Raw genomic sequence first — 72,089 nt, forward strand, 5'->3', positions numbered from 1 at the left:
ATGTAACAGCCATTTGCGTTTAGATAGATTTTCCTCCATTTAGAATTTTGTCAAAATCCTTTTTGACTGCTCCTCTTACTGATTTGTCAGATAATCTCTGGACCAACCTGGGAAAAGCTACTTTTTGGGTTTTCTGATGTTCCAAACCTTTTTTGCTATGGTTGGCTTACAAAGTTAACTCAAATGCTTTGGGCAGAGCTGATATTGAAAAAAAAAGTAAAATCTTTGTTCTTTTGCACCCACATTTGGTGGACATGTGTCAATATGATGTCTGCGTGACTATGACAATAGGTTGCGCTGTAGCAGCATCAACTTTAAAGCAAGGAATCTCTGTCTGTCATTCGCATATCTCAAGAAGCATTCATCCAATCAACTTCACAATTGGCTGGTACAAGCGGCCATACTGCCGTTTTGACAATGCTGCAAGCAGAACTTCTGGAGGCCAAGCAATTGGTCCTTTTGGGATGGTCACACGCTCCCAATGGATTTCTGCAACTTACTGAAACCATCCATTCACATCCAATTCACAGGCTGATTGGCTAGCTGTGTGTAGCTGTTTGAGCATCTCTCGCTAGCTGCCCCTGTTTTCAGTCTTAACACAACTATTTATGTCACATGTCATTGTCTTCCCCTCTCTGTGATGGCTGGCTTTTCACTCCACCTTTGGATTTGTCAGTTTTGAACAACTATAAACACTGATTTCCGATGTGGTTGCACAACACGTTTATTTCCAGCATAACTCTATGTGTGAGCCTCATACTGATAAGATGATGAGCAATACATATAAAGCAAGCTTACCCTTAGCAGATTTATAATCTACTGTGATAAATTCAAACTTCATTCAGTTAAATAAACCCAAATTAAAACTGTCTTTCTCAAGGTACTAAATCAGCATATGGAATTGGGAACAATGGAAACTATGGCATTGCAAGTAAAAGGACTGAAGTCAGCATCCTACTCTTACCGTCCTCACGTGTAATTACTGAATGAGATGCCCTTTGCTAACCTTTTGCGTTCTGTCTGACCTCTGGTCAAAGTGTCTGACCTCTGGTTAAGTGACACCCACTACTATCTTGTGGTTGGAGATGTTCTGATCTGTTATGTGTGTTATTGACTTCTTTAAGGACGCTGGATTCAGTTTAAATGAACTGAACTAAAATGACCTGAACTGCACTGTACTGACCAGACCGAGGAAGGAAGTGACTGGGTCAATATTATCTTTATCAGAGAGGCTCAGATGGGATCCAGCTGAATGAAATTGCTTTATCATCCCCAGTGTGAAGGAACACATTTCCCTCATGTCCATTTTCCCTCCAAGAAGAACGAAGCCAAATGCTTTCAGAAACCAAAAGGACTTTAATAAATGTTTAATTCAGGTCTTCTCAGCCTGTCCTATCCTAACCTACTTTCCTCGGTACTTTGGGGGGAAGCGCAGTTACTTGTTGCCCACCATGATATCTTTTAGGTCATACATTATACATGGGAGCTATTCTGCATAGTGAATGCACACAATATGGCATCAGTTCTTCATCACAGGCACGCAATGGTACTGTTTAAAGCCTCTGAAAGGAAATCCAAATACCCAAGAGGGAGCAGGCACGCGTGTGAGAAATAGAAATTGGATCTACACGGTCGTAGTGATTTGTAATGCATTCATACAACACACAGGCACGTGCACACACACAAAACCATTTGACATTTGAGCGTGCTAGTCAGAGCACGGCATCCTTACCCTGGCAGTGGCTGCGTGTATCCACGGAGACAGATGTCAGCAGAGGCGGCAGGTTGAGCGGTCTCCGCCGAGGTGTAGAGCATTCCTCATGCGCATCACATTCACAGACCACCGGAGGGGCGGTGCACGGCGAACAGCCAGGACTCCACAATCTGGGTCAGTGCCGCTGGAGCCATCCTCATGATGAAGAAGGTAGCCACAGAGGGGAGTGCAGACGTCACAAGCCCACATGGATCCTCGCATCCAGCCACAGTCGCATCCTCCGTCTGCAGTTGTTTTGGATCCGGATGCAATGAAAAAATCCACGAGGTTCTCACATCCACACACGACGAGAGCTTTCTGCTACGAGAGAAAAAAACAAAAAAAAAACTAGTCTGCACGAAGCATCACCGTCTCAGTGACAGACTCTCTGTATTCCTCCTCCTCCTCCTCCTCCTCTCTCTCTCTCTCTCTCTGCTCCTGCCTAATTCACTGCTTTATCGCTCTATTTCTGTCTTTCTCTGATGCTCACCCATATTTCCACTTCACTGCCCACTCTCCCTCTCTCTCTCTAATTCTCAGCTGTGTCTCAGTGCTGTGCTCGGCCTGTGCCCAGAGGATGTTGAACATGTGTTCAGGGTGGGGGTTGGGGACTGCTGACTTCATAGGTGGCAGGCTTACTTCCCACACTGATAGGTTAGGGAGCATGGCGCACATGTTGGGCACAGCAGCATCTTACTGGCAGGTTCGTTAAGCAAAATTAGCTTGGCCTCTTTTTCTTGTAAAAATGTTCCTATTTTTGAATCAAACATCTGAGCAGTCGAAGATGGGATTAATGGCTGTGATTAACTGTCACGCTGTACTTGATTTCTGGAAATCTGTGGGCTAGAGAAGTAACGAAAAGGAAGGAGGAGGGGATTTCTATATATGTAAATGATAAAATCACTGCAAGCTTACTAAATAGCCCTGCAGGAATGTCAGATGTGGGGGGAAACAAATCGTATAGGCTCAGATATGATACGCAGAACATGTGTGTTTTTATCCCCTGCTTTACACAATCTGTCTTTTTCTAGACAGATGAGATTTCTCTACATTATACACAACAGGAGAAGAGGGAATAGAGAAGATGTGGGAGGCAGAGTGTGTACGAAAAAGAAATGGACAAACAGAGAGAGAGAGAGAGGGGGGAGAAAGGGAGAGGGAGGCAGAGGGGAACAGAGAAAGCAGCAGGAAAAAAAGAAAGAGAGGGAGAGAGAGAGAGAACAGAGAGCTTTGGAATATTTATAGCAGGCTGGAGACTGATGCAAAGAAATAAGCTCCTCTATTTCTGTGCTGTGACACACTCGGTCGCATCTTGGATGGTACGCTGTCAGGCTAAGTCACATCAAAGGGATCCTATGGTGCTTCTGCAGCAAGGATGCACATAAACCGCAGCAGCATGGAGGAACATACATGTCTCTTTTGAAGCAGATTGTATACCAAAAAATAGATTTAGGCTTGAGTGGGAAAGTGTTTTTTTAAATGGATATTAACTGCCGAAGGAAGTGCACTCAATCATGGAAATGATGGGCCTTGTCACAATCATAAGAGCCAATCAACTGAGTCCCATCACCAACAAGGTTGTTTGGCAGGAAGGGGAAGGGGCCGGAAATGGGGAGGGGACTTTTGGGAAATAAGAATTTAATTTAATTTATATTCTTCTTTTTTCTGGGAAGTGAAGTGTGTCTGTCTTCAAAATGAGATTCGGAGGCTTTTCACTGTTAGCATAGAGTCAAAATTGATTTTTTTATCCAAGACGTGATTTTGCTTGCAAATTTAAAAACGTGTGTGTGTGTGTATGTGTTTGTGGAGACAGGATACCTCTGGGTTTATGCTGTGACCTAGATTAGGCCTTGATGCTCCCAAGCCTGGCAGGCTGAGTATATGTGTGTGTGTGTGTGTGTGTGTGTGTGTGTGTGTGTGTGTGTGTGTGTGTGTGTGTGTGTGTGTGTGTGTGTGTGTCATCCATAGAGTAAATGCGTTTGCATGTGCGTCTAGATGCAGAAGAGAGAAGAAGACAGCGGAGAGGAAAGAGAAAGGATGTGTGTGTTTGTGTCTGTGTGTGAAAGGGAGGGGGAGAGTTGTGTTTGTACGCATGAAATGAAGCTGTATGGCTGAGTTGCTTGTGCGACTAAGAGCAGAGTCAGCTGGATGACATACAAAGAGGTGAATGTTCACGCCATAAGAGAGCTTATTCAACGCACACATAGATGGAATTTGCACGGCTTCTGCCTCAAATGGCAACTTTATGTAACTTCAAATTCAGAAAAATGAAAAATGTACACAGCTTAATGTAAAGCATTGTATATTTAGACATTGACGCCAAAGCATACTAATCTAACTGGAGGATTTTGTGAATCATACTACCTTGGTTAGTGCGTAAAGATTAACAGATTAGAGCCCCACTCTCTGCATGTAGATTATAGGCAATTATTGGCTCTGGAATCCCTGATGTCCTGAACATATGGCTTAAAATTAAACATCAGGATGTGTTTGCTTTTAAAACTTAGTCTGACCTTGCCTTTGTGCCACATCCATATAGCCCAGGTTATTACTACCTAATCACTCTAAACCATACCTCCTTGCTCCATGAATGTGCTGCTATTCAATGCATTATACTGACCTTATGTAAGAAATCAGTGGAATCATCTCGCCCCAGTTAATTCCTGACCTGTCCTCTGGCCAAATTTGCCTCCACGTTATTAAATGGTTAATCATGTGCATCGCGAGCTAACACTGCGTATAGACTCGACAAGATGCTTGACTGAATGGTTAACAATTAAATATATACACACATGCATTTAAAACTGGGTGGCTCAAGTTGGTAATTTCACACTGTAACACAGCAAAGCACCGGATGCTTCTAGAAGAATTCAGCCCATGACTTGTGATAAAAATAGCTGTTTCACACACAGATGGTGACTCTCCCACAGAGTAAAGCATGCAAGGCTTATGGTGGAAAATGATGGGAAATAACTCATCAGCAGAGACTCATCAGTAAACATAAGTGTTCCATTTGTTCCAAACAGGAAATGACACAGACATTTAAAACAATTAAATTCCACTCTGGAGGATGATATGCAGGGATTTATGGTTTTGGTCGTAGGGTAGAGAAGAAGTTCTGAAATGAGAATGTAATCTATTTTAGTGCAAGCGTCTGATTAAGAAAGCCCTGATCAGAAAGGTGTGTTATAGAGGATGTGGGAATATTTGCCACAGTTTAACTTGATCCCCCAGCCCTCATGAACATAATACCAGGAAAGAAATGTTTAATCAATAAATTATTTTTTAATGTGATATTCATACAATGCTTTCACACACAGTTGCTCATTAAAAAATGAAATCACTCTCAATGCAGTTATTAGTGATCTTAATCAATGTTAGCGATATTAAAGATTGGATGTCAGGTAATATGAAGAACCAGTTGGATGTTTAGAGAATTGTGTTTTATCTATTTGCCTTTCCAAAGTCAACATAATCCAGGGCAGTACCTTAGCTTTACCTCCAGCGTCAAAGAGCATATCATTTGGTGACTATGGCTGTTGTGTGGGATTGCGGTCTACATGAGTCGCATGTTGAGGACAGGAACATCCGCTGTGTCGGAACCAAGGTGCTCCAATATTAGAGTTTAAGCTAACGTTAGCAGCTCTGTCTTGATCTATATTTGGTTTGGGGAAGGTTCCGCTCCAATAGATTTAGTAATGTTTGCCAACACACTGTTTTGTCCGTATTACTAAAATTGAAACATACTGCTTGAAAATTAAAAAAACATTAAAGCATGATTCTTATCTATTGTCTGTCTCATGTACTACTGTTATGAAATAGTGACAGTTTGAGCAAATATGACAAAAAGTAATTTCATAAAAGTTAGCAGGTTACATTTTCTATGAGACAAAACGCTTTAACCCCAGTTTTTTTAAAATCATATGTGTGTGCATATTTAAGATTCCTTTTACAGCCGTTTCAAAATAACACAGCTGAAGACTGAGTTGTGACCTAACATAGCAGTTAGTTAATTAGCTAACGCTAGCTAACTACAACTGGTCAAATTAGCTAGCAACAAATTGTTGGAAATGAGGAACCCACTTTTTCTTTTTCATACAAATCAAATACTTATTGACCCAAAAATTACTTAATTTTAATTAGTAAATCTGCCACTGTTAACACACAGTACATTTTCATGGTAATTAAAGTGACATCTTTATGTGAGGTTTCACTGGTTTTGGCAGGGATTTATTTTCACATTCGGATCCTTCCCTGTTCTTTCCAGAACTCTGCAATCCTTTGAGACAGTGCTAATTCTGCCAGGCCCCTGCACTCACAGGGGGTGAACCCCACCAGAGCGGTGCCCTTCACGCCAACCCCCTCCCTCCCTGCCAGCTCTGCAACCCTCGTCGTGATGAGGGAAGCTGGAACGTGACAGTACGGATGGCCGCCGATGCTGAAACAAGGCCACGGTTCACCTGCAGTCGTTTGACCAGTTGGGCTCCCTTTCACGCTTTCCACATTACAGGCGATTTCCACAGCGCCCTCATGTGGCAAGGCCAGCACCTGTACCCCAGGTAGTCCCCCCGGGGTCGACTCCCTGAGGGCCGTGGCGATGCTGCGTCCCATGGCCATGTCCTGGGTGTCGATGGTGACGTTGCAGTTCATGACGTACGGGCCGGCCCCAACACCTGCAGGACATCAGCCAAAATCAGAACACAGACCTTCTCTAGTGAAGAAGAAGTTTCAACCTTGCCTCAAAATGCAAACATTTTGTTGCTCAATTGCATTATAGCCTACTGAGGCATTAGTCAGTGATAATATTGGGATATTCTGCCATTTATGCAATTGATTTCTCCCTATAAAACTGTTGAAAAACTATTTTAAAACAGCAGGTCTAGAAAGAAGCTATGCCTATCAAACACCTTTTTCATTTTGCATTTTGCATTTTGAAACATCTTAAGATGACACGACATTGGCAATGATTGCCAAGTTTTTATGCAAGAATAAGTTAACAGCGCTGGATAACAGAATGGACAAAGATAACCGAAGGCAGGTCACACCTGCAGTTAAAGAATAAGTCCGTCTTTCAATAATCACATCACATGCCATATTGTGCATTGAAGCAGAGTTTGCTCGCTGTAATCATTTCTCATGTCCATAATGGCCATGAAGTGATCACTCTCTAGTGTGCTATTGTCACTACACCATAAGAAATTGGAGGACAAAATCAGCAGTCCTCGCCATGTGCCAAAAATACATCCTAAAGTTCAGCTGGAGCAAATATGGATCGTAATATATCCCTCAACTGCAGCTCAGCAATGAAACAGTCTGCAGAGACACACAGAGGGATTTTTGTAATAAAAACTGTAGTGGGGTTAATACCCTTTTGATTTGGCTAACTCAGACTTCTGGAGCCTCATATTAGCTTCAGCTGAACTTTAGAATGTCTTTTTTTCCCCAGACATGGTCTCTATGGTTTTGTACAATGAAAATTTGAATGCTGATTTCCCCGGACTATTAAAATAAAGTTCAAATATCCTGATAGCATCATAAATTAATAGGATGTATGAATACGTTTCCGGTGAATCTGTGAGTGTGGAAGTTTACAGTTTCAGCAACACAGGCATCATAAGGAGTTAATAGCAGATTAGTTTATCCTGTTAACGTAGGCTGTGGTTACACTTCTTTTATTCTTTTCAATGCATCTTTCGTCATCCGATCGCGTGTGTCAGGCATATCAAATTTATCTGACACTTACTGCCAGCTCCGGCTCACCTGTGAGACCAAATCGTTTCTGTGGATGCGGCCCCATGTCGGGTCTGATTGCCTGCAAGTCTGGCGTCTTCTTGAACCAGCCCATCTCCTTCCTCCTCTGTGCCAGCCCCCGCTGAAGGGGGGAGTCCGCCCAGCCGAACAGGAACGCACTGGTGCCCTGGACCCGCTCTGTGAGTCCCTGAGCCACAGCTGAGCCAAAGCAAGAACGCAGACATGTTAGTTAACCAGCAGTTGGAGCGCATGTCATCACATGCGCGCAACTTCAGAAGCACGAGAGCAATGAGAGCGTGACATACAGAACACACCTGTGGGGATCTAATTCAGACAGAGGGAAACATACGGACACATGGGCCGCTCATTACACACACGGATAGATACAGCGCTTGTTAGTGAGTCTGCCAATTATTATTCTGAAATCACACCACACAGATTAGCATACATCAGGCATGCTGGCACAAATGCTGGGCTACTGCTTATTATCAGCAAGACACATGGTTGCTAAGTCAGCTGGCAAACTGTGAAACTAATCAACAGCACAGGAAGCTAAAGATGTCACCTCATCGGCCAAGAGACATTGCGTTACAACTCATTATAGTATATATAGACAAACACCGTATGTCTTTCTAGATTACTAAAGAATGGCCCAAAAAAAAAAAGGGTTAAACATAAATTACAGCTGCCCATTGCAAAGGGGAAATTGCAATTTCAAGTCACATCTATTGCACGTGCCATCCCCGTGTGCACGCACTGGATTTTAATTCTATTTGAACCACTGACTAGAGTCAAAACACGTTCTTCTTAGTCCTATGCTGGTGCTGCAGAATACAAAACAAAAGACACAAGTAATTGCTGCCTTCAAAACTCGTGGGCTCATGGTCAAACATTGGGATGTGGTGTTCACAATATGCTTGGTGTTCAAGTGGTTAAGTTGTGAGAATGGTCTTTTTCACATGAAGGGAGGTATTAAAATAACTATAAGTGCATTTTAAATCTTTTAGGACCTAATGATTTAAATAAGGGCTATTCAAGTGTCTGGGAAGCTGATTTATCACAAAATGATCGGCTGATTTACAGACGTCTCTTTTTGAGTGTAAGTATTTTTGGGCCCAAATGCATCACGTGACTAACACAGCATCTACAAGCCACCAAGGCTAACAATTTAGCAAGCTAGCCAACAGATAACATTGTGCAGAGCAAGGCATAATGTCAGAGCAAAAGATGAGTTAGTTGAGAATGTCAACATTTTCCCCAGACATTTAAAATTACAAAGAAAAATTCTATATGACTAAAATAACAACATATTCAACGTGCAAGATCCGAGTTTGGGAGACTTTAGATTGCCTCTCAACGGCTCAGAGCCGGCGCCTCACTGTTAACATGCACTAAAATGCACTAACATGCACTAACAGCACGCAGGGCTGGCTCGTCCAGGTCAACAAAGCAAGGAAAAGTTAGGATAACCACAAGCACAGAAGGAGAGTGACTTCATTCTCTGCTCAGGTGGACATTACTTCACTATATTTTTACACAGATAGTAGTTGTTTGTTGCTATTAATGCTCTTTATGTTAAACACAGCTCCTTTAGCACTCAACTAACCATCCACCAGAAAATGAACCTCCATGGCCTACGCCTTTTTCTAAAAGATCAGCCAATGCATCACAACTCGTAAACTCCCAGCTTTCAGAAATTTTCCACTTAGGAGGTTGTGGCTAATACAAGAGGGAGGCGTTCTAATGAACTTTCCTTTCTAGTGAACACTGTAAACATGACCTCATTTGAATGGCCGTGCCCTGAAAGCTAATGAGCAGATACAGCAGAGGACAACAACAGACAGCTCAACTGACAGGGACATGTATCTAAGTGCACTCACACACACATACATGCACAAATGGCAACTCACCCCGGGCCTCTTTAGCACAGTCCTCCACTCCCACCTCCTCCCCCAGGGGGTAGATGGGTATGAGGTCGACGGCACCCATACATGGGTGGACCCCCTTGTGGGCGCGCATGTCGATCAGCCCGCAGGCTTTCTCGCATGCAGACAGAACAGCCTCCCCTTGAGTACAACAAAAAGGACATCATAACAATACATCAAACATACTGTCAAAGCCAGGTCCTGATGTGATGGGTAGGAAATTAAACTAATCATCAAAGGCAGTCATTTTTTTTCCTAAATTAAAGTTGTGTGTATACTTCAGCAGAAATACTGATCCAAGTCTAAAAAAATAAAATGAATTCAATATTATGAAAAATACAAGATTTGGTTAAATTAAGCTGTTTCATTCTTTAGGTGTGAATGTAGGACAAACAACTGTAAACCTCGACGACTTTGTCTGCATTGTCAGAAGGTTGTGTTCGGGATCAGCATTCAATAAGAGAAACTTTTCACTGTGGTCTTTGCCAGAAAAATGTTCATCCTTATTTTTTTTTGTGTTTAAATCCCTGACAAAGCTTATTAAAGGATTTTCTCCTCTCGGAGGATTGGAGAGCAGGGGACGAAGACTAAATCCCAGCTGTGGTACTGCTGCAGCAAGTAGCTGACTCTACTCTTCCCTCAGTAGTAGGAGAATAAATGTACAACCATGACATTTTACTACAAATGTAAAGGTTCAATACTTACTGATAGAGTCGATACTGGCCACGATGGTGATGACAGAACGGTTGTAGTCATGGTCATTAAAGATGTTCAGCACTGTGGTCCCCTCCCGTCTAACACCTGACATATCATTTTACAAAAATCACCAAGGTTAAAATTATTTTGAAAGTAAGGCCCCTGAGTCTTCTCAGGTCACTGCTATGGAGGCTTAGTAGCTACATAACAAAACCAGAAATCATGTCTAGCAGCATCATGGAGGACAGGTGGGGAAGTGAATGTGGGAAAATAAAGCAGTGTGAGTAAGAAATTGTAATAATGTTCAAATGATGAATAATAAAGAGGATTGACCTCCGGACTGATGTTAGCTGTCTTTAGCATCCTTCGGGTTGTAGCATAGCTTGTGAATAAATGGCTGAGTTATTCTTTCTCATCAAGACAGAATCCGAATTCCTGTTTTTGGTAATAAATATCCCCAGACTCATTAATTACAAGTGATGAAACATTCAATTGCACTTGCCTTTATTGTTGTATAAGGCTGCCTTGGCCACAGTCTCCACCAGGTCTTTCCTGCGAGCCTCGGAAACATTGAGAAGACAAGCCACCAGTCTTCTGCCAAAGGAACTTGAGGCCATGTTTGTACTGTAGCTGCTGCTGAAAGCGCATAATTGAAACATATAGTTTACTGACCAGACTAGAGATGAACCAAAAATCTGAAGAGCAGCCAGTCATAAAACAATATTCCACTATTACCCAAATGTATCTTGACGGAAGCCAAGATAATGACTAACTTAACCATGCATGACAACATTAAAAAATATGTCCCTTTTGGAAATGAAAATTGTAATGCATAAGCAACACATCAAGAGGGTTTGCTTCCACAGCTTGCTAGTAGCTTAAAGTAACTACTACTTTTAGAAAACTTCAGATAGATATTGCTGTGTATCTAAAATCACTTTGCTGACTCCTCTCTACTTTTAATATTGTTATAATCTTAGCATTTGCCATTATCTCATAATTGCCACTTGTGTCCACCGTGGCTGCTGTTGCAGCTTGTAGGCTCACTTCCAAGTAATACAAATGTTTCCCCTTTTTGTATTCGATGCTACTTTAAATGTGTCAATATAAGCATTTGTATTAATAGTGTTGTTTTGTCAACTTGTGAGTTATTTTGCCAAGTGGATGAGCTATTTAAAATAAAATGCATGGCCACCAGTAATCTTAAACGGCTGACTGTCAACTGTTTAAAAAATATATATATTTAATGATGATGCCATCTACAGACGGTATGTGGATCTGCCGTTTACTACGGGGACAATAAAGTAACAAAATACTTGGTTTTTGCCTGTGACAAAAATTTGGCCCAAGCGACCCGAGTATGCAAAGTTTACCTAGATGACAAGAGCATAAACTAAATGGCATGACTGCAGAAAATACAATCTGTGTAATATGTTCCAGAGGTCTAGACTGAATCTAAAGTGTAATAATGTAACTGGAGTAGTTTATAAAGTCGTCCTGTGCAGCCTGTGGGTGTTATTAAACTGACAGTGTCTCTCCATATCAGTGCTCACTGTCTGTGCGGTTACAGAAAGTGTGCAAAGTCCATGCTGGAGTTAGCCAACTCGCTACATTTACCTGTAGTTCAAAAACATGCAATTGGGCTTAAAATCGATCCATAAAGAATGGCATACTTGCGTTATATTAAATGATCTTTCAGCATTGCATGCATTCTCTGGTGCTCTTACACGGGAAGGAAGCGCAATTGCTTTACGTAAACACCGACAGAGTACTTCAGTGTAGCAACTCCCAGTCCATGCACAATCCACCAAAATACACAAGAGGTAGACTTCAGCACGTGTAGCTAAAGATGAGAGAATTATTACAAGATGGTTCATTCCTGTTTTCAACCTACTGGAAAACCTTTGTCGTTCCGTTGGACGCTAAGTTTAGTTTTGAGCCTGTAACGTATTTTGCTCAATTATGTAAATGATCCATCTTTTGCGTGCTTCGTTTTGTATTATTTGTAGTGAATTAATGACTTATTATTATTTATGTATGCATGTATGTACTTTGCATATTAGGAAGCCTTTAAGTGTTCAATTGATGTTTTTTGGTGTTATGCATATTAGAAAGAATAATCATATCCAGTGCTGAAAACTAGTTCAACAATCTTAAGCTTTAAATGTTAAGGGGCGGGTGTTGCAATGGCATCCGCTATAAACACGACAACATGCATTAGATAGCATTTTTAATTCTCTATGTCCCTTCCAAATGAAGCATAAATAAACAAATAATAAATAGATCCAGGCCACACCACATATTATTTAATAAATTGATACTGAATTAAAACAACGAGACATGTGTTTGTTTAATCTAGAATGTTTATCATGTATGTATTAATTTCCTGCATTTGTTTTGCCCGTATAATGCCTGCAATGTTTATGTTTATTATTTTTCTCATAACTATTCAAGAATGTAATTTAAATGTATTTCATTGTATTTCTTTATGCTGAGCACCTCACGCTAACCATCTGAACGGTCTGGTGTGGTTTACTGACTGGTTTACTGACGAAAACGGAAGTACAAAGGAGTAAACCTCGCGACACTTAACGTCTCTCTGGAGTCAGAAGAAAAACAGGTCAACAGTGGGATCAAATGTTATCTTTGAATCTACAAGATGTTTCAGCGAACGTTCACAGGAAGTCGTTTTTTTAACGTCCCTTTCTCTGCAACTTCTTCCACCTCATAAAGGGGGAAATATAAGGCAGGTGTCTGTCAGTCCATAGTTTGACAGCAGCGCTGCCGCAATAACCACTACCACAACTACCCCCGGACCACAGCAGTCAAAGGCTGACATGTTCCACATCCCCTTTAGAAAAAACATCCACCTGCCAAACGACATGCAGCGCTGCTTAAGAGAATACGTTAGACAAGCATATTTACACTCCACTGCCTCCGCAGCACAACGATACAGAAACGATCACCATTTAGATAATTATAAATATCTAAATGATATATTCAATTTAATGTATTAACTAAACCATCGTAAACCATCAGCTCCCAGGAACCAACTATAACCTCTTTGTGCACCTCGGTGTTTCACGTGAAGCACTTCCGGTGCTCACCGGATGTTGCTTAAAGAACAAGCGCCTGTGAAGTGGGTTGAGGCCAGTAAAATGAGTCTCTGCAGTGTTTGCAAGGTGCTGGTGCACACTGTGGTTTGGAAATAGTTGTCTACATTCTCCTTATATTCTCAGTTGATACCAGGAGAAGTCCCGGCCTCGGGTAAGCTTGATCTCTGCTCCGTTTAGCTAGCATTGTAGACAATGTAGCGTAGCACTAACAAGCTAACCCAGTTGACTGATGCTAGCGCTGTCTGATTCAAGGCTTCACTTTCTGTTTGCAGTCGGCGACATTATTTTAAAAGTCAAATAGGTGGTCGTTGCGGGCCGTGCATACAAATTACCATATTAGGGGCGCCCTGTTTTGAAAGGGTAACGATGTGCAACAAAACATGTAAAGTTAACTGTAAGTTAACGTGATTTAGGTTTTATTTTAAATACACACTCGGCACTTTTTTTAAGGAGTAATTTTTCCTTAAAAGTTCCTCAAAATTAAGCATAAATGCCAAAATAATAAAACATCATATAACGCTATATGGCAAAACAGTGGGTAACGTTGTATAGCTATAGCTATAGCTATATATAATATATATATATATATATACATACATACATACATACATACATACATACATACATACATATACAGTACCAGCCAAAGTTTGGACACACCTTCTCATTCAACTACTTTGAAGAATCTAAAATATAAAACATATTCTGGTTTGTTGAGCATTCGTTTGTTTACCACATAATTCCATATGTGTTCCTTCATAGTTTGGATATCTTCAATATTAATCTACAATGTAGGAAAAAAAAATAATGAAAAATAAAGAAAAACAATTGAATGAGAAGGTGTGTCCAATCTTTTGACTGGTACTGTATATATATATAAACAATATCCTGTAGTATATAGTGAATTGCAAAAATAATGACTGTTAGTTCTACAGATTTATTTTGTATTATGATGATCTGAGAAACAATGAGGTTGCCATATTTAGAAAATATTAAATGAAGACCCACACCGTGATTTTTTAAATGTTTTTCTTTTTTTACTATAATGAAGAAAATCTCTCATTTGGGTTTCATGGGATAGAGGGGATGATGATTTACTACAAAGTAAAATCAGTCAATATTAGGTCAGATGTCTATTAGGTCAAGGAGGCCAAAAGGACTGCTTTGATTTTTGGCAGGACTCCTGTATCCAGTATAACCCCAGAGTGCTATTGATGCAACTGGATCAAAGGGAACCTGAAGTACCTCTGATAAAGGACAGAGGATTTCACAGATTGTAAAGCCCTATTTGGACCAATTGTTGTGAATTGAGGACCAATTGTTGTGGAGAGATGGGCAAGACCTAAACATAGGAGTCAGTGACACACTCATTTGAAACTGTCAAATATATATATATACGGCTGTGGCGTAGTGGAGAGCAAGGTAGTTCTCCAATCAGAGGGTCGGTGGTTCGATACCCGGCTTCGGCAGTCGATGTGTCCTTGGGCAAGACACTTAACCCTCAGTTGGTGTGGACTGTTGCATGAATGTTAGTTAGAGTCTGATGGTGGCACCTTGCATGGTAGCCCTGTCATCAGTGTGTGAATGGGTGAATGATATGTAATATACATACTGATTGTAAGTCGCTTTGGATAAAAGCGTCTGCTAAATGACTGTAATGTAATGTAATATGTATCTAAGCATGCTTTTCCATCTACCTCATGTATATTAAACAACCTGTTACATTAATCATTACATATTTATTCTCGCACCCTTTATACTCTGAACCATTGCACTATTGTACCACTTTTCAGTGAGGGTGTTGAGATATATATATATATACATACACACATACATGGTTATGAAACTAATTACCTTCATAAGTAAACAAGGCCATCTGAGAGAAGATTTCTATATACAGTAGTTATCCTTAATGCTTGTCATTTGTGCCACCAGGTTGGATTGGGTTTTACAATCTGAACCTTTGACATGGTTGAAATTACTTGATTGAGCCACCTAGTTTTAAAATGACCATTTTGCTTAGAAAAGCAATATATTGGTCATTGCTTATGGAATGGATGCCATTTTATTTTATGTGATACAGTTCTGGACGTTACTGACCACCTTGCCATTTTGACAGAGACAATGTTTATCATTTTTTGTATGTTTTTCTTCCAGTGTTGTCGCTGTGTCTTACCAAATTGTGGACCAGTATGGAGCGAAGAAGAGCCTTAACTATTCCATTTAATGTTGACAAGGATAACCGGGTATGTGGGACCCATGTTTTCTCAACATGCATGTTAACTTGTAAGCTTTTGGTGAGATACTGCAGTGATGCCTGCTTTATGGCTGCTTTATGCTTGCTTTATGGCTCCCATCATATTGTGCTGATTTTGTGTTGATTACAAGCTCGTTGTGATCTGGGATGGAGTAATGGCTCTGCTCTCACACGGACACGCTCATGTGATTGCTATATTGCTAACTTTAGTTGATCAGTGATCACTTCCCTGTTGTTAAAATATATGTATCTCAGTGAGGGCATAACACATGGCTGCAAAAGAATGCTGATAATTGTTAAGCATAGTCAAAGCTGCTACTATGCTACAGTTACCATAATTTAACTGCTACCAGTGCCAAAAAACCCAAAACATTTTTCATTATGGATTGTGCAGTTTCTCGGTACACCATGCAGCCTATAAAATGTCAAAAAGTTTAACGTCGGTTAAAATTTAGTTTGTTAAATTGCTTGTTATGTGTGACCAACAAACTAAAACCAAAAAGGATCCATTTACTATCACACCAAACCGAGATAATGAACAAATCTTAACAAATGAGAAGCAGGTATTAGGGAATGTTGGCATTTGTGACTAAAAAACACTACAAAGATAAATCAACCTCCCGGTAAAAAATGCAGCACAGACTTCTGTCATTAAAGCAGCACATTTTGCTCTCCAACATTCACACATGATATTTTAAAAAAAGAACAAGTGCTGTTTATAGGCCTTGTTTTGACTCTGCACACATGCTTCAGTCTGCGCTCAGCGTCTCCTCTCATCCCTCTGTGTGTGCGAGTGTAGACGTACCTCAAAGTCAGGTTTGCGGGCCTTCTCCCTCTATATTGCGCCGTTTTCAGGCAGCTGTCTCCAGCAGTGCCCAAGTCCAAGCCTGTTTGTAACACAGCCCCGAGCCCCCCGTGGGTTACGCTCCGACTTAAGCAACTTGTTCGAGGGCTCCGGCTTTGATCGTCTCCATGACATGACCCGGGAAGAGCTCAGCCAAGCATGTCTCCGTTCTCGGCTGAGATGGATGGCTTAGCGCTGTTAAGCTTTTTCTTTAAACTTTCATTAAAGTTTTTTTTGTTTAATGAAAGGCATTCACTTTTAAGGATCCTTTTTTTTGCCCAACAAACGACTAACAGAATAACCGAATCTTTGGTTCCAGCCCTAGTAACAAGCTTCGCTCATTTGCAATTGCTAGATTTTGCCCACAGGCTTTTGGCTGTTGATGTCAATGCATGGTAACTAACCACCCTGTGAATTTTAGATGGAAAACCCGTTCAAAATCTCCATGCCATGTGTTTCATCACAGTGTGGAAAGTTAGAAAGACAGGTACAGCGTTACCTTTGTTCTCTGTGACCACATGAACAAATGTCATGGTGATAGTTTGCTTATTCTGGATTGTTCCTGAGTTTCCCACAATTTCCTTCCGTTTAACAGGTTCCCTGGACTGCATTTGCAGATTGCAAACGCAGACATTGTAGTTCACAGCATATAAATGGATCCATGCTGTTTGATCACAACCATGCAACGTTGGAAATGGTCAGGTAAGCAGACGGCGACAGGTTGATTTTGACAAATGTGCTTTTTCAGGCTGTTGATTGCAGACTAAAAAAACTAGTAATTGTTCTGCCTATAAGTTAAAACTGACTAATTGTATTTTCTATACAAAACAAATTTGTTACTTTTCCAAGTTCACTGTTCACTGTACCTGTTTTACTACAGTGCAGAAGCTCTTCTCGACTTAGCTGATATGGTTGTCTAGAACTGCAACACGATTAAACAGATTTCTTACAGCAACTAAATCACTGGGAGGTTTATTATGACAACTCTGGTTTGAGATAATCTACTTTGAAAGGCCATCTTCTACTCATAACCTTAATGCCAACCAAACAGTAACTCAGTGGACTGCAGACAGAATCGTATCCTGGACTACATTATACCTCTCTGCTCATCAGAATCGATATAGTGCACACACTGTCATAATTTATTAAATATATATTCTGCTCCTCATGCACACATTCGTTTCAACAAGGACATGATGATTGTTGAAACGCATTTGTGATGATTGTGGAGGCAAGGATGGAAAAGATGATGGCTGATGTTCCTGCTCCATTATGATTATGAATAAACCTACGTGAAAGTTTAACTCACACATTCACAAAAAACGATCGCTTATGCGATCATATTGGTTGCAGTCCCAAGCCCTGCATGCAAGGTGCCAATTTGTTCATAAAGAGCGGTCAGTGTCACTCTGTCTGGGGGCCAGGAACCTTTTAGTTTACTGGTCGACAGCTCTACCAGCTGCATCATGCGGTCCAGATTTGAGCCGTTAATGAGACCATGACACAGAAGTGGAGATGACTACTCCGTATTTTGGACATGGGAGTGATTATGAAGAGTTCCAGCCGAATGTCAACACGTTGACATGCAGCGCCCAAACAGGCACAATCTGTAACACCGACCTCGGTGATTACAAAGACGATCAAGAAAACAGCTCTCTCTCTCCTGGACTGACCAGACTGATAAGGAGCTGCGTATAGTTTTAATGGATGCCACTAAGCTGCACTGCCACATCTCAAATCGTCGCCATTCAAATCAACACCAAGCATATCAACACCAAGCATATCTGCCTGGTATTCAGTAGGTTGCAATCTGCAACCTCACTGCTAGTTGCCACTAAATCCCACATACTGCTTTAAATCAGGGCTTAAAACTTTGCTTTTTTCCACGACATTTCTGTAGGTTAACCTTGGGCTATTTATTCATATCTTGCGTTTTTAATTTTTTAAATACAATGTTTGATTTGTCTTTTTGTATTAAGCTTATTTTTTATATAGTGTTCTAATTTAAAAAAATAAATGTTTTTTAACCTGGGAGAGAGAGAGGGGAGGGGTATGACAGGCAACAAAGGTCCACGGCTGGACTCAATCCAGCTGCATTGCAATAATGTGCGCTTTAACCATTCAGCTACCGAAGCACTTCATGTCTCTTCTTTAGGACTTTCTCTCCTATGTAAACCAAAAAAAATAAACTTGCCTTGCCTGGCTAGTTCATTGCAGTTTTTTAAACTTTCACAAGATGGGGCTCTCACCCTGAAAACTCTTATAATATAGTGTTATTGAAATGTCTTATTGAAATGTTTCACATATATATATAAAATTGTCTTTTGCATAAAGGTTTTTTACTTTTAATATGAACATGTACTTTATGTTAAATGTACAGGTGTGTAATATGATTTGGATTGGTATTATTTTTATTTGGTGAGTGGTAGCCCATCTTTTATTGAAAAACACTTCTCCATTTTTGAAACTGGTTAATGTATTTCTACAGTTACTGAAAAATGTACAGCTGTAACTGTACAGCCTCCACAGCGTTATACAACATTTTACAGAGGACTGTATCGCTGTATGTTAAAAGTGATGCAACTCCATGCATGACAGAAACAGAGAGCTCTAGGTGTGAAGTTGCAAACATTGTACAATTACATGCTGTCCTACATGCTTCCCCCCCCCCATAAAAATGGTGTCTTAAAGCCATTATGGCCTTTTCATCTGAGATGATGACTTTTCTATAACCTGATTAAAGAAAACATTGCTTATGAGCACCACAACTCAAGGACGAGCTTATCATGACTGCACACATGGCTACATCTACACCCCTCCCTCTTGATAGGAATGCGCTGCGAGTTAAAATACCTTGAGATGGAGCACATCGTCGCAGAAAATACGCTGCTCTATGAAGGTTGCGAATAACAGCTTCTGTGTTTCATCCTGTAGGAGAAAGCCTCGTCTGATCCTGACCGATGTCCTAGAGACAGAACAGGGCAAAGCGTATATGGAAAGGATGAAACCGGGTCGTGCTTTTGGAAACCGAATGTCAAGTACACGGAGGGAGAGTGGTCGATCCAGAGAGGAACCCCTGATCTGCAGAGACATGAGGTCCAGACAGAGGGATGCCAGGAATGATGAGAACATGAGTGTAACCCCTCAATGCAACCAGAAGATCCCCTCCTCACCCACTCATAGGTAGGAAGTCATTATTAAGGCAATCATTTGGTATTTTAGGAAATACTCTTAATATTTGTTGCTGAGACTTGGAGGTGTCCTTCCGTATCCTTAATAAAATATTAAGCTAGAGCAAGTAACTGATTAGCTTAGCTTAGCATAAAGATTGGAAACAGGGGAAACAGTAAGCTTGGCTCTGTCCAAAGGTAAGCGATTCCACCTGCGAGCACCTCTAAAGCTCACAAATTAACACATTATCTCTTGTATGTTTTCATCTGTACAAGAAGTGAAATGTAAAAAAAAAAAAATAATAGTAATGTGCCGGGCTGTTTCAATGACTTACTGAAGATTTATCGTCACCTTAAAGGGTTACTTCGGTGTTTTTTTCAACCTGGATCCTATTTTCCCATGATTTTGTGTCTACAAAATTTCTGAAATTGGTTCAGTAGTATGCCAGACTGCAACTGCTCACCATCACCTTTTAATGGACTTTGGCTTTGCCAGATGCATCTTTGGCTCTGCATTTTCCAGGAACAAATGTGGTGATGTAATTTGAAATAATACCAAACAGAAAGCCTCCACAATTTATCCCAACTTTTTGTGATTAGGTACACTTTTTAATCATTCCTGGGACTAAGTTTTGCACTACTTTGTGCGGCTTTCGCTTAACAACGAGAACAGCATAATCAGAACATGATGTTTATTCTATCGTTCTGTTAATTTTTGATTCTTTATTCAGGTCAAGTCTCAGGAGAAGATCATGGAATGTTGATGATGAAGTGGACATAGAAGAAAACAAAGATATTGAAGAGGTGATCTTAGGAAAGGACAACGGAGACAACTTCAAATTCGCTGAAGTTGTAGGTGTGTAAACATAAAGGCATTCAGACACACAGCTGCTGATGTGCTGCTTCTCTTCATGACCATTGTATTTAACTGGGTTATTCTTATGTTGAAGCTTTGACTGTATCTGTTCTCTTAGGACTCGGAAAGCATCATGCTTGCATTTTCCTGCTTTTCTCTGACTTTGTCTCAAATGTCCTATAAAATATTTGGACATCCAATAGGAAATCCAGAGTAAATGTTCTGTAAAATATAATGCTACAGGATTAACAGCTTTTCCCTTACAAGCATGTCTCTTTTCTATTTTCTCATTATAGTTATAGCAGTAGCTGCAGTCAGGTTGTCAGTACTGCCTGTGTTTATTTTAGCCTGATAGGTTAATCAGTTGATCAGTCATGTTCTCATACAGATTGTGGGTTGTCAGTGAGCTGGGAGCCTGCCCTGGATACAGAATGTTGTGAGGAGTTCTCCCCAGCTAGATTCAAGGACAGGTTGGCTGATCCAGAAAAACAAGTACAACACAGTCTGGTGAGTACCGTGCAGAGTCACAGTGAAAGCCGCAGAAGTCACGGTCCAACCAAGGACTAAGCTCCAACCAAATATTACCACAAAAAAGCCTTAAAATAGAACACCAGACGTGTACCTCATTATGTAAAAGTGATTTCATTTTTTCATACCATCATCATGTCTTGAAGAAGCCCTTGAGTCAATTTCAGTACTAAGTAACATTTCCATGACACGGCGCAACTCTGAAATTAATACCATCGCATAAATGTAACAGCCACGGAAGTTTTCAACAAGTGGATGAAATTATAAATGTCCAGCAAAAAGCTTTACATGCCACTTTTGAACAAATCGTACATGGGCATTCAATGCTGAGAAGTGAATGTTGCTGTTTATTTATTCAAACTTCATTGAATTAATACGTTTTAATCCATCAGCCTGTGTGAGATCTGAGAACACTCTCCCTTCTTGATACCAATCATTTATCTTTCAAGACCAGCATGAGTTGTTTGATGAGCTAATTGAGGTGCTGCATTCTGTGCTGTCTCAACAGAAGAGGAGAAGAAAGGATGCGGGGGCCCAGTACAATGGGATGGGCAGCCCCAAACGCCACCGTGAGAGCGTGCTCCGCCTCACCGGAGAAGACAGAAGAGATGGTGGACGGGCCCCTACACGTGTTTGTCTGGAAGAAAGTGGAGAAGACGGAGGTTTGGAGAGCCTGGACCGTACCATTGTTCAGTTCACGGTGGGAGCAGACGATCCAACAGAAGTTCTGGTCCCAACCACCTGTCCTAATATGGAGGCTGTAGACTCTGTTATTTCCCCCAGAACAAGTCGATCGTCTAGCCAGGACAACACGTCTATAAACAGCCCCTCTGAACCCAGTGAGTACAACAACAACAAACTTGGTAACTGCATTCTACTGCTGAAACCTTTGTTTGAAATTATCCATGAAGGAACTCGGTTAACGGTTGCTCAAGCAGCTTAATAGCGTTTTGAAGGTTGTGTGTTTGAGCCTTTTATCAGTTCATAAATAAATCATCTGATTTTAAAGCTAAGCACTGAGCTTCTGCCAGTTGTTTCTGAAACGGCCTCTTGGAAAAATGGTCATAATCTGAATTGTTTTCTTTTCTTTTACAGTTGTGCTGTCAAGTGATGATGAGGAGAGTGGCGACCCAGCATCCAATACACTGGTCACTGTTGAAGACGCAGTAATACAAGGACAATCGCCGCAGGAAGCTGTGGCCAAACAGCTAGAAGCTTCTGATATAGGGGACGTGCAGGTTGGTATTATGTTTGATCCTCAAACCTCTTTAATTCAACAGAAACCTATTTTTATAAAAGATCACAGAAGCTTGAGCTAACAGAAGCCTCACCCAAGCCTCATTTCACAATGTTGCTAACTTTCCTGCTCTAACAAACTTATCTTTTCTTTTTAAGTTTATTCAACGTTTTGTACATCATTTTTAACCCCCTTCCCTCTCATGCTAACAAGATGTTATTGAGAGGGATGTTTTTGTAACAAGATACCAAAAAATAGCAGTATGCTTGGATGTGAGCTACAGTGTTATTCTTGTTCCTACCACTAGGTAGCGCCAAAGGAAGTCTTAAAACCTACACTGAGTAGCTTAAAAATATTGGAATTGGAAAACTATTAAATTGAAAAAAGAAAAAGTTGGTTTCAACTATATTTCTCGACCTTTATGGCACGATCTCTTTGTAATAATGGGGTTTATTGAGCTGTTATTGTGTATTACTGTTCACACCATGTTCTCCAAACTGTGTGTTATTGTCTGTTGCAGGTGTTGCGTGTTGTTGTTGACCTTCCGAGTTCTGTGGCAGTTTCTTCCATCCCCAGTATAGACTACTCCTTCTACATGCTGCATTGTGGAGGTCACCAAGGGAAAGCGAATGGAGACGTCATGGTAAACTGTATAAATTACATAAACTCAGCATTTTGCTGATCACATTCAGTATTCTTATCACATTTCAGGACAGAAGGTGTAACACCTTTTTTACTCTCCTTTCACAGATAGCAGGCCAACACATCATCATCCCACTGACAGGTAATGTTGTGAACAGTTATTTTAAAAGTTGGTATCAAGTAGACTAAAGTAAAATCACAGTGTTTGTAGAGGAGCTGTGGCTGGCTGCCTGAGCCCTTTGGTCTGGGTTGTATAAACTCCTTGCTTTGGTCATGCTGTCTGCACACCATCCACTCACAGCTTAGTGGTCTATTTCAGATGCTAGTGTGTTTGTGTGTTCGTGTTCGTGTTCGTGTTCGTGTTTGTGTTCGTGTTTTCGTGTCTGGATTAGACCCTCAAGGTTCTAGTGCACTTTCACCTTCTGAGCCTGTGAAATCTCCCCTTCAGGGAACTAGGGCGGTAAATTCTTTTTTCAGAGAGTTGATCTTTCCCTTTGGGTTGTGTAAGACATATGTATGTTAAACACAAAAGGTTACATGATAGTTTTTTTTTAATATATTTTGGGTAATTTCTTTTTGCATATATATATTTTCTGGAAAATAATTCGGGATTAGATAACCTTTTGAATAAATAACGAGTGATTACTTTAACCTTGAGCCAAGCCTTCAGGAAGTTTCACAAGAACTTGGAACAATGTAGCGATTTGATCATAGAAACAATATTTTTTATGATTAAAAATGTTTGTAGGATTCACAATAACTGATTAGAGAAGGCTCTAAAGCTGTATTTAGACATCTGCAGTGGCATGATTGGAACATCTACAGAGAGAAGCTTAAATCTGGATGGAAGATGGGAATTATTTTCTTTTGGTTTTGAAATTGATTTACTGCTATAAGAGGGGAAAAATGTGAGGTGCATCCTTGTTTTTTGTGTGTGAGGAATTCTTTTTAGTGTGGTAAAGACAAAGACGTAACAGCGTTCATTATTTGATACTAACAATTGGAGCTGCTAAACTAATCTCACCATCTCTTTTTTTCAGACATTGATGAACAGGTGGAGGTGATATTAACCTTGGAGCGTAAAGACCTTTGGAGGTACAGTGTGTGGGAACAGCAGGAACTGGAGGAGCGGGAGCTTCGCTTTAAGGATGACGACGAGCCTTCCCCTGTTGCTGTCCTTCTGTTCTGTGTGTCAGAAAGTGCTGCACTTGCTATACAGCGAGAACTCATGAAGCTGTGTGCCAATCAAGATGGAAACACAAGCTCTGGTGAGACACCCGGAAGGCTCAGAGTACACTTCAAACTCACATTTCTTAATGTTTATTGGAGACTTATAACATTTAGGTTGCAATTACTCTGTATTTTTTGTGAAAAGCAGTATATTATTGAAGGGTGACTATGATGGAAAACATCATATTCTCATCGCACAGGAAGAATTATCTTTATTCAGAGTAGATTCCTACTAAACTGTTGGCAGCTTTGTCAAGTGTTTCCATTTTTGTGGCTTAAATTTACAAATTTCACACAGATTTTTGTCCTTTCAAATATAATTAAAAGTATAGTTTGATGTGTCACATTATTCCCTACTTAGATCTGCATGGTGCATGATAACAGTGTTATGTTTTTTATTTTATTTTAACAGACAAGGTGAGCCCCTTCATTCTGCTGACGCTGAGACATCCTGTGGAGGGAATGGAGGGGGCTTTATTGCGCTCCCTGCTCGACATTGACTGTCTCAACAGTCCGACACATGAAAAATACATCCACAGTGCTGATAAAGTTGTTTGTTTGGAGGACTTCCACTCTCCCGTTCTTTCTCTGGATGATAGCATCGAGCTGATCAGAAGAACTGGACTGGACTCTCATCTGCTGTCTCTGCTCGGCCTGGAGTTCACTGACTCTGATCTTGACTCAGACCAGGAGGGTCCACATTCTGATACTGACAGAAACAGCACACCTCGCATCCAGCTGGATGTTGAGTCAGAGAAGGAGACCGAGCTGGAGACAGAGACAGAACAAGACACAGAGACACAACTCAAAACAGAGGAGGATCAGAAAGAGCAGGAGCTGCAACATCCGTCTGATGTAAGTTGTTCCCAAGATTTTTGGCTCATGACCCTTTTAAAACAAAGCAGTATTTACCTCATGCATATGTTTACTGGTCGTGACGAGTTAAATCAGAGTAATTTTGCTATATTTGATCATTTCTAGAATCCGAAAATATTTAAATTTTAAGAACAAAAGATTTGCTGAAAGTCTGAAAAATGTATTATAATTGTTGGTCATCTCCTGTTAATCATATTGAAACCCCTCTGACTTATTTACTGTCCCCTTGTGGGGGTTCTGACCCCCTGGTGGGGAACCAATTTTTCACATTGTTAGTGTTAAATTATTACAGATTAAATGTTGCTCCTATGATATGAATTTCTTCCCACAGGAAAAAAAGCTGGAGCCCGCTCCTGTATACACACTGTGCCATCACAGAACCAAAGGATCCTACTCCGTGTCCCTGTATAAACCAGACCCCAGCTTGACTAAATTTAAACATCAGGGACTGGCTCGCAGGCAAGTAACCTACATTATCATATATACAGCCTGACCCAGCAGGGGTTGGGCACGTGGCGTCTTGCAGCCACTGCAGTTCACTCTTAGGAATAAAAATACACTCCAGGGATGCACTGATCCAGGGTTTTCTCTCAGGATCCTGACACCTCAACTCACTGTATTAACCGATACAGAATACAGATCTGTAACTAGCCCAAAATTTTAACTTAAATCTATGGAACTTGTTTAAATCATTTTTATGTAAGGTAAGTAGGAGACCAGGAAATACTGAAACTGGGACTCACTTTTTTTTTTTAATGGCCTTAATGAAGCATCTGTACTTAATGTTGGAGCTAATACCAGATCTACTTCATAATAATAATACCAATAATACCAATCTGACAAACCAGATCAATGCATCCCTAACAAATATATTGTGATTATTACTTTTTACCTACCAAAAATATTGGATTCACGTGTGTGGTTGCTCTGTGCATGGACAGCTATTGCTACACCAGTCATCTGCTGCCACTGTAAACGGGCTCATTCTTTTTTCGTCCACCTCTGCTTAGGTTGATCCAGTTTCCCCCTCCTCCATTAAAAGGTGGAATAACCGTCACATTGGAGGACCTGCGGTGCCTTGACAGCGGGCACTTTCTAAATGATGTTATCATTGACTTTTACCTCAAGTAAGTCATTAAAGTCATTTGTGCCTCACAAGTTTGTTGGGAAGAGATCCACTTTTGAACCGATCATGTTGATGTTTTTTTTTCAACCAGATACGTCCTCCAGAATGCGTCTGCTGCTGTGGCCGAGCGCTCGCACATCTTCAGCAGCTTCTTTTACAAGCAGCTGACACGGAGGGACAACGCCAGTGAAGGCGTCACCAATGACTCGTGAGTAGTACTGCCAAAAAAATGAATACATCTTTTCTGTCGAGACTTTTCGTATGTAATAGGTCTGCACTGGTATGTGCTGCTTCTAGGAAATAGTTATAGCCTCGCACTCTTTGCGTCTGACAATGACCATTTCTTTCTTCTTTTTGTATTTTCTTTGTTACCAAATTAAATTAGCCCAATGGAATCTCCACCACAACCTTAAATGGTATTAATAATTGTTTTGCGTATTAATTTACATATTTGTATTGTTTCCATTTCTTGAACTTTTACAACATACTTATGTGATTTTGTAGATATACTGTAAAAAGAATAAACAAGTACAATCAACCTAAGCATTACAATATTTAAAGTAAGATGCTCTATGATTTCATAAGTTATCAGCTTAGTGAAGCCTTCAACTTAATATTTTGGAAGTTAAATGGAGAATAAATTGCTTCCACATAGTGGTTTGCATGTAAGTGAATTACTGTTAAAACATGCGTCCCTGTGTTTATTTTGTGTGCCCCCCCCCCCCCCAGCTGTCAGAGGCAAAGGCGACACCAACGGGTGAAGACATGGACACGCCACGTGGACATCTTCAAAAAGGACTTCCTGTTTGTCCCTGTCAATCAGGAGTGAGTTAAAATACATCATGAAGAGGTGTATTGTACAAAGGTCCCTTTTGATTCATCACATTCTTCATCGCTCTGCTCTGTTGTCTGTTTAGGGCTCATTGGTATTTAGTCGTCATCTGCTTTCCCGGAATGGACGAGCCACAGTCTGAGACCCGGAGTGGTCCGAACGGAGAGTTGCTGGAACAAGAGGTGGCTCAGGGGTCTGAAAGCCCGAATGATAACACAGAGACACCTCCTACATTAAACCACAGTGACAGCTTGGACACAGATACAGGTATGTTTGACCAAATGATACTGAACCAGATTAAATGATGCATGCAGTAAGCAAAGGCTTGTCCTTGCAATTTCCCCTGTTTTTAGTTGTACATTTCAGGAACTTTCTTTATTTATGATGTGATTCCTAAGCATAAGTTCATGGTGCGTTTCATGTGTTTTAGAAAAGCCTCAAGAAGATTCCACTAAAGACCCATTGCCTCGTCCAGTGGTAAGAAATATTTCTGTCCTGCGCTCACTAGGGATAACATTTTATTTTCATTGATTTCAAAGACAAATGTACATCCATTTTGTCTTTATTTGCTCCTCCTAGTTTACTTAGTCTAATATTGTCTTTGTTTGTAGAACTGTACAGAGCAGACCTGCAAGAAGAAAGCTGTTAGCAAGAGGTGAGTGTGTGGTTACACAGAGTAACATCATTCTGCTGTGTGATACATGACAGTGAGAACTGGTTCAGTATTTCATAAGAGTATTTTCCTTAGCTATTGTTTGTGTAATAGAAGTGTTAAAGCTGCAATGTTTTATGCAGACTATATTGAATAATTTGGTTTACTGCTGGCTTCGATGTATCTACTGAGCACAATATGTGTCAACACTGCTGTTATTCACGGACTCGTACATAATATACTATTTGTTTTCTTTGCTGTGTGGTTGGATGTATGCTTGTTTTTATACATGTATGTTGTTTATGTTGCCTATGTTCTTATGTTAATGCCTATACAGAATTTTTATATTTTGTCTTTAAATATAAAGCACTTTGTTTATGAATGAATTGTGTCTTGGAGGTTTTCATACACTCATACTACAACAGATACTTAATGGTGCCCCGTAACCATCAAATGACAGATGTGCCTCTCTTTTCTGTAGGCCGTGTATTCTTATCATGGATTCCCTTAAACTTTCTCTTCATGAGCGAGTCTTCAAACTCTTGCGGGAGTAAGTATGAGACTTTCAATATGTCTGTCTGTAGCAGCATGAGTGTGATTATAAATGGATGGAAGATAATGCGTGTTTGTCCCTCAGCTACTTGCAGTCAGAATGGGAAGTCCGCCGTGGTTCATCGAGGGACTTTAATCCTGATCAGATGCAAAGCTCACACTGCAAAGTTCCCCTTCAAGACAACAGCAGCGACTGCGGCCTCTACCTGCTGCAATACGTCGAGAGTTTTTTGAAGGTACAGAACTTGGCAGCATCTGTTTTTCTAGGGTTAATGTAGTGTGACATGTTTGATTGTAATAACGGGTCAGCAACAGCTTTAAATCTTCATGTTTTGATTAAAGCTCAGTGGGACATTACAATGTTTTAAGGCATGTACATAGTAATGGGGAATGTATTCTGCTTCTGCTCTCAGGACCCTGTGGTGCACTTTGATCTCCCTCTACATCTACAACAATGGTTTCCACGGCAGCAGGTGCGGAGGAAACGAGACGAAATCCGAGATCTTGTACTTAACCTTCACCGAGATCAAAACCTTGGTACTAACAGATGAAGCAGCTCTGCTGTTCAGTCCATCCCATTCCTGGAGGCGTTATAAATCACTGCTCATACTGAGCGGCGGACATTCAGCGTGAACTAAAAGGATTTCCTTTACATTAGATGCTACTATTGTATTCAACATTAACTCAAACAAAACATTTAAACATCAAACTATCTTTGGATCCTGTGAGTGAACATGAAGGAATCAGTTGATTTAAAGATACACAAATGGCTGTTTCACGGTAGATCACATCTAGACATGAAAATTTTTCCACACCCCATGGCTTTTTACTCATTGTTTTTATGCTGTAAGATTTTTTTATAAAAGCAATTATTTGTATTTATTTTGTATGTAGAAACATAGGGAAGAGTGTATAGGTGTAACAACAGTAAAGTCTAGTTTGTACAGCAAGTTTTAGTTTCTTTGCTGATGTTTTGGGGCATTTTAACTCATGTGTGACTTCATATTTAGTCTGTCAGGGGTTTTCTCATCAAACCTGTTGGTGTTCTGAATTCTTTGCGTCGTTGCAACTTCACTGGATGAACACATTCATGGTATAGCATACATTTTCCATAAGTCCCATCTGAATTTAATTTTTTGGAAACCTGATTAAAAAAAGAAAAACTTTCAGTCACTCAGTGCCTCCCTCAGTTATCCTGTGAGCCTCCCTGCGCTAGATAGGAGTCTCTACAGATAACAACAAATTATCATCATTCACTCACCTCTGTTTGCAACAAATTGAGCTGTTGTATGCCAGCATTTATCCGTGACACTCTCTGTATTGCGATCCACCTTGAACTCGTATCATCAACTCAATTGGGACACAGCGATGGTTCCTAATAGATCAGCTTTGCCTGCATGAATTGGCAGAATTAGACCAAATTGGGATGTATGACTATCAATAGAGGCTACTGTTTACTGTTGATTAGCATAAAGAATATTCTATATGATAGTTCTGATAGTCGTGTAAGAAATTTGAGTTATTTTATTGAAATACAACTTTCATAAAGTTCAGGGGTGCACATACATTAGCATGTGTAACGGTATGCTATCAAACTAGCTACTAAATTGAGACCTAAGAGACATTGCGGTCTGTCACTACCTAAATTCTTCTCATCAGAGAGTCTTGATAGTTCTGTAGTTTTTTCCCCCCTTTTTTGTTCAAATGTTTATCTCTTTTAACCCTTAATGTTTTCTCGGCATTGTGTTGGATGAATGTACAGCAGCTGATTCCAAAAGTGATTTGGTTTCGATTTTTTTATTAAAACTTGTAGACCAAATAACACGTGTTGTTTGTTTTATTTATTTTTTTCATCTGTAACCACATAACAGAAAGTTAATGTCTGTGTTGTAAATCAGCTAATTTCTTCATTTTTATGTATTACAAGTTTTCTTTGGCCTCTGATCTGCAAACCCTTTTTTCCTATTACTGATAATAATTCTCTCTTTGACAAGACGGGCCAACTTCTTGGGCCAAAAGGCTTCATTTTTAAATACCTGTCCATTACAATACCAATTGAATCTGTTCAGAGGGTTACATGGTCGGCTTAGGTGTAATTACTGTCTCAGCCTGTCAGATCCCCTCTCAGCCAGACTCTTGAGTAATCTCCCTCCCGTTCTGCATTGCAGGGGGCTGCAGCCGTTTGGCTTATTCAACATTTACACTCATTTGCCAATTTATTAGGTACCCTTAGCTGAAGGTAATTATAGTAAAACAGTCCTGCAATGAATCCTAGAAAGCACTAGTTTGAGCCGGGTGTGCCTAATAAAGTTGCAATTTCCTGTATATTAACAAATGTTTTTGGATTGCATGATTACATTACATTACATTACAGTCATTTAGCAGATGCTTTTATCCAAAGCGACTTACAATCAGTAGTATATTACATATCATTCACCCATTCACACACTGATGACAGGCTACCATGCAAGGTGCCACCATCAGACTCTAACTAACATTCATGCAACATCCAGTCCACACCGATGGCAAGCCTTCGGGAGCAACTTGGGGTTAAGTGTCTTGCCCAAGGACACATCGACTGCCAAAGCCGGGTATCGAACCACCGACCCTCTGATTGGAGAACTACCTTGCACCACAGCCGCCCTGTTGATTGATGTCACCTGTTTGTGCAGTGTCGTGTACTCCGTTTGAAATTGCAGTAATAGAAGCAGCATCACTGAAATATCTCATCCAGGAATGCACACATACAGTATGAGTTCAGCTGATGCCCTCTAGGCCTACTTGGCTCCTCTACTAGTCGTCCATGAACTCTGGATTTAGGATCAAGCTGACAGAATTAAACAAATTTCAGCCAACGGCTATGGCTGGGTCCTTGGTTTGATGCCTGCACCACTAAGAGGGGCCATCACAGAGACAAACATACTTTAGAAGAAGTATTTTATTGATGGATTCTTACCCAAACACAGAGACTTATAAAACATGTCGAAGTGTCAAACACATTGTAATGTTTTCTACTACCACTTTTGGATGGATTGGCATAAAGATTTGTTCGGACGTTCATGGTTCTCAGATGGTGTACCTGAGTGACTTTGGTGATTCCTTGCCTGTTACTTTAGTGCCTCCATGAGGTTGATATTTGTGACTTTGAGGGAATTATCTCAACAACTGCTTGTACTGACATTCATGGTTCCCACAGGCTGTATCTTAATGATTTTGGTGCTCATTTAAGTTCTCACATAGCATATGGTTCAAAATTTCCACCTGTCCACAACTTTTGGTCAGTTTACCTGCAAAACTAATGACAATTTACGGCTGGAATTGAACTGTGTATTTACAAGTGCTAATTATCAAATGTGATCATGCTATCACACTTAATAAAGACGGTGAACATGGTAAACATGCTTATATTGCTTAACACCAGTATGTTAGCATTCACATTGTTAACTCGTTACCGCCATTGCCGGCTTACTCTCTCCTCTCTGGGTTTTTTTTCCCCTTACGTAATGGGCCTATTTAAGGATAAGAAGACGAGGAAGCGTTTGGGGTTAAAGGTCGACTCCAGACTAAGCCCACAACTCTAACTGTTGTCAAAATATACATACTGAGAGGATTTCAGTTGCCTCTTCTTAGGTCAACATCAGCTAGACCAACTTTACACACAATCACGGTATCTTTATGGTCAGGTGGGGGTCTGTGTGTGTGTTTGGGGAGGTGGGGGCTAAAAAATATTTTTCAATTTTAGCATTTTTTCTGACTAGCTGACATTTTTTTGTCAGATCAGGACTTTCTTCTGTAATATAATCTGGTATTCTTTTGATTGATGTTTTTTTTCCACCAGCGAGATCAGACACGTGGCCGCCATTATGATCTCCAATGGCTCGGTGTGTTTAATGCCATTTGCCTAATTGGGCAGCAGGGTGTTTAACAGTTAAGGGGAATGTCCTTCAACTGGGGTAAAAAGATTAGGTCTCTTCTACTGGCCGTTTGCTGGGTTGTTGCAGAAAACATTAAATCCTAACTAATCTCCCTACAAGAATCAGTAAACTATCATAATATCTGTATGTTTTGATGTATCCCTCTGCTTGATGTTGACTCTGTGGTCTTTGTTACCTCCTACTCTGTCCATGTTTCTTCCACACTATGCACCCCCCACCCCCCACCCTCTTTTCCAGTGTTGCTCCAGTAACTTCTTGGCGAGCTCTTCTAAGGCTTACAGTAAACAGGATTACAGAGCATTAAAAAAATCCACCTCTCTCAAAGAGCCATCTGCCTTTTTCTACCTGATCCAGGAGCTGTCTTCTCAGCACCGTGGGACACACCTCTCTTCAGCTGCAGAGGGAAGCAGGAAACCAGCGTGTCATAGGGTCCTCAAATGATTTCTGTACGTGCTTCTGTTATTTTTCTGCGTCTGGAGACTTCTTAACTATGCAAACTTGTAAGAAGCTGAAGAGAAGAAGTACACATCTACTTAATCCTTTTCCAAATCCAAGGATTTAAACACAGTCACAGATTTATCATGAGCATCATATCTTGGAGATGTGTTTTCTACTCTGTTGTTTTTAGTTTTGTGGTCATATTTTTGGACATAAGGACAGGTACGTTTTGTCGTTAAGTTTTAAAGTTCTTGCTCACACCTAAACTAAAGGAGAGTCAAACATTAAGTCTTGAATGTGTGTGTTTTTTATGTATTTTTGTTGTACCCCAGATGCAGCACTGGAAGGTTCCTCTATGGGTTACCTGAGTCTGCCCTATAATCAGGAGCCTGAGGCGTTGCCACGGGTCATTAATGTTTCTATTGTCAAGGAAACTGATGAAGGCCATGCAGTTATCTCTCGACGGAAACGTAACATCCTTTTCCCGAGTGGAGTCCAACTCTGTGCACAGGAGACCGCCCAGCAGGTCGTGGCAAACCACCTGAGCTACTTTCATCTCAGAGGTAAGACTGAACATTAAATGAGAGAAGATCAGTGTACAATGTGGATGGGTACCTCACTATTGTTGGGAGAAGTTATGCAAAAACAACATTTTATTTTGTAAGATTTTGTCCCCACTGCCTTGAGGAATTATTGTCCATTAGGCACATACCATTACAGCAAGTGATCCACCTGGGTCAAGCAGAAGAATGTTGGTGGTCATCTTTCTTGACACAAGTTGCAACTAGTCCTTAAGAGATTTACATTCAAACAACCTGTGGTCTACTTACAGGGTCAGTTCACCTGAATCACAAATAAAATTAAAAAAGATTTGGACACTAGTTGTATCTAGTCATGCAGATAGTTCAGTGTTTTTTTTTATGTGGCCAGGATTTGAGATATACACCCTGAAAGGGTGTACCTTACCATATGCTGGGACACATACCGCAAGGTATACTCTATTGGTATGATTAGTATATCCTAAGGGTATTACTGTTAATTGCAAGGAAAATTATATTGATTTGTTGGATGCAAAATCAACCCCCTACAGTACAACAATGGACTAAGAGACTGAGACAGGTGTACATGATATGTTTTTTAATTGAAAAAACATATTTTTGTGCAGAGATGGACACATAATTCTGTATCTGGTTGAATAGAGGAATATTAGGATATTAAAAGATTTGATTTATTTACATCTATTTTTTTCTGCTTTTTTGTACTATTTTCTTGAAATAATGTTTTCCCCTAAAGTAGATTTGATTGGTAATTAAAAATGCTAAATCAGCTTTGCTGTCAAGGAACGATTAACATTTTCTATGTTATCAATGTATTAGTTTGATACTAAATAAAATTAGTTAATAGAAGAAGAGTACTCCATTTGCAATCCCTTAACATTATTTGACTCATGATAAACAGCTTTTTTAAGTTTCAAATCAATATGGCAGAACCAGAGATTATGTTATTTTTCTTCCTTGTCGTAACCTTTCACCTACACTACCCACAATTCAACTCAACCGCAGACAGTTAGGTCAGAGATTCTGGTGTGTTCTGCTAATGGTGGCTAATGTAGCCTCAAGCAGAGATGAGGAGCAGGCTGCTCACAACATTTTCTTTGGTGTAGAAGCAGAAACTTTATAGTTTGATATTTCAAACTTCAGACAAAAAAATATTCTGCATGGTTTTATACCAGTGGTGGATTGTAATTGACAACATTAAGTACAAATTTGAGGTCCTTGTACTTGAGTAGTACCATTATCTCTTCTCTTCTACTTCCCTACATTTCAGAGAGAAATAATGTACTCTTTTACTCTACAAATATAGGCTTTAGTGACTAGTTACTTTGTGTATTATTTACATACAAAGATGCAAGTACATTATTCTGATTATAATTCTGTAGTAATGCAGGACATTAACCTGTAATGGAATATTTTGATGTTGTGGTGAGCGTTTGTGTGATTTGTGAATTGACACCTTAAGAAACATATGCAGCACACCACAGGTGGACAGCAGTTTCTTAGCAATATATTCAAGAGAGAAAATACATTTTGTTCTGTTATCGCTGAAGAAACAGTGCGCAACGTATGTGCGTGTGAGTGGACAGAGTTCAAGGTGTGAACTCTTGGGAAGCTAGACGTAGACAACAACAGGGATGTTGGTGCCAAGAGACAGTCTGTGAACGGGGAACAGTTTGTTATGTAAGGTAGATTTGGATTTGGCGGTGACTGGTGTCTCAGGCCTCACAGACAGCGTTGATTAGGGAAGAAGATTGGAGTTTGTGAATCAAGTTTGGATCAGTATCCAGTAGGCTGACTCATGAAAGGGAGTTATGTCATAAAGTTTACATGGAAGTGGACCTAGATTTGGGCCTCAGACCTCCCTGCTTACAATATGAAGGTCTATCATTGTTGTAGTTAATTAATGATGCTTGTATTACCCTGCTAATGAGCCAGCAGAATGGTCTTTGTTGCCTAGAAGAGACCTTCACAATATGAAGTGTCGCCCCATTCAAAATAACTTTGAAAACACTGCCATGTAACAAGTTCTGCAAGCTTGAGTTTTAAAGTGGTTGGTGATTTTTCTCTGGTCTGAAAAGTGTGCCAGGAGACCATATGGGAGGCTTTCAAGATCTTTTGGGACCGCCTCCCAGAGCAGGAAGAGTACCAAAGCTGGATGAGCCAATGCCAAGAGGGCACAGTCACGGCACACGATGTTGGCAGCTACTTTAGCCAATCAGAGGAGCATCAGGATCTGGTTCAAAAGGTTAGTGGCTGAATAATGTTTTAATGAATCAGTATCTGTGAGCAGTACAGAACAGAAAATAATATACAATTCGGTTTTTTTCTCCTTCTAGAGAATGTCAATGCCAGGTTTGAAAAGGTAAAATAAACCTCTTTTCTCTTAGTGCTAACCCAACATCCGCGTCATACATTTATTGATTTCATAATTTAGTCTGCGTCTTGTTAATGTTTCTGTTCTTTCAACCATCTGTAGTGAGCCCACCAGGTCCTGGCAACATATGTGCAGGTAAGCCTCTTCAACCTTAATATTCTCGCTCGTTGTTAGCACACATAGCTTCATCACACATGTTTATTTGTTTTTGAATTGTTTCCTGTTTGATTTTTTTTCTGATACCAAAGCTTTTTTGTATATGTGCTTTCCCTATTTCTGAGTGTAAAAGATAAATCTGGCATTATTTTGTCTTTATAATATTTTCAAAAAATTCAAACCAATTGAGAGGTGCACCGAGTAGAATACAGATCTCCCAACACCCACTGCTGCATTATGTGAACTAATACAACCAATGATTGGCTAGACACCAATGGGCTTATTGTAAGACACACTTAGAAGCCGCCATGAATGCAGGTAAACGGCTCAATATTGATGTATAATACACATACAATCTTGCAAAAAACTAAATTAAACTCACCAAGCTGTCAAAATGCGATATTAGCTGTGGACAGACACGGAGATGCACATTCACTCATTCACGGATGCACACACACACACACACACACACACACACGTACGCAGCACACAACCGATCGCATCATTCCCCTTAAGGAAATAACAATGAATTCATTCTACTAACAAGTTATGATCTGTGCGGCCACAGTCTGATATATCTAATGCCCTCATGTTATTGTCTTCCATCGATGCATGCTTGCCGTTTCACCCTGTTTCCAGTCTTTATGCTAAGCTAAGCTAACCAGTTGCTGGCATCTTCAGATAGCATACAAATGTTGGACTGGTATCACAAACTATTCCTTTTAGTACCTATCCCTTAGGTCTTAGAATTTTTTTATAAGTTTAATGTGTATGACTTGGGGGCAGTTATATCAGGCTTTGGCTGAGACTGTACAGTGCTTAATAACAGAGTGAATTAATGATTGGTTTTGTTAAGAGAAGATCATTTGGAATAATAAAAAAAAAAAACTAGCTTTATTCTTTAAATCCTACTTGTACCTTTACCTAACAGTGTGATTCTCTGTGATTGTTATTATTAAGTAATATGATATCATCACTAATGAAACAATATTCTACTGTTTTACAGCAGTCCGACACAAAGAGCACCGGAAGCTGTTGAAGCTCCTGAGCTAAGTGAGTGTCACTGTGTTAGCTGTAGGACATCATGTGACTTAAATCAAATGGTGTCTCTATTGTCCTATAAGCATTCTGCCATATCTGTACTTCTGCACAAAGATTGTTGTTTCAGTGTCAGACCATTATCTTGTGTGTATTTTCAAGTACGTATTCATACAATATTCCAGCTTTCTATGCAGTAAGTTTGTGAATCTTTCTATGTGTTTGTTGAGTGAGATTGGCTGTAGGCCACTTCAGGTCAGGTCAGGGAAGTCTTATCCATACAGCCATCAGGAATCACACCTGCCAAAGGTTTAAGCACACATCCACTTGAAATAAACCAACTGTTCCTTTTTTTTTGCACATGAACTCAACCACCCAGAAGACCAAGATAAAGGAGAGACGGTGCAGGAAGCAGCCGCCATAACCCCAGAGGTGGTGGAGAGTCCAGTGAGTGCACGCACAGATAGTTTACAGATTCACGATGTGTTACTAACGTGCACATATAAATACTATATTACTAAGTCTCTTTTTTAAATATATTTTTTACAGATGGACAATGACATTGCCATGCAGACTCCCACCCCCGCTGTGCTGGAGCAGGTGATGGAGCTGAGCATTCTTTTGACCAGTGAGAGGTACAGCGACGAGCTCCATGATCCATCCAGCCTCCATCACCAAAAGCTCAGCAGACAGTTTGCTGAAAAGGTTTGTCTCTGGCTCCATCTCTTTCTGTCCGTCTCTCTTAATGACTCCTCTTAGTGGTACCGTATCTTGGCTCCGGACTGGACTCACTATATCTTCTGGTTTGTGGTCTGCAATGGATGCATTGTTTGTTTTAATATCACACACTTTAACCAGTGCAGTAGTTAAACCCAAACTGTTAGGCAGGAGTTCAAAAGCACATAACTATTTTGCTGAAAGCACAGTGTTATAACGTGCCTTGGGAATAGATAAACTTTTGCACGTGAACACGTAAGCACTGGTACTCTGCCTTTGGAAGCAGTGGTTTTACAGGTACTTGGAAAATTCTGTAAATTTGTTTAGGTGTTTTTCTGTGGCATCATTACCATTCACTTGATTTTATTTCCACAAATGAAGACATTTTCCCCTCATCACTGACCTGTTTTTCTCGGTGGAGATCTGCTATACACATAAAATCTGTATACCTTCACGTACACACACTGCGAACACACAAACTCAAGTGCCTTGAAGGATTTATAAGTGTGGAGCAGAGGACAAGGTAGTAAATCAATGTTAAGGGGAATTGTTAGACAAGCCGGGAGGCAAAAGGCCCTGGGGACCTGTTTTTGTGTCCTCCTTCTCTAAAGGAATAAATAAACCGGGTCAGTGAGTCTTCAGAACTGTAAACGGATTGTTTTTCTTAGTGCATTAAAGCAAGACCTTGTAGACCAATAAATAAGTTGACCGCAGTGCACTAGTCAGCCTCCAGAGGATAATGACCCGGGCCACAGCACAAAAGCTTTCAGTTGCTTTGTACAAAATTAGCCCTCTTGGAACAATAAATCTAATTTTATTTTGCCAAGCAAGTTTATTGTCACGCTATCCAAATAAGAAGCTCCTCCTGAAGCTTGTTTATCATGCGTGATCATTTTTTGTCCTTGCAGATAGAGGACGCTCTGGAGTTGCTTCCTGGATTTAAGAGCATGTCTGTGCTGGACTTCAGGTCAGTGTCCCTGCTGTGGTTTAATCCTGTGGACAAAATAACTGTCCTCACAGTATGGTCAATATAACCTTGACTTGTAGAATTAACACTATTTCACTTGTTTCATGTAGGCCCCAGAAGGACAGTGAAGGGTGAGTCATCATTACCGCTTATAGTAGTTAGACCTCAAATATTAAGCCCAAAGATCCCCATCAACCATTCCTTAGCTAGATCTGTGTGCGTGTGTGTGGCTTCACCTTCATCTCACGCTGTATTTACCTGTGAGCGTGGGCACGTGTGTCACTAGTTGCCTTTGTTACTGGTCTTAGTGTGGTCACTCACATGTTAAGTGGGATCAGGATGGTTGCAAACGAGTGAGCAGGTGCTCTTCTATAGAGAAGATTATCAGGGCTTTACAACCTCACCAATCAGCCTCTGGTCTAAGGAAGGAGAGGACGAGGGTTAGAGGGAAAGATGTTGTGTGTGTCAGGGGAGCAAAGGTTAAATGGAAGTTGGTGGGTAATGGTGTTGAAGAAGTATTCAGATACTTTACTTAAGTAAAAGTAGATATCTCTGTGAAAATACTCCATTCCAAGTAAAAGACATTTTGGGAAATACACTTCTTATCTGTGTTTGGTAAATATAAGGCTGTAGCCTGCAGCTGTTAGCTTAGCTTAGCATACAAGACTGGAAACAGTGGGACACAGCCAACCCGGCTCAGTACAAAAGTAACAATAATCCACTTTCCAGCTACTCTATCGCATTTTCATTTCATAGCTGGTTGAGGTGGAACCAACTTTATGCACTATTGGGCACCTTACTTTTAACAATTTGTCATATTTCTCAAGATTGTTATATATTTTCTAAGTAAATTCTTTATCTTCAAAGTAATTGTTGACGCGTAAAATGTACAACATTTGCCCCAGAAATATAATGGAATAACAGTAGCACAAAATGGATATACTTTCTAGCTCAAATATATATTTACAAACAATACTTGAGTAAATTAACTAAGTTAGAATCCACTCTAGCGAGAGATTGAAAATGATACGTACTGCTACTCTTTCTTGTAAACTGTTCTTCGTATACTTAATAATCATGAAAACATATTAGGTACACTGAGACATTTATTTATACTTTCTCGCAGTGATGCTGTGATTAATCCTGCATGCTGCTGCTATCTGTAGATCCCAGGGCAAAGCACGCGTAGAGCTCTCTCTGCCTCTGTGTGTATGTGTGAAGCTAAAAGGGGAAAGATTGGATCCCCTTCTAAACGTAGGCCAGCACGTGCTCAGCTGTCTGCCATGAACCCAACAAACTAGGTCAGAGTGGAGGGCTCCCAGTAGCCAATTGAAGGCTGATAGATTGGTTTTTTCCATTCCAAGCAGTAAATCGCAGTCGTCAGTCATCTGTGATCGCTTTACAATTCTTTAAACAGGAATTGTATGATGATGTTAAATCATGCTAATGCCTGAGCGATTTTCATCCTCTTAGAAATGTAATATACTTTATAATTGTAATGGTGTGTAGGTGTATTGATTGGGAAAATATCCTCACCAAGTTTGGGTGAGAAAAAATAAATAAAAAACTTCCCCTCTCACCTGACAGCTATTAAGGAGCTCTTGAGCAAAGCACTCAACTGCTTTGTTGCTATTGTGAAGCTGAACAATGGCTACAAGCAGAAGACTTAGGTAGAAAAGAGTAATCAAGGCTGATGTGATAAAAAATTGATTAGAGCTGGGGAATATCACATTTTAATAGAAATTGAGATTGAAATGTCACGCCTTGGTTTCAGGAGACAAATCAATCTCACAGCATTGTCCATTAAGTAGCTTGTGGAAAGACAATATGTATAGTAGGTATATTTCACAATATACAAAATCAGTTTGCACAATTATATCCCCAAAGCACAGTTTAAGAAAATTCTGATATTAATATATACCTTGACAAATGTTAAAAATAGGCTATGCAAAATATCTGCAAAATTACAGGTAAAAGAATTGAATTGATATTCACTGACTCAATGCTTTGCATCAAAGAAAAGTGATCACACGAATAAAACAAAAACCTTGATAACCATTTTTAGTGTTAATACAATTTGCTTGGGATGTTAATGTTGGCAACAGAAATATGTAAAACATTAAGACAATATAATTATACTCATTGGCCACTTTATTAGGTACACCTGTAAAATAATAAAAAACACCCTTCCATTATTTCTACCTTTACATTAACATTATAATTTTGATCAACACTGTCACAGAGGTATTCATTTAGCTATACGTTTATTATTGAGATCTAAATGGTGTTGAACTGGACCGTATGATATTGAGAGGTGTTTTTATTGTTTTGCCCTTTCCTTTACGATAGTGATTATAAACACATTGCAGTATAATGCAGTCCAACACCACCAACTAAGAGCTAAGTCATAAAGTGACAGTGTCAACAAAAACTCAAAATAATAATCTTCTTAAATGTTGAATTTTTTGCATCACAATGCATTAAATTATAAAGGTTAAGCTTATTTAGAGGCCAGGTAGTGTATATACCAATTTCATTCCACTGAACAATAATATTGAATGACTGTATAGCCCTGTTCAATGTGTGGCCTGAGTGTAACTTTCTCTGTACTTGAGCTGCTGCAACACCCGCATTTCCCCCATGGGGATCAATAAAGGAATATCCATCTATCTATCTATCTATCTATCTATCTATCTATCTATCTATCTATCTATCTATCTATCTATCTATCTATCTATCTATCTATCTATCTATCTATCTATCTATCTATCTATCTATCTATCTATATTTGTGTCTTCAGGCTGGATGGCGTGGTGGTGGACTACACTGTCACATTGGTGGTGAATGGAGCAGGAGTGAGCACTGACCAACTGGACTACCTGACCTTGCAGTCAAACCTGGTGGAGAACTCGTACCGTGAGGTCATGGAGCTCCCCACGGTGGTCTACACCATCAGCGAGGTGAAAAACTTCATCACTGAAGCCCTGCATAACGACGAGCTGGAGAGTGGTAAGACGATGAAAAGTGCTCGACTGCCGATATTCTCTGTAATAGAACACACACATGCCATCATTATAGCTGTTTATTTCATGGTCATGTCGGCGAGAACACTGGGGATGAATTGGCAGAAGTAGTGCATGCACTGCAGGGCAAAAACCTCCAAACGTCATATAATATAGAGACACAGTAGACCCAGCATTGATCTGAAAACATAAGCTACACCACTTCAGAAAACGGTCCAGGGTTTTAATAGTGTCATCTGTTTCTTATTTGTCTGCTCTTTTTGTCAAAGAAGACAGAGACATTTTTATAAAAGTTTCAGCTCAAAGGTGGGGCATTTTTGATGAACAAAAATACATAACCAGCAATTACAGGACCAATGTTTTATTCTGTGTGACACCTAAATCCTTGTCATTAAGTGGTCAGCAAAAGAGAGCTTTGCAGAAAGCATGTTTGAAATCTGAGCCCTCTGATTTTTTTTGCTTTACTGTAGTCCTTTATTTTTGCTTACACCCAGTGGATCTTACATCCAGAACAATATATGAAGAAAAGGGACAACAATTGATGCAGCAGAAGACATAAAAGTAAAACTCACACTCAAATGCTCACATAGGGAGATTCAAACCACAGCATCTGTTGGATTTAGTCAGTCAGTAGGTCGGTTAGCTTCCCCGCACTTATGACCAGGGTCCTTCTCCAGAAATGTGAAGAAATTGAAGGATGTGATAATGTCTATACCATCTCCTCCTCCAGAGTGATTTCTCCCAGATCATGTTTTGGAGAGAATGTGTGTCATTAGTTTACTGTGTTAGCGAGCTCCCCTGGAGGTGCATGCCATCTGATGCTTACATCAATTATGAGCTTGGACGTGTAAAATTATGGCTAAACAGTCTCATATTGCCAACAGCTTGGCTTCGTTTGTCTGCTTTGGTGGCCATTCAGTAATAGCCTTGGCTCCACAGCGGCTGATATTCACTCCAGATTTTAACACTGGTTTGTAGATATTTACCCCTGAAGGTAATGCTGTCAAAATGAGAGACATCAGTTTAAAAGAATTCCACAGACTCCTGCAGGCATCTTTTTTTTTTAGCTATTTGGCACATATGCATTGTTTTCATATTTGTTTCCCCCCACTGGTTCCACAGTGTCTGAGGTCCCTGAATCTGTCAACGCTGCAGACGGAGCCACGGTGAGTTAACAAGTCATCCCCACAATCATGACAACAATCTCTCACCACGCCATAAAGCTGCCTTTAGCCCCACAAAGCTGATATATCACGTTTGTTTAAGGAAACTTAACAGCAGAAGTATGACTGATGTTGCGTTAACCTGTAACTGGCTTTTGATGTTATCCAGTTCCAAACCAGTGCAGGTAAAGGATGATCTCACCAGCCAGGATGAAGTGAGGCTTTGAGGATTAGTTTGGCTCTTGCTATAATAAACCACTGCTATTCTGGGTCAAAAGCTACAGTGCACCACACCACAGCGAGTAAAGAGGAGAGACAGCACATATGAGTTTATTTAGACAAATAATTCCAAGTCCGTCTTTGTGGGGGACTGTGCACGCTGATGGTAATCAGAGTTTGGGTTGCACTGAATACGTCTGCTGGTTCACTTTGCAGCTCAGCTTGCTTAGTGATTAATATGACTCATTATATGAGTTGGGAGATTTTGGCAAACGTCTCATCAGTAATTGATTCATAGGCAAGAGTGCAGAGCTACTGTGCCACCGACGCACTTTGCTGCTCTGGTTTGGATTTGGAACATTTGAAATTCAGCTGCTGGTCTTTCAAGCTTTCTTTGAGTTGATATTAGAAGTAAGGAGCCTGCATCATTCAACTTTTTAAAGTTCAGCCAATACATGCAGCGAGCTAAACCCACTTCAGATACAGGTTGAAGACAGCTGATTGCCTTTAGAGATTTTAGTTCATTATTGGCCAACAAATCCAATCACAGTGATTAAAAAACAAAAGCAAGATAAACAAGAGTAGATCAAATGTAATGCAAGGAAACTAAAGCAAAACTAGAACTAAAGTATAGACAAGGTGTCAAATTAATTACATTCTGCTTCTTTTTAAGAAAAAAACTAAATATCACCAGTTTAAGTACTCATAGGTAACAGGAGAGGCATCTTCTCTCATGTGCACTTATTTTTTGTAATCAGTGGAGCATGAAATTGGAATTATCAAGCTAGTTAGCTAACTAGCCAGCAAAGATGGCGATGCCCATAGATCAAGATGGTGAAGGCCATAATGCCAAACTTTGGGCTTCAAAGGGTAGCTATGCTAACTGGTGGGCCTCAGAGCGCCCATCTAGTGGGCCACGAAAGTATTGTCGAATGGTTTAAATAAAATAAATAAAAAAATGTTTGGGTTATTCATTTGTTTATTTATTTAGTTATCTTTATATCTAAATGTGCTCAAGAATTCAAAAAATAATAAATGTTAAACCCATTAGTGCTCACCATGCACATGATCAAACGTGTGATGCCACAGTTAGATAGCTAATGTTCCCTAACGCAGACACAATATTGATTGTTTTTTTTAAATGAAGCAGTAATTTGGGAGACAAAAAAAAGCCCCATAGAGTGTGGCGAGGAAGCCCTGATATTCTGAATTCTATACATTTGAATTCCTAAATTATTTTGGTGAATACAGCTCAATATCATACCATCACAACACATTTACAGTCCAGTTTCTTTTTTCTACTTTATTTAATCATTTTGTTCTTTTCATATTTATTTGGAAAGGTTGTTTTCAGATTTATTGAAAAAAATTAGTAGTGGGCCATAAGTTACAAAAGGTTGAAAACCCCTGCAGTAGGGTATCGTCAGTTTACATTGACATCACTGCTGAATGTGCCCACAGGTACAACAAAGCAAACTTCCTACAAGATGTGGATGAATCTTGAAAATTTCTACCAGAATCGCCAGGGCAAAACGCTTCTTTATTAAGTATTAAGTTGTTCTTTAAATGATTAAATAATGACTGAAATTCTAAATTTAACCTTTTGATTTTCCATTTCCTATCATATTCGATCCCACAGTTCTTTTTTTTTTTTTTTTTTTGATTTAACATTTAACTAAAGTAACAAGCAGTGTCCAACCTACAGAGCAGCAGCAGGAGCTCTGATTGGTCTGACCTCTAAACACAAAACATCTGGCCAATCAGAGCTCCTGTTGAATGGCACACTCCAATGATCTAGATAAAATAAATCCTGCTTGTGATGCAGATTGATGCTGTTGATGAGGCACCAGAGGTCATGATCCTGGAAGAGGACACAGAGGTTGTCAACGAAGACTACGTCCTGCCTGAGCCCTCTGAAACCAACACAGTGGCGAACACAGAAAATGACGTCATTGTCCTGGATGAGAGTGAGGTTATGTCTCCTGCGCCTGGCCTGACCACTAGTGCACCTGAAGCTGGCAGTGAGTGTTAACCTCTTAACACTTCTTAGAAAATTGCCGGATGATTTTCTTTACCTCTCATTTTTCATTTTGTTGATCTTAAACAGAATGTTTTTGTGGTTTGCCAAATGGATCTGTGGGCTGTAGCCAGTTTAAAAAAAAGTCCAGCAGAAACTGAGTTAAGTTTCTTCATGTCTTTGTTTTTTCCAGGCATTGAGGAGGAGGGTCTCTTGCTGGGAGACATTGTGCAGACTCCTGCTGTAGAAACCCATCCACCAGAGAAGCTCCCAGCTGAGCTCCCCTCCCCTGAGCTGCCAGATGGCGTCACGCTGCCTGAACCACCAATGGAGGTCGAGGCCTCTGGTTCGGGCAAAGACAACCTGGAGGACCTGCTCCAGCCATCTACACACACAGAGGAAGGAGAAGTGTCTCTTGAGGAGACTGGCTCAGAAGATGGGCCAATAACAGAGGATATAGCCATAAATGCAGATGCCATCTCTGAAGCTGAAACAGAGAATGTTGAGGTTGCTGCAGTGGAAGAAGAACCTACTGCTGCAGCTTTAGAAGAGGAGCATCTGGATGATGTTGTTGTGAATGAGGCAGAGATTCCAGAGGAGCTCGAGATCTCTACAATCGCAGCTGAGACCACAGAAGAAGGCCTGCCTGTCCTGGTCCCACCTCCTGAGGCTATAGATGTAGCGAGTGAAGCACCAGAGCCGGAGGCAGTAGAAACAGGTCTGCTTCCTGTTGGTGAAGACCCGGGGGAGGGCACAGAAGAAGAATCCATCCTCACAGATGTTCCATCTGTAGATGAGCAGCCCGCGGAAGAAGCCGACATCAATATGGTTTCGACCTATCCTGATGAACCTGTATTTGAAGAGGGCGGCATGGAGGAAGCATCAGAGAGCGAGGGACAGGAGGTGAAAGAAGAGACTGCACCTGAAGCTCCACCTGCAGAGGAAGAAGGCCCAGCAGCTCCAGAGATCTCTACAGAGGATCTTACCGAGGATGAAATCTTACTGGTCAGGAAAGATGAACTAGAGCCACCAGTGACAGATTCTGTGAGCCCTGTCGAACCGACTGTTCTCTCTCCAGAGAGGGAGTCGCCTTTCACCCGTATCTCTGACGTTGACCCGGCCTCTGAAAGGCAACCTGACATCATCATCCCTTCACTGATGGAGGTAAAGCAAAATAATTGTATTGAAAGAAATTGCGAAGTTTCACAAAATACACAATTCAATTTGTTTAAATAGAGGACTAGAGGAGAACTAGAAAGTCTCATCTCAAAACTGTTTAAACCAACAACTAAAAAACTTTTTACCCACCAGATCCAGACAATTGGCCAAGGCTTGGACGATGCCACCATCGGAGAGGGAGACTATGATGTGATCCATTACGGTTACGATTTGATTAACCACACAGAGGAGGGCAGCACTGGCTTTCCATTCGGTGTGGCACACGGCACAGACCAAGGCAGTATCGCCATGCCAGTGAACCCTGGAAGAGCACTGATGGTGTTCTTCAGCCTGAGGGTGACCAACATGATCTTTTCAGATGACCTCTTTAACAAGAGCTCCCCAGAATACAAAGCTTTGGAGCAACGCTTTATAGAGCTGGTAAACATCTAACATTTACTGTACTTCTGCTTATTGGTATTTCCACTGTTGGGTGAAAAATCTAACTCTACTTTTTAAAATATTTTCCCAGCTTGTGCCCTACCTGCAGTCCAACCTGAGCAACTTTGAGAACCTGGAGATCCTGAACTTCAGGAACGGAAGTATTGTTGTCAACAGCCGGATGAAATTTGGCAAACCTGTGCCACAAAGCGTCACCACCACAGTTTATCTGATCTTGGAGGACTTCTGTAATACAGCCTACCAGACCATGAACCTGGCCATCGATAAATACTCACTGGACGTCGAATCAGGTAGGTTCTAATCAAAGCCCTTTTATGAGTGCTTTGATTAAGTCAACAATTGTGATAACACCAACTGTTTGAAGCTTATGCCATATGTTTCTCAAAGGAAAGCTGGCCTGGCTCTGTCAAAAGGTAACAAAATCCGCTGACCAGCATCTTCAGGGCTCTAGAGGAGTTATTCCCAAAAGACTGGGTCCGGATCCACAGGGGATTTGATAAGGGTTGCCCCAAACAATTCTGAATTTCGTCCATATTCTTGTATATGATATTTATATCTGCAGTCTGCTTTGAGCCACATGAGGGAGCCTGAATGTTCATATTGTTCTGATAATATTAGCCTACTTATGACATTGAATCTAATATGAAAGGCTGGAGTACATTCTGTTTTTTTTTTTACTGATGATTCACCTAAATGCATTGATTTGGTCTCATTTATAAGAATATTAACAGGTGTATGTGTTTTCAATAACAAAGTTGTGATTCATCAAACATATATCTCTTCAAAATGGCTTATTCCCCGACTCAAGATATGAAAGGTGATTTTGAAATGACAGTAAAGATGGCCAGGGACGTTCATTTACGGAAAATTTGCTCTTCTCACAATTTATACATGAGGCCTATTGTGATGTGGGTCGTGATGGTTTGTGTCACTGTTAAAAAGTGCATCCCCAATAAAAATGTTTGGGAAACACTGTTCTAGAGGAACTTAGTGAACTGGACCGAGAAATAGTCCCACACATAGCCCCCTTTAAACCCTAAAATGTTTGTTTTAAACAAAAAATATATAACTTGTGAATCACTGAGCTTTAGAGGGGCTTGCTGATGGATTTTGTTACCTTTGGACATAGACAGACTAGCTGTTTCCCCCTGTCTCCAGTCTTGCAAAGCTATGTTAACAGGCTCCTGGCTCCAGCTTCATATTGAAACGTCAGATATGAGAGTGACATCAATCTTTTCAGCAAGAAAGCTATTATACTATACTATACTATGGGTGTAATCTCTGAACATTGTTTTGAAAAACAATTTCACTTTAAGAAGGTGTTGATTTATTGTTGTGACACTTCTTGATCTGAAGAGTCCCATCAGCTGGGTTGAGATAACCAAGGCTTCCTTAAACAGCAGCCAAGTTGACACATATCATTAACTGCACTTTGAACAACTCATTAACATCTGCAGCTCTTGTTTTACACAGTTTGTCTGTTATATTGGCCTGTGTTGTTATAATGTGGCTCACAAACGGAGCCAGTCTTTTGTGCACTTTTTTTTTAATTTCCTCACGTTGTCGAACTTCATCAGTCAGCTTGTAATCAGCTTTTAATAATATCAGTGATTCATTCTTGTGTTAACAATCATGACTGAGCAGTCATATTCTGTCTGAGTCACAGCCAACCCACCATAATGGATCCCAGCATGCATTTGGGATGTACTAAAAAGGGAGGAAGAATGTTGTTTTTTTGTGTCTGTGTGTCAATTTTGCAAATAAATATTGTGGTCAAGTGATAAAAAAAAACTTATATATTTAGAATAATTTACAGGCTCTTATTTTGTTTAGTTTTTTTAGTTTTATTATTTTTGGTGTTATTTAACTACCACTCTCATGTCTGTACAGTGAATATCGTAAACAAATGGTTGCAGCCAGTTTGCTTAGCTTAGCATGAGGATTGAAAATGAGGGCCGTGACTGTGTCAGAAGGTAAAAAAATGAGACAACCAGCAGCTCTAAAGTTCACTACTTAACATGTTGTATCTCATTTGTTTGATTTGTACAAAACTGGAATTGTAAAAACTGCATTTAGCTGTACAGAACCAAGCTGGCTGTTATCCCCTGTTACCAGCTTTTATGCTCAGCTAAGCTTACCAGCTGCTAGTTGTAACGTCATATTTATCGTACAGACAAGAGAGAGGTATTCTCATCCAACACCCAGCAAGAACTCAAATTTTACTACTATTCATTTAATTTTATGTTATCTTTTTCAGGTTGTAATTAAAGAAGGTATATTGATAATTCTAAAACTTATGAGATAATATAGGTGGGGAAATTTACTCTTTGCCTCGTGTTAAACACTGATCACCACATGAGCACCTTCTTGTTACAGTTTCTCTTGATAGCTAAAGTCAAAACTCCTGGTTTCTTCCATTCCCAGGTGACAAGGCCGACCCCTGTAAGTTCCAGGCATGCAACGAGTACGCAGAGTGTAAGGTGAACAAGTGGTCAGGGGAGGGGGAGTGTGTCTGCAATGCCGGCTACTTCAGTGTGGACGGCCTGCCCTGTCAGAGTATCTGTGAGCTGCGGACGGACTTTTGCCTCAATGACGGCAAGTGTGACATCATCCCCGGCCAGGGAGCCATCTGCAGGTGGGTGGGGATTATGAGAAGTGATCTGCGTGTGTGCAGGGAAAGGGTGTCTGAGTTGGCGGATTTGCGAGACCAGTCACACAAACAGATTTACCAGTTCATGCAGGAGGTCAGATTCTAAGCTTCTAGCCATAGAGTTGGTTTTTTGATCAGGTGCAGATGAGAGATGTTCAATGCACTCACAGCATTTGTTGAAAAACATTTTATTTTATTTGACTCCTCATCCCATAACCAACTAAATGGAATAAACATTTTGTGTTGCACCTCAGTTCGCAACAAATACTTATTAACTGTCGTCAAACGTTTATATTTTTTATGGCCTAGATCAAGAGAAAAAAAACAAGAAAAACAAAAAGAAAATTATGAGAACATTTTGATACAGCACTCAAACCTTTAGCAAATGACTATGTTATTTAATTGTGCCCTACGGCTCTAAGTGTACTGTTCATGAATTAAAAACAATCAGCACAATTTGGGGGGGTTTTGAGGGATTTTGGGAAAGTCTTTGAGTCTAAACATGTTTATGCATGTGTCTCCAGACAGACATTTGCATGGGTGTAAAATAATGTGACAGTAATCTAAATCTGTGACAGAAACATGTCTTCCGGCTATGTTGAAACTGTTGTATGTGGTAAACTTTGAATTGTATGATTATGAATAGACAGACCGGAGGATGTTTGCCAAGAAGAGACTGAAAACCAATATTTCACACCCTTTACCACATCATAAAACATGCAGGCCGCTCCAGATGCTGCTGGATTGTTGTTTACTTCATGACGTCCAACCAAAAGTATTGCATCACTCTATGGAGACAGAGGACAGACATTTGAAGACATATTTTATTCCAAAATAAGGCAATCATGATTTAATAACCCACACAGAACATTATAATTGTTATTATTAACTATGTCAAGACAACATGCAAACATGATCATTCATTTTACACCCTATAATCATTCAACCCAGAATAAAAAACAGAAGGGAAGTGATGGTAATGTTGTTCTTCTGCTGTTCCCTGAATGCTTAAAACGTTTTAAAAAGGTCTGTGTTCAGTCTTCTGTTTTTATTTTAGAGTGAAAAATTATTTTAGCTGTTTTTTTAATTGTCACCTCAGGTGTCGCGTCGGGGAGAACTGGTGGTACAGAGGAGAGCACTGTGAGGAGTACGTATCTGAGCCGCTGGTGGTCGGCATAGCGATTGCTTCTGTAGCTGGATTCCTATTGGTTGCCTCTGGAGTCATCTTCTTCCTCGCCAGGACGTTACGGGATCAGTATGACAAGGACGAGTTAGAGGACCCCATACGGTGAGGAAAACCAATCACTTATCATAGGGCCAAACTTCTCCATAGTTTTTAGATTAAAATTTTGTTTTAATAACAGTGAGTGACACAGAGGTGAATAAAAAGGAGCATAACTCTGTCCTTAAAAATACAAATAAATGTGCTGACAGAAAAATGTCCCTTCTTTTAAACTTCTTAAACTCTAGAGAACCCACTTTATTCATCTTTCCTTATGTTGTGTGGCCAAGCTTAGTTTAAATCTTGAATACAGAAATACTGTATTTTAATACGTTAGGCTAAATATAAAATATATGCACAAAACAGACCCAGAATATTTAATTCATACATAGTATATCAACCTGCAAAAGCTGTGAAGTCTGTTCTTGAAAGTAAACAGACCTTTATTTTCTGTTTGATGAACAGAAACGCTTACATTTAGTGTGTGTAAAGTTTTCTCTCCTCCATGTTATCCTTTTGAGATTAAAGGAGCCTAGTTACTTTCTTAAGGGGACAGAATAAATTGAGACATCCCATAATTGTATCCTCAAATTGACGGCCAAATTATACACCATACCGTCCTTTACTCCTCTAGACCCCCTTTGCCTGGGTGTCCTTTCCTCCTGTCCTGCTTTGATCCTTCCTTTACGTTTACTCTTTTTTTGCAGACACAAAGACACATCAAGTGTCTGTTCACCATCTATCTGTGTGTGTTTGTGTGTGTGTGTGTGTGTGTGTGACATGGTTCCCAGAGAAGCCTGTGGAGAAACACTGTGTAAACCTAAGCCAGTTAACTGATCAGTTATTGTGCTGATCTATTTCCAAAAACGCCTTAAACAACTAACACAATAGGCTTGCTGATAGTCTGGACTCAGACAGACACCAGTAAGTAATGTTAATACAAAATGAAGGTTAATCAACGCTAAAGTCTTATTCACTGCAGCTCAGTTTTCTTTTCCTAGATGACGTGTTTCTTTGCATATAATTCTGCCATCACAATGTGACTGATTGTTGTGTGTGTTGCTTTGCAGGCGAGCAGAGAGTGTCCCGTCTCTGGAGAGGGCAACCAAGTACAACCCCATGTATGAGAGTGAGGCCACCACAGGCTACAGCCATTACTACCGCCGCTACCCTGAGGCTCCTGTGTACAGCAGCGCCAGCGCTGAGGCCTCCACTGACTTCAGCAGCGAGGAGATACGGCACATCTACGAGAACAGTGAACTAACCAAGGAGGTGTGTGTGTGTGGGCTGCTATCCACTGGTTGATTCACAAGATGTCTTAGCCACCTTAAGAACTGACAATGACACATGTTCCCCAAGACGAACATTGTCTTCCTGTGACGTATGTTCAGAGCCAGTTTAGTACACAGTCCGTGACGTAAACAGCATTCTCAGGATATCTGTTTCTGGGGCCTATAAATTGTAAAAATGAGTACAGCTTGTTCCTTGAGAACAAGGGCAAGGAATTCAAAAGAAGAGAACTTGCCCAGGTCCACCTTTATGCAGTTAAAATATTTGGAGTAGAATGTGGCAATTCTGCCCCCTCTCTTTTCCTGTCTCACTAACTGATGGGAGTTGTAGTCTGGTGGACAGGCCTCAATTAGAGTGCCATTTTTAGGTTAAGAGTATAAAATCTAGTTTATGATTTGTAATAAGATAATTAATAAAGACTGATTTATTTGCTAAAGATCTAACATTTAGCACGGATAGTTTTATAGAATTATATGTAGGGTCTAAAATAGTTGGTGGCTAGCAGGGAATGGATATCAAATAAAAAAATGGTTGCTGTGCAGTTAGACAACACTCTGTTTGGTCTTTCCCCAATCACATCATTTATGAGCAATATTGCAGGACTGTTTGTTTTTGATATTTTGGAGTTCAGAAAGGTATATTACTAATTTGCCATAGGAAATATTTGGGGAGCAGGGGGAGCTAATGGTGTGAATTGGAATTGAAGCGGTCACTGAGAATGAGGGAGAAAAAATGTGTGACTAGTGAGCAGTCCAGAAATTTGTGGAGCTTTTTTTTCTTAGTTTTGCAAAAGCTTTGCCTGCACACATTGAAACACCAAGCTTGTGTTTATAGTCATACTTTCATAAGGCTTTTTTGGAAAAGCCCAGTTAGTTTTTTGAGGAGAAAAAACTGTTTAATTTTGGTTGAACGGCAGAAATAGAAAAAAAAGTTAAATTAACTGGATTATGTGGACATACTCTGAGTACCCTTTTGAAATGTCTCCACTCGTTTCAAACACATTAATCCATATAGCTGTATTGAAGTGCAGGTGGGAGATGTGCCTGGCTCAAGGTCAGCCAGACGTTAGACCCAGGGCGAGGTATATCACTTTCATTTCCCACATCCAAATTTTACCTGACAAAGATTTGAATTGGGAAATTTCAGGTTGTAAACTTGTTCTTTCACCAACTGGCTTTTACGCCTTCCAACAGGAAAGTCATTGTAGTTTTTTCTTGGTGTAAAATGTCACGTTTTGATTAAGCCACATCCTGTTCAGCTTAATGTTTATCTGCCTGTGATGTAATGTTCCCATCCGACTGATACCATGTGTTTCTGCAGGAAATCCAAGACAGGATACGCATTATTGAGCTCTACGCAAAGGACCGTCAGTTTGCAGACTTTGTACGGCATCATCAAGCGTAAGTGTCTCTCCTGCTTTCCCTTTTATACTGCAATGAGATAAACATATGGACGAAGCGAACCAAGATATGAGGAAAAGGGGAAGTGAGTTTGAGATACAGGAGTCTGGAAGATTGTACTGAAATAAAGGATTGGTTAGTTAGTTGACAGCTGCAGGAGACGAGGAGAAGAGTTTGAGCCAAGCCAAACCAGTGTGGAACAGATTTATCATTCTAAAATCTTCACCAATCAGGCCTGGAGCTGATAAAATGAGACAGAAACCATTAGGAGACACAGACATTCCTTTATGTTTGCCAACAGTCTGGCAGTAGCAATGTGTCTGTGTGTTAAAGTGGTGGTTGTTTTTAAATCCTATCTGGCTGTATAGACCACCGCTCTGTGTACCATAGAGATGTTTCTTGCCAAACAAACCTTAAGAATAAAGTTGTACTTGCATGTGAAGTTAATAAAGTAACATATTGACCTAGAAAAATGAAATCTAATATGTTTGTGTTTGTATGTGCTGCAGTGTCGTGGATACCCGCAGAGAGAGCTCCTCTGCACACACATGATCTTCTGTGAACAAACAAGGTATTTTTTCTTCGCTTGAAGACTGTGTAGCAGGTTAGTTTGTCCTCTCAAGTCCTCTCAAGATCTTTGTCAGAGATACCAGGTGCAATAGGTTGGGATGAAAATAATTACTTATTGTAGGGATATTTACTACATGTATACACAAAGATTTTGCATGATTAGAACACATTAGTATGGACCTCTCAATAAGGAAGTGTAATATAATGCCAATCAATACATTAGCAATGTAATACCTATAGATAAATTACATCAACAGTTTCAGGAAAGGGGACAAATGTATTTCTAGTTGCATATGGACTAAAGAACAAAGGTAAGCTCCTGCTGTTTTGGAGCTAACTATAAAATATATATAAATTGACTCCAACTACAACTAAGAACTAGCACTAACTACATTAAAAATGCAAATAAGCGTTTTTCCCAGTGATTCTTTAAAAGTTGTAATAACTGGTGGGCTCACAGAATACTACAGCCTAATGAATACATAGAATAAGGTGTTTCCAAGAGCTTAAATACTAATTCAATTTGCTGAATAACAATTAATTCATTTGAGAAAATTACTAGTAAGACATTATATCGGCAGAAAACTTTAAAATAAATGATAGTAGAAGACTGAGTACTGTGTATATTAGGTGTGTCTAATACATGAAAAAATGTGGACTGACGCACTTCTTCCTGCTGCACAGAAACATGCCTCTATCTTAGTAAAGTGAAGCTCCCTATCAAGACTCTTCTCATGGCACTCAGAATCTGGACTGTTTCTCAACAACAACTCTCTCTGTGTCTGCGATTGACCCTCAAATGTTGACGGTTCTTCCTCCTTCCTTTGTGCCTTCTCTTGACTGGGTGAGCTGGTTGTGACATCAAGTGTCGCTCATCTGCTGGACCTCTTCCTTTGGGGAAACTGGACTGAATCCTATTACTTGAAATGTTCACCACAATCCTGTCAGTAGTACTTTTGTATGTGGAATAATCGGCTTTGTTTCATCACGTCATTTCTGTCCATACTTAAAGGGAAGAACTTGAAACTGTGAATATGTATACGTATAGTGTAACTGTTAGGATGTTTGCTATTTAAGATATTATTCTCTACTTGTTTTTGTCTTTACAAAGGTCAAATATACTATCTAGATATTCTAGCTGTTCTTTTTAAGTACTTGGTGCTATCTTATTTTAAAATGTAGTGGTCTATGATGATTATTTTTTACAATTTAAAAGCAACACCAATGGATCAACTCTGTATACACTACTGTGCATCGAAGAAATAATTCAACATTTTGTGAAAATCACTATGGGTATAATATGCGAATTCCCTTAATTGAGAGACTTAATTGAGAAGATTGATTGGACCCTAATATCTGTCGCTGAAGGTACAGTCAGCAGCTGTTAGCTTAGCACAAAAAACGGAAACAGGAAGAAACTGCCATCCTGACTCTGCCCTGAGGTAACAAAATCTACCCACTTAAGTGCATATATTTGAACCAAGATTTAAAGGGTTAATACGCTTTGGAGGTGCTTGTAAATTGATTTTGGGACAAAGCTAGGCTAGCTGTTTCCCCCTGTTTCCAGTCTTAATGCTAAGCTAAGCTAAAAAGCTGCTTGCTAAAGCCCTACATCTAATGTACAGAAAGATGAATCAATGCAAGAAAGCAAAGAAGTGGTTTTCCCATAATGTTTAACTATTCTTTTGAGATGGCCAAATTTAGTGCAGTATATGTATTATTACTGTTCATCAATTCAAAAGCAGCCTTTCACAATCTGAACATTATTCCATAAATTTTCCAACAAAAGGTGATATTTTTCGCCTTTTCAACGGCTCGATCGATCAAAAGGTTTGGTATGTATGTTTTTAATTGCACTGCGTGGTAGACATGAGAAACTGAAAACAGTGGTGATTGGAGAAAGGCAGAGAGCATGAACCCTTTATAGCTCTGGGATTCAGAAATAAGTGAAAACACATTTCAGTGGAAAAATGCTTTGGGGCAAGCTGCCCAGGGATTTATTCAAATGGTCTGCTTTCAGATGTCATATGTAATGCACCTGAAAGAACAGGAAAAGTAAGCTTATAAACAATATGGTCTCTTTGGAAAGACGGCCTCAAGCTGCGTCTCCTGCTGAAAAAACTTAAAGACTACCAGCAATTCTTAAAGAAATCATCTGCCCTGTGACCACTTGTTTGGCCACCATCCTGCTTCTACAATCAGAAACCTTCTTTGGTTTTCTCACATGTTCCTCCCTGGAATTGTCTTCTTGACCTCTGTCGGCCATTGTGACTGTCAGAATCAGACACATAGATCGTGTCCTAGCTTGTTGTTTACATTACATGCTCTTTTACTCTTATTTCAGAGGTCTACAGAAGTGACAAACATGGACGAAGCAGACAATTGTGACAGTGTCATGCCTTTTGCAATCTGCATATTTAGTTGTATTTTTACATGCATGCTTGTTTTCATGTCAGCATACAGTTTTTGTCAACATCCTCCAACTGCCACCTGGACAAACAGCCATCATCCCATACTGCTGTCAAGTAAATATCACTGAGGATATTATTAACAGGTATAGGATGTAAATCACATGTGTCTCAAAGTTATTTTTATACTGATATTTCTTTCACCATTTTAACAATATTATCATACCGTGCTGCTGTGTAAATTACTAATTACAAATTGGAACATATGAAAATAAAAGGTTTTATACAAAATGCAGACTCTGGTTCTGAGGAGGAATGCAATTTAAGCACTGTAACATTGTTTTGGTGTTTAGCTGCTCCTCCATCTGAAGGAGCAGATTAGCAGGTATGGATTATAGACCCTTCTGTTGCCATTACAGTTCTAAAAGAGTGTTTACCAGTAATCAGCTTGCGTCATATACTTGTACACATATACCACGGTGTGTCTATGTCATTTCACGCCTATGCACAAGTAAAGTACATTGTGTAAACACATCATTAGTCTGGTTAAACAATACAACTATGAGCATTGTGTCATACTGAACTGTATTGGATCCAGCTGCAGTTTATGTTGTAACATTTTCTGAGCATTGTTCCAGAGGTTTGGATCATATTTGGTGTGGTTTTGGTGAGGTAAGTGGGTGTGGTGTTGGCCACGGATGGCGTCATTTAATCAAATTTAATATTAGAACATCAAAATCACTATGATGACAGAGCAGGAGGGTGTGCCTGCTTTAAGTGTCACTGTAGTGCATGGCAGTGGTTGAAAAATGGAAACACCAAGTGCGGGAGTAAATCATTACTGCATGCAGACAGACTGACATGCAATGTTTTCATGCTGGAGGATAATTTGGGTCGAGGAGAAATTTCCCGACCAGGTGGGTCGATGTTTGCCTGTTTAACAAAAGCAGCTTTAGACTTCTGCTCGAACAAGTTGCTTGGCGTGTAATTTATGATCGTATTCCTCATGTTAAACCAGTTTGTGGAAAAACCCTTGTGTTCATTTGCGTTACTCCCTTGTTGTTTGGGTTTCCACAGACCTCATTTCTGTTAGTAATAATAATAATAATAATCTGCCTTTATTTTCTTTTTTTTTTGTTTCTTCTGACCCTGTGGTGGTTCTGGGCAGAGGCCTGTATTGTCTCTATTACAACAAGACACACTTAAATGTTCACTCTCTCACCATTCAAAACAACCATCGCTTTGACTTAAGAAAAATAAATGAGGGCTTCTTTCCAAACAAACAAAAGGAATGATCAATCTAAATAATCAATCTGCGTATCAGTATTTACAAAAGCAGCTCCTTAAGCAAGTTTTGGGTGTTTGTGGAAGTTAATTGTATTGAAAATAGCCGGACTGTGTTGTTTTGGATGTGATTGATACTGTGATACCACAAGGGGGCCATGCATCTGTTTGTCTGCACTCACATGATCATAAAAAGATACATGTTTGAGGAAAGAAGCATTAATCTCAACTTGATAAAATCAAATTTTTTGTAATATTTGAAGAAATCATTTGATTTCATGACCCAAATGCATGTTTGTTTCTGTGTGTGTGTGTGTGTGTGTGTGTGTGTGTGTGTGTGTATTTGGAGAGGCTCCAAGTACAATTGGAGATGAATTAGAGTACAACACTGAATATATACCTGATTGCACGAGAATCCCACTTTAAATAATCAGAACTCGATCGTTTCCTGTCCTCCTTCCTCTTCCTCAACAACAGCATGTAATTATGCTGATAAGCCTGCAGAGTTGTTATTTGATATCTCAATGAGTCTGCAGCTCGTTCCCTTGTGTCCGTGCAGACTATTGTTAAGTGTCTTATAAAAGTCTGCTGATTTATGAGCAGATAAATGACAGAGTTAGCGGGAAGGCCCTCACCAGCTGGCTGTGAAACTCTGTCTAGAAACCATGGAGTTTATATCCTGTGCCCCTGCAGCATGGAAACGAGTTTGGTACTGGTGAACTGGTACCTCTGAATGTGACCCACATGTCAGACTTTTATGCATTCCTTTAAGCAGCTGTTTGGGAACATTTTTCTTACTAAAGATCATTTCAAATAGTTACACCTGGACGCAAATTAGCTTTAATCGATAAGATGTTTAACTACACCAAGAACATGGCAGGTTTATTTTCTCTTTGTTGTAGAACTTTCTCCTGCAATCTCCTGCACTCACAGCAGTCCCTCCACTCATCATTTCATTTTATATCTAATGACTATGTGTTTTCTTTCTAAGCCCTGATGTGGACCCAATAATGTCTCCCTTATGTTTTTTTTCATGTGGGTGTGTGTCAGTGGGTGGAGGATGGAAGGTGAGAGCGAATCGGATCGAGTGAGAAAGAATGATAAAAAAGACACGTGGCTGGATTGCTGCTCTGTTTTCGGCCCACGTGCCTCACCAGTAGCGTAGCGTATGTAATGGGTAACCAGGAGTTCACTGGTGGAAAGGAGTGTGCAAGTCATCATTTGCTTTTCCCCAACTCCCACTGGCCTGATAGTCATTGCCACAGGCCCTAATCGACCCCAACACTCAGCATTTATAACCAGATATTTCCCTCAGTGTGCAAAGGAGACCAAACAGAGCTAGAGGGAGACTTCACCAGGTGCCTATAAACTCCAAATCAATTGTAATATTGCTCTTATCTGCTGGGTGTGTAAACAGGCTCTTTTTTGCAAAATTGTCATTATTGTTTTTTTTAAAACAACAGCCCTATGAACAAGGAATAAGGAACAACTTACAAGAATGTATCGTGATATCTCAGGAACGCCTTGAGGGAATTTCTTCAAATTTGGCACAAATGTTCACATCAAGAATGAACTAATGAGATTTTGGTGCTTAAAGGTACTGGGACCCAATATAACACATTTTTGTTCATAACTCAAGAATTCATAGGTGAATTATGTCAATTTCACACCAATGTCTAACAGGATAAAACTATTAAGTGATGACAGACGTGGACGTAAACTTCAACTTCACTGATTGTCGTAGGCAGTAATTCTAGCTTTAGAATACATTCTTTTTTTTATTATTATTTAATTATTAGAAGGAGGAAAAAGGGAAGATGTGTAAATGTGTCTTATTCTGCATTTACCGCCAAAACCTTCTTTACTCCTTTTAAGAGTCTAATTATTGTAAGATTTATCAATACTGGCATATGGTATATGATATGTATATACAAGCTTAAGCCAATTACTATCAAAGTAGAGTATTTGGACTTCCTCTTGTGCATCGTATAATTCATGCGAGTAATTAGCATAGCAACAGCCAAGGCAATACATTTAGCATAATGCTGTGTTGATTTCAGCTTGCCCTTGCATCACCCCATTTTTCAGCCTGCTTCTGCTTCTCATCCCCAAATCCCACTTGAAGCATTATTTTGGTGTTTTTGGCAGTTAAAATGATGTATTGCAGTTTGTGATAGTTAAATTATTTTCTCTTGCTTGGCGGTCACTGCCGAGGGCTCCTCTCTCTGTCACTATGAGGCCTGGTGGTTTGTGAGGTAACCCTCTCCGAGGCTGATTTATACCACACAGATGTTCTAGGATGAACACTTATCCTGTTGGGAAGTACTGTGTGTTTGTGTGTGAGAGAGTTTCTATGTGATGAGTGTGATGCCGTTAGCGGAGATAAAGAGCTGTCCAAGGTAGTCTGCAGGGGAAACACTTAAGGTTCTCTGGCACTGTAAAAAGAGGTTTTCAACTCCCTTTTCCCCATTTAGGAGAATATCTACCTGACTATCAAAGTGACAAAATGCAGATAAGTGCAGCTAAGCTATATCATAATGGCTATCATACAAGCTTTTCTGTCTGACTTTTCCCCACAGCCTAAATAAACTCAATTACCCCTTCATTAACACCACCATGTTTCTAAAGTGTACATTTGAACTGATTTTAAACTAGAAACTGTTTAACACTATTAATAACATACATGTGTATTGTTTACTGTCAATGTTTAGGTTGGTTTGTTTCAGTTTGCATCACCACTTCAAGTAGCAGAGGCAAATGTTTCAATCAATTATCCATTACTCTAAGCTTTCTATTTGAACTTTTTATCATCACTTTTAGCTATTTCACATTTATCTTTTGCTTTTAGCAGTGTATTCAAACTATTCATTACTTTAAGATAACTATTTTAAACGGTTTTTTTTCACTGCTTTATTTGCACCTTAATGTCATCTTGGACTGATGATGAATACATTTCTATCGTTTATTATTTTAATTCATCTCATCTCATCTTATATCATCTTGCCTTATCTTAAAATTTAGTTTCTAACAGATTGGCCATTACTTTCAGATATTGATATTATACATATAAGACATATTTCAGATAAAAACACAAGCTTCCATACAACAGAGTGAAGCTTAACGTCAAAAACAACTCCTTTTGCTATCCCTCTTTAATCAGAGCTGGATTCAGACCAGGTTCTTTGGCAGCAACACTAACCAGTTGGCTATCTAGCAGCAAGTGTCCTTTGGAGGTTTGGCACCAGCTATCTCTCTGTTTTGGTGATTGTTGTTGTGTTGAACAAACACTCGACTTACAGTATAATAGGCACTTTGTGTAAAAAGAAAGTAACTCTGATGCGATGAGGCATTTGTCCCCAATGACATAAAAACAATGCAAAATGAACATTAGTTTTCTTCACGTTTCCAATTATCTGCCGTCGCTATTATATGTAATGTATCGTTCACTCCATGACATTATTTATAACTTCACTGGAACTGCTAAATCAAGAGTGTGAAAAACATGATCTCAGTTATCTTGTTCCAGACCTTCTGGCAGCAGAGACCTCAACAGAGACGAAAGGGAACAAACAGTTCACATTTTCAGGGTCTTTTCTGGATTGGGAAGTAGAAGATGCAAACATATCCACTGAGCTCAAAAACTGATGGTATTCACGTTAGCTTTTAGTGACCGCAGTGTTAAATGTTCGGAAAGAAATAACGACTTTTTATTCCCTTATGATATTGAATATTCTCTGTTTATGAGAATAATATTTTTTCAGTATCGGTTCTGTGAGATCATCTGTAGGTCTTTGTTGTTTTGGTTGCTCCGTGCTGACTGCTAATGATGGAAGACAAGACAGGATCCTGGACGAATTTAGATCAAAGTCATAAATGTCAATTCTTATTTTCTTTGGTAAGCCTTATGTGTGGAATAACAATACTCAATCGTTCCCGTGTGCTCTCACTGTGACATCACGGTGTCTGAAAATGAGAAATGATCAAAGTCAAACTCCGGCTGCTGTTCACCACATTGACCTGAATGTTGGGCTGTTGACCCTGGCAGCTGGTGCAAAACCATAAGGAGCCGAAGTCATAACGTCAAGTTGTGTCGCGTCTGTTCCACTAGCTTCTGTCACTCAGTGCACTCTCTCATTAGGAATTTCATCGGCCGATTTGAATAAAAAGTGTGTCCATTCAATGAGAATGACTATTTCAAGAAGTCCCCACTTCTGCCCCCAAATAAAGTCAAAATCCTCTTTGTGATTGGCTTCAGCTCATTATTTACATTTTCGACCACATGCCTGTCTTGTGTGAGTGGCACTTGGCAGGAGCATCAGGGCCTCATTTGGAGGAGAAAGACACAGTGTTGAAAAGCAACACAGTCTGAGGCAGGGTGCAGGTGTAGAAACCAGAGTAGACCAAAAGCCCCTCTGAGGCCATCTGCTCGTGTGGAGAAAGCAGCTGGAGAGTCTTGTTTTAGTCTGTAGAAAGCAGACAGTAGCCGAACCATCAGACTATATACATCATCATCATCATCATCATCATCATCATCATCATCATCATCATCATAAACAGGCGGTTTAACCAAACATAAACCCTTTGAGACTTTTAGCCTCAATAATTTGTTTGAAAGTTCAATGCGTGCATTTTTCATGTGAAATATCAATGCTATTTGAGAAGACATTTTTATTTATTTATCTATGTATTTTAAACACTCAGCAGAAATGGGTTTGTGTAATCCCTCTGGACATTTTTTGTAAAGAAATAGTGGTGGGAGGTGGGTGGCTTTATCAGTTTTATGGCCTGACCATTTTCATTTGGTTATACTAGCAGTATGGTTGGATTGGGAGTAGGTAAAATAGGAAAATTATAGAGTTCTGCAGGGATGAGACCTAAAACTTGGAAATAAGTTAGCATTTTGCACTTAAGGTTTCCTTATGGAGTTTTTGGTTAAATGCCTTAAATAAGTTTTTTTGTTGTTGCAATAATCCAAAATCCAATGGAAAAATCCAACTGATTTTTGGTCAAGGGAACAAGTGTGATGCTACAAAAATAAATGTTCCTTGCACCACTGTAGAGCAGTACTAAATTAAAGAGTGGCTACACACCAGTCCACAGATCATTGAATATTGCTCTTTGCTGCAGTACAATCCATTTGTCAATCATTAAGCAAAAGTCATATATTCTTGTTGACGATTTTCTAAAGCATACCAAAAGATTGAGGCACACCTTTTATTAAGGCATAGGTTTTGTGGTTAAATCACTACAGTATGATAATTGACTTGTGGAGACCAGAAACTTGCACACCAAATCCATCACCATGAAAATGAAGTCCAATTTTGTAAGCCCCAATACTGCAGCTCATGTTATGATTTATTTGAAAACTCTAGCTTTGAGGTGCGTAGTTAACTGAAACAATAACCAAACAAGGTCAGAAAAAGGATAACGTCAGTTTTGTGCTTTTGCATTGAAATGGCCTCAAATACACTTTCAAGGAGTATTTTTCCAAAACATTCCGAGCTTGCAACTGTATGACCATGCATCAATGTAATTTCCAGTCAGTTAAATGTTCACTGAGATTGATTGGCTATCTCAACTAAACTTTTCATCCTGTGCTAAATTGAAAGGACAGCAGAAGCTTGAATGGAAGTCTAAAAACCTGGATGGTCAGAGCTACACTACTTTTAGTAAGTAAAACCTCTATTATGTTTGCTTAAAAGAGCAGGGAAAGAGAGTACCCAAACCACTTTTTATTGCGCCTTTAATGTTCCTGTTTTGCTGTGTCACAACTGCTCTTCCAGCTTCCTTGACCCGTTACCTACCATGCAACTAAGGTTAGATAACCAGCATGAGGTTTACTGGAGACATAGTATATGCCACAGATCTTTACTAAACTTTTAACCTTGTAAAAAGTATTTTCCATATAGGACAAAAAAAGATGGCGTATAGACTATATGTGGCAGGTTGAAAGACTTGGGTGCATAAAGGATGAGGAGCGGACAGTTAAGTTATCACCTAATTTTGTGACGAGCTGCACTCTTGGGCCTCGAGGAGCTGTCAAAATCTGTGGGGCCGTATGTAAAACACTGTCAGTGGTCACAGACGTTTTTTATCTGATGGTTTGAGTATTTAATTTTTTGTTGGCAAACACCACCCTGAAACATTCTGGAGAAAAATGTTTAGGCATGTCTAACTTTATTTATGCTCACCAACAGGTGTTTGAAACTGAAACGCATCCAAGTCAACTCAATCTGTTACTATTATGTAAGTCAAACTTGTGAGGAATGGAATCCCACCTCTCAAAGGCCTGATTTCACCCCTTTTTAATTATTTGCTTTAACAACAATGTATTCTTACAAAAATAAAACATTTTTACTAAAATATGTAACCATAAAGCCTTTACAAAACAAGGCAGACAAACAAAACAAACTAGAAAAGTGCACTCAGTTGAGTGCAGAACTCTGCCAGATGGGTCTGCATCGCCAACCGCTGTAATATGTGATTGAAAGAATACAACATACGATTGGCTAAACCCCATCTAGACACTAATGGGCTTTAAGGCATCGTAAAACACACTTTATTCAATCTAAAAAACAAGCTGATGTAAGCAGGAAATCAGTTGTAAGTTAATGTATAAGACACAACATACAATCTCGCCAAAACAAAACAAAATGAAACTTAACATTAAACAAGTAATAAAAGGACTTTTGATAAAGTGTGAGTCACTACAACCATGAAAGGTCCTTGAGCATGCAGTCATAACTGGCCACCCAAAATATTATGCAGTTTGTGTGGCAAAATGAGAAATTAGCCGTGGACAGACCCAGAGGTGCACACTCACTCACGGATCCACACACACACACACACACACACACACACACACACACACACACACACACACACACACACACACACACACACACACACACACACACACACACACACTTGTTTAAGTCTTTAGCCACGACTTACAAGGAAAGGTTTACCCTTTTCACTGCACCCTGCCAAGAAATATTCCTGCACCTATAGTCCCCCTTAAAACCATTACTTTTTGCTTTTAAACTTTTTTGTACAGAATAAACCAAGAAGATACAATGTGTAGATTATTGAGTTTTAGAAAGCTGGTAGGTGGATTTACTTGCCTTTGGACTGAGCTCGAATAGCCGTTTCCACTGTTTCCAGTCCTAATGCTAAGCTAAGCTAACTGGCGGCTGGCTGTAGTTTCATATTACAATACTTAAATGAGAGTGGTATAGACCTCCTTAAACTCTAGACAGAAACAAATATTTGTATTAACAAGCTGTCAATTCCTTTACTGAAAAAGGAGAGACATTTAAGCTTCCAGATGATCAATACCAATAATCTCTCCATTTGATCTCTCTTGGGGTGCAGAGGGAGGGTGAAGAAAGAATCCCAAAGCAATCAAAGAACAGATTTGGTACAACTGTTTCTGTATCAGCCCTGTTGTGTTTCAGTCCCTTGGTTTGTTTTGCTTGGCCCTTCAGTAGTCTGAGGTCTTTCCCATAATATCTGTGGTCGACGAGGGAATAATGTTTTAGATACGTGGTGCTGTGAGGAGGAAATTGTGGCTTACCGACCAGTATAAAGAAGACATAACATTCTAGGCCTCAACAGGAGATGATGTTTTAAATCATCTGTATTACTATGCTCCATTTAAATAATTTCTTGATCCAAGTATCTATTCCCCCAAGTTGTCCATGTTTTCTTTTCACTCTGTCTGAACTGATTCTGTCATCTTGCTTTATTGATTTCCACATTGAGAATCTACAGGTTCTACCTCCTATTCTTGTCTAAACCTCTCCATCTATTTTATTTTCTCAACTGTCATAAACATTCTTAAAGGATATTGTAGCCTGGCGGTTTGTTCAAGCCCAACTGGCTGCGTGACACGACATCCCCGACCTGATAACTTGGAGGACAGATCTGACTTGGCCTCAAGGGATCAGAGTGAACCCTCATTTTATCCAAAGCATGTGCCTGAACTAATCTTAACCTCTGACGATTACTTAATTTCAAATCATTTATATGTGTTTTAAGAGATTTATAGAAATGAGGATTAGTGAATTAAGATGAAAGTTGTATGTCAGCACTTGAGATTACTTCTGAAAATTAGATTCTTGACAAAATTTAATTTGCTTTGAACAGTTCTGATTATCTTACCTTAAAGGTACATTGTTTTTAACTTTATTTAAAGCAACAGTCCAACATTTTTGGACAGTTTAAAAAAAAAAAAAAAGATCCTACAAATTCCACCTAAGGAAGTGTAGAAAGTACATGTTGTAGTTTTACTGGTAATTATGTGTCAGAACACAACACAAAACCTGCACATAAATCACAATGTCTTGCTTTTACAGTTTGCTTTTTGTTAATACCAACGGTATATAATGTGTTATTTAGTGGAAATGTGCATTAGAGGAACTTGTCGAAAAATGTTAATGCCTTTGAAGTCAGGCTTGCAGTTTAACCAGCTGCGGTTGCTTCATATCTTTATGTACAGATATGAGAGTTGTATCATGAAGTTGATCACTTTTGTTATTTTTTTATTTGAATGGATATGGGACCATGCACAGTAAGATCATATGTACTAGGAGTTGGCTGTGTGGTGTAAAACATGATTTTTTATTTTAAAACTCAGCTATACTTCTTAAAAAACTAATTCTTGGATGCAACAGCCCTTTCATGAAGCGTCCATCTCTGGGTTGGGATTTAAATAGATCTGAGGGCTCTCTGTTCTCTTCAGGAAGTGACCAGCCCCTCTGCCAACTGCTGAGCTTTGCAATGCTGATATTGTTTGGTTTCCAGCCAACAGTAAGAGTTGTTTCTGACAGACATATGGAAACCAGATGGTCCTTCACCCAAACAAGTCCTCCAAAGCTTTAACCAGAGTGTGTAATCAAGAGATTGTGGCTTACACACCAACCTGTCAACTGAAGATAAACAATCCAGTCTTGTATGTTCTATAATGGTGTAACACAAGACATCCGTGTGTGTGTGTGTGTGTGTGTGTGTGTGTGTGTGTGTGTGTGTGTGTGTGTGTGTGTGTGTGTGTGTGTGTGTGTGTGTGTGTGTGTGTGTGTGTGTGTGTGTGTGTGTGTGTGTAATTTAGACCTCTGTGTGGCCTTCACTCTTTGTTGATTGTTGTGGATCTCCATCTCCAGTGAGAGCTGCCCAGACACATCCATCCACAAAAAGTGAAAGTATGCGCATCTGCATGTGTGTGTGTGTGTGTGTGTGTGTGTGTGTGTGTGTGTGTGTGTGTGTGTGTGTGTGTGTGTGTGTGTGTGTGTGTGTGTGTGTGTGTGTGTGTGTGTGTGTGTGTTTTTGCATGTGTCTGGGTATGGTGTGTGCAGAGTCGGCCAGGTGGATTAAGGAATGTTATGGAAAATGAAAAAGGCCTGGGAGGGAGACGGGCCAGTCGGGTGACTGTGGCATTTGGAAGTGGGGGCAGTTTTTCCAAATTGTCCACCGTTCGGCTGCTGGTCACCTGTTCACAATTAGACCTGGATGTCTTTGCCTCTCTCTCCCTGTACGGCCTCAGCAATCATTTGTCCAGACGTACGGCAAGGACTGGAATCAAAGCAATAAAAACAGCTCAAAAATACACTTTCATGTCCATGAATTTAGCTTTATGGTTTTGCTATCAAACATGCAGCACTTTGTAGATTTTCAAAAAGACATAAAACCATCTCAAAGTAACTTTTCAACCCCATTATTCAGTTTGAGATCCTTCATCAGAATGGGTTTTGAATGGGTTGTATAGCTTTGACTTTGGACCAGTAGCATGCTGTATTCCTCAAACTCATCTTCTTCTTTACTTAGATTGGTCTGATACAATCTGTGCATTAATATAAAGACTGATGTATTTGGAGTCACAAAACTAAGCCACTGTCCCCTGCTAAGTTTGAGCTAAGATGAACGTCATTTGTGACATTAACGCCATATCGTACATAAGATAATTATGAGTAACCAAGTGGGAGAAAACGTCAGCTTTTAAGTTGTAATGATGAGTTTCATTCTGACAACTTCTTGGCGACAAGTTGAGCTCAGAAGAATGTATGTGTTAAAAATACAACCACAAACCTAAACCCAAAACCATAAGCAGGAAAAATTATTCAGTAAATGAAAACCGTAATTTTTAGAAAATATAAAATAAACTTGGAAATAAATAATAATATAAGAAGAAGAATGTGTTTTATACATATTGACCTTTGGAAAATGTTTATAAAGCCACCATTGCTGGCGGTTGCAGCTACATAAAATCCAATATTAACACTTTAACAATTGATTCAGCTAACTAACATGAAGTTTAACACCATTTTTTGTAGCTGGTTTCACTTTTAAATAAGCCTCCATGTGTGAGCCAATGAAACAGGCTGATTTGAGCTCAGTTTCCCCTACAGCTAACATCTCTTTAAAATATTGACTGAACTTCAAGTCATGATTAACAGATACTTGAGTTTGCTCTTTAATAGATCCCTTGGTTTTGCTTACATGTTGTGAATTCAGCATGCTTGTTGCTATAGCAACATGTTAAACTTGCTTTCTTAGTTGCTAGAAATATATAATTTTTGAAAATAACATTTCGCTTAGTTGACCAAATGTTTTTGGTTTTTTTTTACATTTTGGTTTGGTCAGTCAGAGCATAGTTGATTAGTATTACGATGTATACATTTTACCTTTTTTGTGGATTGATTGTTTTCCCAAACTCTCTTTGCAACATTTCCCTGCTCAAAAATTGGTAAACAGGATGGCCCTCTCAGTACAATTTTCTTCAAGCAGATCTATGTTTTCAAGCTGGATAAAAATCACATGCCCCAACAGGTGGAACTATTTTGGTGTACATTTCTTCTTCTTTTAGATGTCTTACTTAACGCACAGCGCATTGTCTGTTTCAGTATCTCAGACACTATTAGACTAGTTGAATTCGAAGTCTGTTTGATTAAAGATTAGACTCACTGTAGCCTAAGAATTAGTCTTAATGCATACGGCTCCAAGTCAAGGAGCAGATTACACAGAAAAGACTCTTTTGTTATCTTGTATTTCAGACAATCTTGTGGTTTGAGTTGCTTGTGTTTAGCCTGTTTTTTGCGGCTTTGCAAGGAAAAAAAACAGTACAGTAGATGCCTTTTTAATTTTGACAACAATAATCTCAGAGCTATTGCATACAGTTATTTTTGATTTTTGGATTATAAAGAGGAATACATAAATGATATGGACTCATACTTATGGTTAAAAGGTTGAGGGGTTTTTGGAAAGAGTCCAACACAAGAACTAGCATCTACAGTTCAGCCCAAATGTCTGGCAAAGCCCCCATCAAGTACTACCTGAGGCTGGCTGTTTCAAATCCTCTTTTCAGTAACTGGAAACTATTTTAATGGAAAACACAGGGATGGATAATAAAAAAAAGAGTTGAGAGTTAGAACCACACTCTTCTCCAGGTCCAATTAGATGTTGGCCTGTGTCTGTCAGGAATCTTTCAGCAGTTTTTCGGGGAATCATAGTTTATTACTCCAGCAGCACATCTCATCTTCACAGCGAGGGGAGAATATTCAATCCTCTGAGAGAAACAGAGAAAGAGAGGAGACTTATGTTCCATGTGACATGCCAGTCATAGTGCCCTGTTTGTTAATGAAGTGAGGTATTATGTAATAATCGTTCCTGGTAAATTGCTGGATAATATGCTCATTTGTATCAAATTAAATGCAATCAGGCATGAGCATGGTCATTACAGAGCTGGCCCTGACTGCTGCCATGGAGAATATCTCCCACATGCTGCACATGAAGTCAGGTTATCTGCAGGTTACTGAAGCCTCTCCTGCTTCCATTTACCGGGGCAGCCTTTCAGGTGTGTGTGCATTCACTTTTCTGCTCTTTACTGGAACCATTTTTGCAAGTTTATGTGAAGTTAGGATTCTTTCCAGGAAGCTCTGATGGTTATTGCTTCATCTTGACAGTTTTTTGTTTTTTTTACATTGGATGAAGTTGCGAAATATCACTTGTCTCTGCATGTGATTCTTTTTCTCTGAGGGAGTACATTGTGTGGTCGATATGTGTTGCTCTTGGTTTTACTCATGTTGCCACAATAATAAAGGCTTTTCAACTTTTGCATGAAGCAGTGTGACTTGACTTTTAAAGAAATTCATTCCCTTTTTTGATGACACGGTTGCCTAACTGTGCATCAAGGAGCACTTGCTTTGGGTCAATGTCAGATCCAAGTAGTGCGTCCTCTCATATATTCTTATAGTAAATGTGTATAAATTGAATATTGTGATTCAGTTTCTGTTCAGCAGCTGACTCTCCAAACTTGGAGACGCACCAACAAGACATATTTTCAACATTCACTGCAAAGAAATGAATTAACATGAAATCACAACATGACTTTACAATTAATTACTTTGAAGATGGAAAAATGTTCTTAGTGATGGATTGCATCTCTGGCAAATTGATAGTCTATGCAAGTTGATTTTTATAGTAAATTGAAACCAATGACCAAGATGTCTAGAAGTTAGGAAAATCAATTAAAAAACCTTTGGAAAATGGAAACTAAAACAGCAGTTAATGGGCTAAAACATGCAGAATGAACGACATGTCATCTGTTTCTATGGACCAAAGAATTATTAATAGCTTACGTATCATTGCCCTCAGCTCTGGGCTTACATTGCATGAGGAAGGATAGCTCTAATGTTAAGTCTTTGCAGTGGGGTAAAAGTTCTCGCTTGGGGTAAAAGTTCTCGCTTGGGAGTTAGGAAAGCATCTCAACACCATGATTGTCCGTCCTCACTTTAAAACAGTCTATAATCCCACTTATCCATTTGCATTGTGTGAAAGGATTTGTTGCTGCAGGGTGATGCTGATAAATTCATCATATCATTCATCATCCAGTTAAAGTCTCTGTCCTTTTGTGTGGACGCCAATTCTTCCTCAGCTTGTATCATTTTTAATCCTCCCCTGCAGAGCATGAAATCCACTCTCCATGTGAGTCCATTTGGATGAGAATGGAGTTTTTTTCTTTTAGTAGGGGAAATTGAAAAAGTTGTAAACAACCACAGACCACTGGCTCATGAGTCTCTCTGCCTATTTTAAGGGATATCCCTCTGCAACAGGAATGCTTATTCCAGCTTCATTCTCATCACCAGCAGTCCTTTAGCTTCACCTCACATGCTGCTCATGATGACGCTGCAGAGTGTTTCAACTTGAGACAATATGACCCAGTGTCCATGCTGACTCGGCTCATCATATCCAGACCTTGGTATGTGTCCAGTGTGTGATGGGTGTCAGAGGGTGACTATGAACAAATCCCACTTATCTTTGTTATGTTATCCATTGTTCTTTTTGGCAGTGGCGAGAGGGAACTTAAGTTATGTACTTAAGTACAGTTTTGAGGTGCTTTTACTTAACTTGAGTATTTACTCTACTACAATTCAGAGACAAATATTGAACTTTTTATTTCACTACAATTATTTAATAAGTTATGTTAAAAATGCAGATTAATAATACAAAATAAAATTAACAAATATGTTATTATTATATTACATTATATGATATATATTATTATATCAGTACGACTTTATTGATCCCAAGGGGGGAACTTCACAAGCTATCCAGCAGTATATAAATTAATATAAAATAAGATAAAATAAAATCAAAACTAGCACCAAATTTACTACCTACAATATTAAAATGGTTAAACATATTAATTATTATACAATTATATATTATTCTGAAATTGGCCATTCTCCATAAGCACTTTTACTTTTGTTACTTTAGGTACATTTTGTTGAATACTTTTACTTCAGTTAAAATTCTAAATGCAGGACTGATACTTGTAAGCAGTGCCATAGTGTTTGTGGTGTTTAGACATTTCCAATGAACTCTTAACAATTGTCTTTACTTCTTCTGTTTCATACTGAGCTAAGTATCTATAACTCTTGCTTTCTATGGCTTAAACAATGCTATTCTTTCTGTCTCTTCTTCTATCGCTCCCTCAATCTATCATTCTCTGCATATCGTGCCAGCACACATTCAGTAACCAGCTCTCCGAGTTCCTCTGTTTGACATGAAGATGAATAGATGAAACTTGACAGAGACACCTTTTGAGAGTTATATGTATCTCCTCTTAGGTCAAACAAGGACTGCTGTGTATCCACAGAGTGCCTCTTACTTCATCATTTGTCACATTCACTCTGGTTCAAATCCAGGTAAAATTTTTTCATTGGAAGAGCCCTTTCTTTCCGCCTCATAGGCCAGATGGTTTAACAGATAAATGAAGGATAGAAAAATGGAAAGAAGTAGCAATTTGTTTCTGTAGAAAGTGCTGATTTTCAGGCTGTTACATCATTTGCTGTAAAGTGTGGCGTTTGTATTCTGTTCGGTAAGTGTGAAATGATGTGATGTAGAGTGGGTAATTATTTTCCACAGTCCAGTGCACTGGCATCCCATTTGGTTTCACCTACTGAGCTGACTGTCCAAATCTCTCCTGTCTTCCAGAGCCTGTATTAGTTCATTCCTGTGGTTTATTTGTTTTAATCACCACAAGGAACAAAGACAGAGCCACAACCAAAGAAGGCTTTAGCACAATCATGTTACCATGCCAGGAAAATGAACTGACTTCCATCAGGGGCCCTTCTTTTCTTTCTGTCTGTCGCGGATCCTCTTTCTAATAATGTATTTTCCCATTGTCGAGTGACAGGCCTTAGCATGGGACAATATGTCAATGTGATAGAAAGAAAACATTAGAACATTAAAAATACATTAAACATACATTCTACCAACAATCTGTCATCCTGCATTTTTCCTGAGTGAGACATCAGATACTGTGGCTGCTGCACTAACGTCATCTCACCGTGTTTGTTTAATTTCTGGAGACAAAAGTGCAGTGTTAACTTTCACAATAGCACAAACGATGAAGTGCAGGTACGAAATAAAGCGCTGTGAAGAAAACACATCTAAACAATTTATCTGTTGGCTTCTGAACGCCTCCTGTGTTTGCTCCGCT

At 39.7% G+C, this 72,089-nt stretch overlaps 3 protein-coding genes across 9 annotated transcripts; 2 read left to right on the plus strand and 1 right to left on the minus strand.

Annotated features, from left to right (window-relative positions):
- Positions 1-5,049: 5,049 nt before the first annotated feature.
- On the minus strand, positions 5,050-11,928 carry ftcdnl1 (formiminotransferase cyclodeaminase N-terminal like 1). 5 transcript variants are annotated; one of them, XM_054615451.1, is made up of 6 exons: positions 11,803-11,928; positions 10,628-10,758; positions 10,135-10,230; positions 9,415-9,570; positions 7,514-7,702; positions 5,050-6,426 (listed from the first exon to the last, which is right to left on the minus strand). In XM_054615451.1, exons 2-6 carry the CDS (start codon positions 10,740-10,742, stop codon positions 5,990-5,992), a joined length of 993 nt encoding a protein of 330 aa, XP_054471426.1. In that variant the 5' UTR covers positions 10,743-10,758; positions 11,803-11,928; the 3' UTR covers positions 5,050-5,989. The 5 variants fall into 5 exon arrangements, with proteins under 5 accessions (XP_054471426.1, XP_054471424.1, XP_054471423.1 ...); XM_054615449.1 differs by having other exon boundaries at positions 11,799-11,928; XM_054615448.1 differs by having other exon boundaries at positions 10,628-10,761; positions 11,799-11,928.
- A 1,331-nt stretch (positions 11,929-13,259) lies between these two features.
- Positions 13,260-29,854, plus strand: senp7 (SUMO specific peptidase 7). 3 transcript variants are annotated; one of them, XM_054614990.1, is made up of 23 exons: positions 13,260-13,392; positions 15,399-15,487; positions 16,764-16,829; positions 16,938-17,044; positions 19,277-19,525; positions 20,244-20,368; positions 20,757-20,875; positions 21,405-21,735; positions 21,992-22,134; positions 22,654-22,776; positions 22,884-22,917; positions 23,816-24,043; positions 24,418-24,860; positions 25,213-25,340; positions 25,892-26,008; positions 26,099-26,215; positions 26,737-26,832; positions 26,925-27,106; positions 27,270-27,316; positions 27,451-27,494; positions 27,973-28,041; positions 28,129-28,279; positions 28,457-29,854. In XM_054614990.1, exons 2-23 carry the CDS (start codon positions 15,434-15,436, stop codon positions 28,592-28,594), a joined length of 3,111 nt encoding a protein of 1,036 aa, XP_054470965.1. In that variant the 5' UTR covers positions 13,260-13,392; positions 15,399-15,433; the 3' UTR covers positions 28,595-29,854. The 3 variants fall into 3 exon arrangements, with proteins under 3 accessions (XP_054470965.1, XP_054470966.1, XP_054470967.1); XM_054614991.1 differs by having other exon boundaries at positions 20,772-20,875; XM_054614992.1 differs by lacking the exon at positions 16,764-16,829.
- Positions 29,855-31,980: 2,126 nt separating this feature from the next.
- impg2a (interphotoreceptor matrix proteoglycan 2a) lies at positions 31,981-52,833 on the plus strand. Its single transcript, XM_054615770.1, has 19 exons — positions 31,981-31,996; positions 32,749-32,979; positions 35,052-35,218; positions 35,310-35,325; positions 35,450-35,482; positions 36,921-36,988; positions 37,091-37,246; positions 38,167-38,225; positions 38,336-38,356; positions 41,026-41,234; positions 42,371-42,414; positions 44,456-44,651; positions 44,841-45,811; positions 45,959-46,246; positions 46,338-46,557; positions 48,692-48,902; positions 50,017-50,205; positions 51,210-51,411; positions 52,750-52,833. Exons 1-19 carry the CDS (start codon positions 31,981-31,983, stop codon positions 52,831-52,833), a joined length of 3,381 nt encoding a protein of 1,126 aa, XP_054471745.1.
- The last annotated feature ends 19,256 nt before the right edge of the window (positions 52,834-72,089 follow it).

The sequence above is a fragment of the Anoplopoma fimbria genome, chromosome 16 (genome assembly GCF_027596085.1).
Source record: "Anoplopoma fimbria isolate UVic2021 breed Golden Eagle Sablefish chromosome 16, Afim_UVic_2022, whole genome shotgun sequence".
In the NCBI taxonomy this organism is placed as follows: domain Eukaryota; kingdom Metazoa; phylum Chordata; class Actinopteri; order Perciformes; family Anoplopomatidae; genus Anoplopoma; species Anoplopoma fimbria.

Excerpts from the sequence above, each read along its gene's own strand:
- ftcdnl1 (XM_054615451.1), bottom strand. The coding sequence starts at position 10,742 with ATGGCCTCAAGTTCCTTTGGCAGAAGACTGGTGGCTTGTCTTCTCAAT. Across the intron at positions 10,231-10,627 it reads AGCCTTATACAACAATAAAG|GTGTTAGACGGGAGGGGACC; the intron begins GCAAGTGCAATT and ends ATGATATGTCAG. Across the intron at positions 6,427-7,513 it reads GAAACGATTTGGTCTCACAG|GTGTTGGGGCCGGCCCGTAC; the intron begins GTGAGCCGGAGC and ends GATGTCCTGCAG.
- senp7 (XM_054614990.1), top strand. The coding sequence starts at position 15,434 with ATGGAGCGAAGAAGAGCCTTAACTATTCCATTTAATGTTGACAAGGAT. Across the intron at positions 22,135-22,653 it reads CTGATATAGGGGACGTGCAG|GTGTTGCGTGTTGTTGTTGA; the intron begins GTTGGTATTATG and ends TGTCTGTTGCAG. Across the intron at positions 27,495-27,972 it reads AAGAAAGCTGTTAGCAAGAG|GCCGTGTATTCTTATCATGG; the intron begins GTGAGTGTGTGG and ends TCTTTTCTGTAG.
- impg2a (XM_054615770.1), top strand. Across the intron at positions 36,989-37,090 it reads CAGAGGTGGTGGAGAGTCCA|ATGGACAATGACATTGCCAT; the intron begins GTGAGTGCACGC and ends TATTTTTTACAG. Across the intron at positions 45,812-45,958 it reads TCATCCCTTCACTGATGGAG|ATCCAGACAATTGGCCAAGG; the intron begins GTAAAGCAAAAT and ends TTTACCCACCAG.